The sequence below is a fragment of the Tenrec ecaudatus genome, chromosome 1 (genome assembly GCF_050624435.1).
Source record: "Tenrec ecaudatus isolate mTenEca1 chromosome 1, mTenEca1.hap1, whole genome shotgun sequence".
Lineage (NCBI taxonomy): Eukaryota > Metazoa > Chordata > Mammalia > Afrosoricida > Tenrecidae > Tenrec > Tenrec ecaudatus.
In genome coordinates, this window is record NC_134530.1 from 168,348,617 (window position 1) to 168,420,705 (window position 72,089).

General features: G+C 39.1%; 3 protein-coding genes across 3 annotated transcripts; 1 reads left to right on the forward strand and 2 right to left on the reverse strand.

Annotated features, from left to right (window-relative positions):
• Positions 1-22,244: 22,244 nt before the first annotated feature.
• LOC142438211 (olfactory receptor 10R2-like) lies at positions 22,245-31,112 on the forward strand. Its single transcript, XM_075540773.1, has 2 exons — positions 22,245-23,164; positions 31,073-31,112. The coding sequence occupies exons 1-2, from the start codon at positions 22,245-22,247 to the stop codon at positions 31,110-31,112; spliced, it is 960 nt and encodes a 319-aa protein (XP_075396888.1).
• A 5,575-nt stretch (positions 31,113-36,687) lies between these two features.
• Positions 36,688-37,728, reverse strand: OR6Y1 (olfactory receptor family 6 subfamily Y member 1). The gene is made up of 2 exons (XM_075540410.1): positions 37,717-37,728; positions 36,688-37,653 (listed from the first exon to the last, which is right to left on the reverse strand). Exons 1-2 carry the CDS (start codon positions 37,726-37,728, stop codon positions 36,688-36,690), a joined length of 978 nt encoding a protein of 325 aa, XP_075396525.1.
• An 11,650-nt stretch (positions 37,729-49,378) lies between these two features.
• Positions 49,379-50,341, reverse strand: OR6P1 (olfactory receptor family 6 subfamily P member 1). Its single transcript, XM_075540411.1, has one exon. It carries the CDS (start codon positions 50,339-50,341, stop codon positions 49,379-49,381), a length of 963 nt encoding a protein of 320 aa, XP_075396526.1.
• Between the last annotated feature and the right edge of the window lie 21,748 nt (positions 50,342-72,089).

The window sequence follows — 72,089 nt, forward strand, 5'->3', positions numbered from 1 at the left end:
AGTTCCTAGTTGACATCTGCCTTTCTTGAATTTGCAAACATAACTGATAAAGTATGGAATGCATGTGTCTTAATACCTGCATATACCATAAAGTTGTCCTTTTTATTACTGAATAAGGTTACCCTGTAAGAATATGACAAAATGTGTTTATCCATTTTTCTGTTGGTTGACATTTGGTTTATTTCTAGTTACTGGAAGCTGGAAATATTTTTGCTAACAGTCTATTTTGTGTATATTGATGTTCTTGATGACATTTGTTTTCATTCGTCTTTCTTATAAGTTTAGGAAAGAGACCTAGTGGTGTCTTAGATTAAACATTAAACTGAAGATCAGCAGTTCGAATCTGTGGGAAATTAGTCCCTCAACCGAACAGATCCTGACAAGTGGCTCGTGCAATTGGGAAAGCAAAAGATGGATAAGACAGCTGAGCAACAGGGGCCATCCCAGTATCAGAACCAAGAGATAGAGGGCAAGTTCATTAAGCAGTATCAACAGTAAGGAGGTATGCAAATCTCCATCAGACACATACACAAAAGACTGGGTAAAGTGTGACTCTCAGACATTTTGACTTCTTCGCGGGGGGGGGGGGGGGGAGCCGGGGGGGGGGGAACAAATCAAGCAAGGAACACATACTGTCAAAATGATGACAATTACTCAGTAGAATATTGAACAGCAGACATCGGAAAGCAGTCTTGACAGTGAGAAGACTTTGTTCCTGAAGAATTATATGCATCTGACTTCCTCTTCACTTGTAGGAAAAGGGTGGGTACTTCATTCAAGAATTGTGCAGCTAGGACACAAAGGGCAAAGGCTGACTCAGCGTGATAAGAATAAAATGAGCCTTATCTGCTTTAGAGATGCGCATTTGCAACTGGAAAAGCCAGGCGCCCTAAGAGAAGAGGTTTGCCTTAGCATCTTAAGGGGGCCAGTTGTGGGAAGAACTTTTTCCACTTGGAAAATGCATCTTAGTTACTATTTTTCTCTACCTCCTAACTGTGAGTGCCTCCCCCCACCAAAATTGGCCCTCCTAACCCTGTGCCTATAAGATGAGACAATTTATATTTTCATCCAGTGTCGTATGTTCCCGTCGGAATCTATCAGCTGGTTTGCAAGAGAAACTTGAGGTTGCACGCTCCCCTAAAGATTGATAGCCCAGGGCACCCTCTGAAGCAGTTGTATTTTGTCCTCCAGAGGGATTGCAAGTCAGAGTGCCCTCGATGCCGTGAGTGGGTACTCGTTTAGGAAGAGAATTTCTGCGTGATGGGGTAGGTGTAAGGAGCCCTACTGGCAAAGCGATTAGGTGGTTGGCTGCTAACCCAAAGGTGGGCACTTTGAAACCCACCAACTGCTCCATGGGAGAAAGATGTAGCATTCTGCTTCTGTGAAGAATTACAGTCTTGGACTCCCTATGAGGCAGTCCCACTTTGTCGTTTCAGATTGTTATGATTCAGAACAACCAAAAGGGTAACAGGTTTGATTTGTCTTGTTTTCAGGTTAGGTATATATTTAACAACATAAAAATACTTTCAGTTGAATCATAAAGCCAGTCCAACTTTTTGTATTGTATTGATATATTTTATACATAGCCTGGTTGTAATTCTATGTAATTATATATATAATTGTAGCATGAAGGTATTTTAGTCTCACATTTGGTTTTATTTTGCATTATTCTGATGTAATAGCGAGTAATTTTTAATGTGCTGATTATTAACTGTTCTCATATCTTTTTAGTTAACTGTCCTAGTCTTTAACTGATTTAATATGTTTGCTTCTTTTAATTGTTAAATTCTAGCAGTTATTTGTGTATATCAAAGTTGCTTGTAAGCTATACGTACCGTAAATATTCCCCAAGTATGTGCTTTTTATTTCTGATTTCTCAGTAGTACATTACTAGTATCTTCTTAAGAAACATTTACCTAAAAAAAAAAAAAAAGAAAAGAAACATTTACCTAAACCAAGTTTGGAGAAAATTTTCTTTTTATTTGCTTATGACAACCTTATAGCATTGGCTTTTATTGGTTTGGGATTCACTGCTTCATTTGCTTATGTTTCTTTTTAAAATCAAATCTATTCAGGTATTGTATATTCAATAAAGGCATGCATTTAAAGTGGTAGTCTATGCTTTGGGGAATATGCACTTTCAACTAACTACCCACCTGATTAGTAATGCAAGGGTGCTTCAAAAAGTTGATGGAAAACCTCCATAATCTTTTAATTACATTTTTCCATTAACTTTTTGAAGCATTTTTATTTATAGACCATTTTCATCATTAAAAAATTTTTCTTCTGTGTTTGCCCAGGGAATTCTCATATCACCAACAAAGATCTTTCTGGCATTAAAAATTACACTTGATAGTACTTGAATTTCATAAGATTAGAATCTCACAGTTTGTACATCTTTTAATTTTTGCTTTATTCACTCAGCATACAGTTTATGTTTATCTATGTTGTGTGTGACCTAGTAGTTCATTCTTTTCATGCTATTATATATAAATACATTATAATTTAATTATCCAGTAATCTACTGATGGACACTGAGATTGTTTCCAGTTTTCCATTCTTAGGAGTAGCAAGCACTTTATGGACATATTTACATAAAGATATGTTTATATTTATTGGTCAAATATCTAGATGTGCAATTCCTAGATTATATAGTAAATGTATATTAACGTTATAAAAGCCTGCCAGGCAATTATACAAAGCAGTGTTTCCATCCTACACTACAAACAATATTTGAAAGTTTCCATTTGCTTAATAAACAAATCTTGGTATTATCCATCATAGTTTTATCTATTAAGTTGATGTATTTCCTTGTTGAGTAGTCATGCTGAACATCTTTTTGCGTGTATATTGACCATTTCCTATCTTCTTAATTGTGTCTTTTACATCTTTTATTCATTTTCTATTTTATTCATTTCTATTTTATTCATTTTCTATTTATTCATTTTCTATTTCTATTCATTTTCCATCTTTCCAATTTTTGAATTGAATCATTTATCTTCTTATTGAGTTGCAACAGTTTGCTGTATTTTGCAGGTACAATCTTTTAAATCACCAATATATTATGTAAATATTGACACTTTTAATTTTGTATCAGTAATCCTGGTGGCGTAGTGGTTATGAGTCGTCCTGCGACCCACAAAGTCCACAGTTCACAACCACCAGGCTCTCAGCTGGAGACAGATGGGTTTTTACTTCCAGAAAGAGTTAATCTCAGAAACCCAATTCTACCTTGTCCTATAGGGTCGCCATGTGTCAGAATTGACGCAATGGCAGTGAGTGTAGCTTTTGAAAGGAGTTTTATTTCATTTAAATACTTTTCATTTATTGGTTTTGACTTATAGTTCATGTGGTTTTTGTTGTATCTGAAAAATCTTTGAAAACCTAAGGTCCCTGAAATTTCAGAGAATTTTCTTTTTTTTTTTTTAATTTTAACAATTTATTAGGGGCTCATACAATTCTTATCACAGTTCATACATATACATACATCAATTGTATAAAGCACATCTGTACAGTCCCTGCCCTAATCATTTTTTTCTCCTCTTTTCTTTTTTTACATTTTATTAGGGACCCATACAACTCTTATCACCATCCATACATATACATACATCAATTGTATAAAGCACATCCATACATTCCCTGCCCCAATCATTCTCAAAGCATTTGCTCTCCACTTAAGCCCCTTGCATCAGGTCCTCTTTTTTTTTCCCCTCCCTCCCCTTTTCCCCCTCCCTCATGTGCCCTTGGTAATTTATACCTCGTTATTTTGTCATATCTTGCTGGTGCCCAGCTATCAAAAGAGATAGTGTCTGGGGTCTTAAAGGCTTGAAGGTGAACAAGCGGCCATCTAGCTCAGAAGCAAAAAAGCCCACATGGAAGAAGCACACCGGCCAGTGCGATCACGAGGTGCCAAGGGACCAGGTATAAGGCATCATGCAAAAAAAAAACAACAACGATATAAGGGTGTGTATATATGTGTATATGTATATATATACCATATTAAATGAAGGGGGAAGTGCAGAGTGGAGACCCAAGGCCCAAGTGTCGGCCAATGGAGAGCCCCTCATAGAGGCGTTTAGGAGAGGAGATGGGTTAATTAGGGTGCGAGGTAGTACCGATGGGGAACACAGCTTTCCCCCAGATCCTGGATGCTTCCTCCCCCCAACTACCATGATCCGAATTCTACCTTGCAGGCCTGGATAGGACAGAGGCTGTACACTGGTTCATATGAGGGCTGGAGGCACAGGGAATCCAGGGTGGATGATACCTTCAGGACCAAGGGTGTGAGGGACGATGCTGGGAGAGTGGAGGGTGAGTGGGTTGGAAGGGGGGAACTGATTGCAAGGATCCACATGTGACCTCTTCCCTGGAAGAGGGACAACAGAGAAGGGGGGAAGGGAGACTCCGGAGAATTTTCTTTTTATGAGAGCGTTTTTTGTTTTGTTTTTAAATATAGAGAGATTCTTGCTGTTTACAAACCACCTCTGATAAGGGTTGCCCTAATTGTAAATCTGTACAAGAGTAATCAACTTCATCTTTCTCCTGAGAAGCATTTCATGGCTTTGAACCACTAGCTATAGATATTTTTGTAATCTTTGGGAAAATTAACAATTTTTAATATATGCATGTATATTTTAAAGATGTTAATAAGAATTTTTGCATTTACACAAATATGTCTCATTTCTATGCCCATGATTCTTTCTTGATGATAAAGCTTTTAATATCTATGTTTATTAATTTTACCTTGAAAGTAAGCACGAGGTTTCTGGAGCAAGGAAAAATGAAGAATACTCACTTCCCCTGGGGCTGTGTAGTGAGAACAGCAGTTGTGTGTGTTGTGGTGCTCTTAAGGAACTGTGAAATCAGGAATGTAGTTGCTTGCATACGAATGTCACGCTGCCCTTGGTAATTGTGAGAGGACGTTTGCTTCCTAGTCCTTTGCAATCCTTTAGCTCCTGGATTCCAGGTTCCAAGGCTCATCCCACCTTTGAAATGATTATATACAGTTGGGACTGTACATTCCTATTTAGTAATCTTTTTAAGTTCTAAGGCTGTTAGTTAACCATGCCTTCAGGTTTCTTTACTTCAAAAACTTTAACTATAGAGAATCACAGAGCATTCATTCCCAGACCTGAATGATTGAGTATCTATCTATATAATTTGCATATAGCTTGTAAAACTCTAGGATTTTATACAATGTATGTCTATTGGTGACCAAGTCTTACAGTTTTCTATTGTATTAGATCTCAAATGTCTGAACATTAAGTCTCCAAAATGCTCTGGTTTACAGTAGAAGCCCTAAATCCATTTATGGGTCTGCACATAAATTCAATTTCCATTGAATTCCTTCCGACCATTCAACAGTAGTGGGAATAATAACCTCACCCTTTGGCAGAGTGCATTAGAGGATGCTCTCACTTGCCTAGGAGGTCCTGGGAGAGGCAGCATCTTAAGCAACTCACTGCCTGCAAGTCCATCCCTAGGCATAGGTTCCCTAAAGGAGCAGTAGCCTTCAGGAAAGTGTGTGTCTGTAAGGAAATTGGGGTGCTAGGTTGCATGGTTATGAGTCATATTCCTGGATGTTGGTAGGAGGTCTCAGACAGAAGCTTATAAATTCTTGTGTCTAAGATAATGTATGTGTCCCCATATGGTCCTGTTCCTGCTGTGCACTCCCACCTGAAGTATGCTGCGTTGATTTACCATTCATCATGCTGTTGTGATAGTTTCCTTTGCCTTTCTGTGAACTTTTAAAATCTCTGCAAATCCTTGCATGCCATTATGACATTATTTTTTTCATCATGTGTTTTAAAATTTTATTTTATTGGGGGCTCTTACAGCTCTTATCACATCCATTGTGTCAAACACCTGTACATATGTTGTCATCATCTTTTTCAAAACGTTTTTTTTTCCTTCTTGATCCTTTGGTATCAGCTCCTCATTTTTAATTTTTCCTTTCTCCCTCACGCTCCCTCCTCCATTTCCCCTTGGTAATTTATGAATTATCTCTCCCTACCCCCGCCGATGTCTTACACCAACCGCTGTCTCCTTTCACCAACTTTTCTGCTGTCTTTCCCCCTGGGAGAGGGGCCATACTTCAATTATTGTGATTGGTTCCTCCTGTCTCCTCCCCCTTCCCTTGCCCTTCTAGTACTGCTACTCCCCTTATTGGTCCTAGGGAGCTTATCTGTTGTGGATTTCCTGTGTTGCGAGCTATTATCTGTACCAGTATACATGTTCTGGTTTAGCCAGATATGTAAGATAGAATTGGGGTCATGATAGTGGGGGAAGAGGAAGCATTAAAGAACTAGAGGAAAGTTATGTGTTGTTTCGGTGTTATATTGCATCCTAATTGGCTCATCTCTTCCTTGTGGCCCTTCTGACAGGGGTGTCCAATTGACTACTGATGGGCTTTGGGTCTCCACTCTGCCCTCCCCCTCATTTCCATTGATATAATTTTGTTTTTTTGTTTGTTTGTTTTGTGGTCTTTGATGCCTGATACCTAATCCCATTGACACCTCATGATCACACAGGCTGGTGTGCTTCTTCCATGTGGACTTTGTTGCTTTTTTAGCTAGATGGTTTATCTTCAAGCTTTTAAGACCACAATGCTATATCTTTTATAGCTTGGCACCATAAGCTTTCTTTACCACATTTGCTTATGCATCCACTTTGTTTTCAGCAATTGTGTCAGGGAAAATGAGCATCACAGAGTGCTCAGAGTGCCATGTTAGTAGAGGAAAGTGTAATTGCCTTGAGGGAGTACTTGAGTGGAGGCCCAATGTCTATCTATTGCCTTAATACTTTATAAATAAGTATATGTACATAGTCTATTCCCCTATCATTATATACAAATGTATTTACATATGTACATGCCTGTATTTAGACCTCTATAAATGTCCTTTGCCTCCCAGTTCTTTCCTCTAGTTCTTCTTACTTCCCTTATGTCCCAGTATCATGTTTGGCTTTGATAGAGATTTTGCTAATTTCTTTTGGCTACATTGCCCTTGATCGAGTCCCCCACCCAACATCCTATGCCCTCTTTGACATCAATTTTAGATAACTTATTCTTGTCCCTGGGTTTGTTGGCACCTCACTCCTTTTCTCCCACCCACCTCCACCTCTTCCATGTCCCCCTAGAACCATTGGTCCCATTGTTCTGTCCTCTGGATTGTTCATCCTGCCTATCTTGGCCAGATAGAAATCCATAGTCAATAATATGCACAAAACAAAGAAAAAAACAAAAGACAAAAAGATAAATCAACAACAGCTAACACACCACAACAAAAAACCAAATAAAAACATTAAAAAAAAAAACAGCAAAAAGTGAAAAGCCCTCACCAAAGAACAAAAAGTCATATCATTGTGAATGAGGGTGAGTGTGGAGTGGGGACCCAAAGCTCATCTGCAGGCAACTGGACATCCTGTTACAGAAGGGTCACGGGGAGGAGATGAGCCAGTCAGGGTGTAAGGTAGCAACGATGAAACATACAACTTTCCTCTAGTTCCTAAATGCTTCCTCCCCCCCCCTCACCCAATATCATGATCCCAATTTTACCTTACAAATATGGCTAGACCAGTGAATGTACACTGGTACAGATAGGAATTGGAAACACATGGAATCCAATACAGATGATCCCTTCAGGACCAGTGGTGAGAGTGGCAATACTGGATGGGTGGGGTGAGGGGGTAGAAATGGGAAACTGATTACAAGGATTGACATATAATCTCCTCCCTGGGGGATGGATAACAGAAAAGTGGGTGAAGGGAGACGTCGGACAATGTAAGATATGACAAAATAATAATTTATAAATAATGAAGGGTTCATGAGGGAAGAGGGAGCAGGAGGGGAGGGGGGAAATGAGGAGCTGATGCTAGGGGCTTATATGGAGAGCAAATATTTTGAGAATGATGAGGGTAATGGATGTACAAATGTGCTTTTTATAATTGATGTATGTATGGATGATGATAAGAGCTGTATGAGCCCCCAATAAAATGATTTTAAAAAATTTAAAAGCCCTCAAGCAGTTCTAGGTCTCTCCTTGACCTTCATGAGTATTTTCCAGTCGAGTCCACTGGGGTGCCACACTCTGGTCCCAAAATGCACCTGTAGCATTCCTCGGGGCTCCATTGCTTTTCTCCCTTTGCTGTTCTGCTATATTCCCTTAGTGTTTCACTGTGGTGGGGTCAGTTTGGGCACATCTCCCTCATCATGCCTCCAGTGCAGTCCCCCTTAGAGCTATGGGTCAGTGAGGGACGTCGTGTCTCATGGTGGGTCTGGCTCTGTGATCCTCTCTGTAATCAAGGGCAATGTAGGCCCTGATCCAAACCTAACCCCAGAGTGCATATATATAGTAGCTTTTCCCATATGTCCCTTTCTTGCATTTTTTTGTTGTTGCTTTGCTTACTGCAGTGGATTCATGTTGTATTTGTCCTTTTTTGTTTGCTTCGCTTAGCATAATTTCTCCAGTTCTTCCCATGTGGCAATGTGTTTCATGTGTTCATCACTGTTTTTAGGGATGCATAGTACTCCATTGTATGTATGCACCACAATTTTTTAATCCATTCATCTGTTGATGGAAATTTCATTTGTTTCTAACTCCTTGAAATTGTGAACTGCACCACGATGAACATTGGAGCACAGATGTTTGGCTGTGGTTTGTTTCTTGTCTCTTCTGGATTTATGCCTATAGGGGGATTTCTGGGTCATATTATTCACAGGTGATATGATTTTATATATACCAAAAGCTCCACAAGGAGATTGCTAGAAGCAATAGGTCAACATGGCAAAGTGGAAGGATACAAGATCAACAGACAGAAGTCTACTGGACTGCTTTATATATCAGACAAGACTACAGAAGAGAGAATCAAAAAGGTAGTACACTTCACAACAGCCAAGAACAAATGGAAATATGTAGGGATATACCTGACTCATAAACCAAAATATATGTACGAGGAAAACTACAGAACACTATTAAAAGAAACCAAGAGTGACCTCAACAAATGGAAGGATATCCCATGCTTGTGATTGGAAGACTCAATAAAGATTTCAGTTCTGCCCAAGGCTAACAATATAAGTTTAATGCTATCCCGATACAAATGCCATCCTCTTTCTTCAAAGAATTGGAAAAACTGATTACCAACATCATATGGAGAGGGAAGAAGCCCAGAATTACCAGAGAACTCCTCAAGAAGAAGGACAAAGTAGGAAGGCTTACTTGACTTGACTTTAGCACCTATGATAAAGCCACAGTCATCAAAACAGTGTGGTATTAGCATAATGACAGATACTCAAACCATGGAAAACTCATAAATAAAATCATCAGCATACAGACAACTGATCTTCCATAAGAACCCAAAAAAATATCAAATGGGAAGCGGATGCCCTCTTCAACAAGTGGTGCTGAAAAAAATGGATATCTACCTGAAGAAAAATTAAGCAAGACCCTTCCTCACTCCATGCACAAGAATAAACTCAAGGTGGATCACAGACCTAGAGGTAAAACCCCAAACAATTAGGATCATCAATGAGGGAATTTGGACAAACCTGAGAACGTTGACTCAGGGAATACATAGGCTATCAAAAATAGGAAAGGACACAAAACAGAGGAGGCACAAATTGACAAGTGGGATATACTGAAGATAAGACACTTGTGTGCATTGAAATAATTCCACAAGAGAGTAATAAGAGAGACCACAGACGGAGAAAACATCTTTAGCAATGACACATCTGACAAAGGCCTTATTACAAAAATCTCTATAATACTCTGCTAACTTACACCAAGAAAAAAACCAATTGGCCACTAAGGTGTGGGCAAAGGACCTGAACAGAAGTTTCTCAAGGGAAGAAATCCAAATGACCAATAAATATATGAGAAAATGTTCCAAATTCTCAGGCATAAGAAAAATGTGAATTAAAACAATTATAAGATACCAACTATAAGATACCAACTATCCCAACTATAAGATACCAACTATAAGATACACTCAAAGATAGCCCAAATCATAAACTCAGAAAGTAATAAGTGTTGGAGGGGCTGTGGAGAGATAGGAACTCATGTCCACTGCTGGTGGACCTGTAGGTGTATGTACAGTCAACATGAAAATCGATTTAGCGATTTCTAGCCATTATGACCTTAGGCTAATGTTCTTTCTCATCTGGATGATTGTCTTTCTCATGTTTTTCCTATTTAAGATGGAATAAATATTTTCCTTAAATTGTGGTTGCGCTTTGGGGTCTCTTTTATACTATAAACACTTTTACATGAAAATATCTGTTTTTTACCTTCAATTTTGAGGAATATTTTACTGAAGCTATAATTTTGAACAGATACCCCCAACCTCAAGTTTTAGATTGTTTTTTTGGTCTCCCTGTTTTCTGATGAGAAGTTAAGAGTAATGTCAGCCCTCGTACAATGCATTATCATGATCCACCCACATTACAGAAAACAGATACTAGGGTAATGTTGAAACCCCCAGACCAATACGCCCACTGGGTACTCTGTGTCCCACTCTTGCATTATCTAAAGCTTCCATCATGTGCATCTTGGTCATCAGCACTCCATTTGCGAAGACCCTTCAGCAAAGAATAGCTTTAAGCTCCAGCCAACTTGGACCAGGAAAAAAAGCACATAGTTAATACATCAATGCTCTCCCTGCATCCAAGAATCACTGAAAGGGAATACATTATTTGATCACCCCCATCCTCTCTGGGCCTATATTTTGTCAGAGGATCTAGCTAGAGGACGTCCAAGAGCACATGACTCATCAGTCAGTACTCAGCTTATAGACAGACACAGGTTAGAGTGTAGAGAGGGGCTGAAAGAAGTCTGAATTCCAGAGTCTAAGGGAATTAAGAGACACAGATATCCTGAATTCAGGGATCACACTGTATTTTGCTCATGAGATTCTGCTCTACTCCTTATCTGTACAGGCTATAAAATATCTTTTGCTTTTTTGCAGGCTGTGTTCATGTTATTTCAAATAGGTAAGATATTGGGACAAGGACTTTTATGTTGAGCAACAACTTTAAGGAAAACATTATGAAGTAGAGGAATTTCACAACACTTAAACTGCTCATGTAGTACCTCTACATTGACTAATAGTTGTTCAACAGAACAAAAGGACACTGCATGTGATAAAATGAGGAAAAGTGCATCCAGGATATATCCATTCACCATTTATGTTCAATCAATACACTCAACAAATAATACAAGAAATTGATCTATATGAAGAAGAACGGAGCAGCAGGCTTGGATGAAGCCTCATTAACAATTTATGATAGATGACACAACCTTGCTTGCTGAGAGCAAAGAGGACATGACACCTTTGCTTAGGAAAATTTTTAATTAAAACTCAATGTAAAAAAACAAAAATTCTCACAACCGGACCAATATACATGATTGTATTGAAAAGACGGCAGTTATTGAGAATTTGATTTTACCTGACCCCAATCAAAATATCAAAGTATGTATTGGGCTAATCTACTGAATAAGGCCTTTTTAAAGTGTGGAAGAGCAAGGATGTCACTTTGAAAACTAAGGTACACCTGACACAAGCCATGGTATTTTCAAATGCCTCATATACATGCAAAAGTTGAACAACAAATAAGAACGACCTAAGAATTCACACATTTGAATCACGGTTTAGTGAAGAAGATTGACATCATCCAAAGAAAAATAAATCTGTCTTAAAGGAAGTACAGCCAAAACCCTCCATGGAAAACAGGTTGTGAAGACTTCGTCTCATGTACTTTGAGCGTGTTATCAGAAGAGACTAGTCCTTAAAGGAGGCCATCATAGCTTGGGAAAGTGGAGTCAGTGACACAAAGGGTCATTAAGAATGATGGCTTGGAACCGTGACTGAAACCCAGTGTTTAAACCTAGCAATGGAGGTGAGAATGACACTGGAGCTGGCAGGTTCCTTCTGCTACACACAGGGCAGCTAGGAAGAACTGGAACTGACTTAAAGGTGTCTAAGAACAGCAACAATAGCACGCTTTCCTTTTTTAAAATACTACGTAAGACCCCTCCTTCACCCCCATCCCACCATTCATGTAGATACAGACAAGAGAACAAAATTTTAGATCGACGAGAATGAAATCGACGAGTTTTCAAAGTTCCCATCTGAACTCCACTGGGCGAACTGGACTTTATCACAGACACATGTGTAACCCTAGGACTTAAGCTGGAAAATACACGGTGTCCGAGGTGGAAGAAGACAGTGGTACCAAGAGCGGTGTCCTACTGCTTGGTGAGCAAACAAGGTCTTGGTACATTGACACCGTGTATGCTATGTTCAGGTACGCTGTATTAAGATACACATTATCCCGGAAGTCCTGTGATGGCCGTTCTGTTGTATTCTGCTTCTGCTTGTTTACATTAGAGCACAGCCCAGATGCGCATCATCACTGGGGCTCACCCTCTTGAAGCTGTATTCTTTGTTTCTTTATTTTGGGGTCAATGAAATCCAGCGATGTTGAGCCTACAGGGAAAGAAAATATAGCAAGGCTTTTGGGGAAGTGCGATATCGAGGGGTGGGGGAGATAAGAGGGGAGTGTTGTCATGAAGTCCAGGAAGAAAAGAATATGATTATGGAAGAAATTGTTTGACATGATCGAACAAAGGAATGATGTGATAGGTACTGACTCCCAAGTTGTAGCAAATTAAAAAAAAAAAAAAAGGCATACATCCAGGAATGGATCTTGGGCTTACACTCAAACCTAGCACCAATTTAAGAACAATCAGTTCTTACATCATGGCCCTGCTTGATACTCACCCTCATGAAGAGATCCCTGGAGATAAAGTATGGTGAAGAAAGAGGTTGGTGCTCAGCTGTCAATCAAATTCTATCTGGGGTCTTAAAGGCTTGTATTCAAACACACAGCCACCTAGGCGAGGAGTCAGCTAAGTCCACAGGGAAGAGGCACACCAGCTTGTGTGATCCAAAGATGACAATTACAAAATTCAAATACGACGAAAAGCATCAGAGCAAAAATTAGGAACCTCCATTCGATGGAGAAATATGTATGTAAGAAAATACACTGAGGTGACCAGATGTCCCCACATCCTCATTCTGTGCACTGTTCTTAGGACAAACTGCTGTGAAAACGAAAACAGTCATAAGCTGCAGCGCCTCCCATGAGGCTTCTGCTGGCCACTTCTGAAAATGGTCGCCTGTGAAAGAAGCAGGCTCTGAGGCAGGAATTGTCTCACTTGGGAGTTTCTCCTGCTCTTGGAGCCACAGCTGGGAGCCGCTGCCAGGACCTGCAGCGAGTCAAGTCCATTGAAGAAGACTTTGCTGTTAAGTGCGTTCTTCTCTGCCACCTTCTTATAAGCCACTCTCAAATCCCGAAGGAGGGCCTTTACTCTTATGATGTCACTAAGATGGGAGACTAACACTTCCAAGCAATTTGAAAGTCTACACATCACATTGTCTGAGCCCAGAGATACATAATTGAAACATTAACCTCAATTTGAATTTCGGGTGGAAAACCAAATCAAGTACAGTAAGTAGTGTGTGTATGGGTCCATATCTGACTTCTGGCTTCCCTATTTTCAAGAGGCAGGGGTCAGACAAACCTCCATGCTCCATCCTTCCTTATACTGACACCAATCATCACTCCTACTGCACTCTACTCCTATGCTGACTTCAATAATGTGTTGCCAAGGGCACACAGAGCTCCGAGACAGTACCCACTGTCCGAGGACTTGATTAGAGACGTTCTGCTCGTCAGCAATCAGAATCAGCAAATAGTAAGGTTTCAGTCCTTGGCCCACAGCGATTCCTCTCTTCACTCAGCAACCAAGTCTCTCTCCACTCCTTAGCCTCTAAGCCATGCGGTCCCTTGGCCTTTGCTTCCGCTGGCCAGGAAGCCAGCCTGTCAGTCCCATGTCTTTGCACTGCTCCTGGTCTTCATGTCACAGACTCTGGTGTCTCTGGTCGTGGCCCCCAGCACTTCAGACAGCGATCTGTATGGTCCTGGGCTTTCTCGCTGCGGCTTTAAGGATGGGTCATTCTTAGAACTAGGGTGGGGGTAATGTAACTGGTCAATTCCCTCTGTGTGTTACACCAGCTCTACTTGCACAGGCCCACCAGTGACGTGGTGGGAGTTCCAGGGACTCTGGAACTCAGTTCACTGGCTCTCCTCTGGTTCTTCCAGCTCTGATCTCTTTCATACCCCTCTTTCAGTTAATGGTTTCTACAATGATCAATTTTACAATCACTATTAACTCTGTTGACAATCATACCTCAATCACATATGGTGATCAACCTCGTCCCTCGCATTTTTTCCTCAGATTCCTCAGGAAAAAAACAAAAGTATTCAGTGGGGATACCTTGTTTTACTTATTTTATGACTAAACACACCTAATAAGTTTGTCAAGGTGGCTACTTTATGCCCATATCACTCCCTAGTTTAGATGCATAACTTCTAAATTGCCCATTTTTTTGACCCAGTGCTTTGAGAAGACAAGTTCTTTGATCTGACCCAATCTTCATTCTAGTTGTAACAGCAGCCACAAGCAAGGTCAAGTTCAGGGAAGTCATCAGAATGCAGCAGTGTACATTAGCTCACATAGTTAACACATTTCTCTTCCTTTGGTTGGGTTCTGGCCATCTCAGCCCTTGTCATCACCACTAGGTCAAGTGAGTAATCCTGGCCCCTTCACTTATCTTCATCAATTCTACCTGCTGTGGCTAGGGAATGCCCAGAGGCTCAATATCCTCACAGCTTTGTAAAGTTCAGGTCAGCCAGCACTTCCTCTGTCCTCTCTTGTTCCTGTGGACCAAGTCAATGGGCATCAATGAGTTATGCTAGAACTGAGCCCAGATCTTCATACTTGCCTTTCCCCCATTTCCCTTCCACAAGTGAATCCATGTGGTCACACAGGAAGCATACCAGTCTATTCACTGGCTGAGAAGTGGGTCTTCTTTCATGAGCACAACCCAGATTTCCAGCCTAGAGGTGGCCATAGACACACTGTGTGCTCACCATTCAAAAACGAGCTCTTGGTGGTTCTGCATTAAAAAAAATGCAAATATACTAACCTTCAAGGATCTGGATGGGGCCTGTTTCCTCCCTTTGGCTTAAAGCAAAATCCCTTTCCCTTCTGCCAATTTCTAACTCTCCATTTATCAAATCCAATTATAAAGCCTGAAGGGAGGACTTAAAAGCTCTCTCAATAATTTCCAATATTAATTTCTATCACACCCTATGTCTATAACACCAGTTAACCAAAATGTAAACTCGCTGTCATTGAGTTAATACTGACTCATAGTGACATTACAGGTCAGGGGAGAGCTGCGAGTTTCTGAGATTGTAACTCTTAACAGGGGTAGATACCCCCATCTTTCTCTTGAGGAGAAGCTAGGAGATTCAAGCTACTGAATTTGTGGTTATCAGTCCAACTCATAATCACTGTGCTCTCACAAGGCTCCTACAAACCATTTAGGAGAGATCAAAACAATCCGTAATACAATCAACTAAATATATAATTCCAAAAACAACCCTTTAAAAACACTCAGATTCAGTTCTTTTAAGACATTCAAGTTCTCCTCTTTTCTAGACACTCATGTTCATAATCATAGGGCCTTAGCCAACTAACAGGGTGTGTCCAGCACGGCCTGACCAGAAAGTGCACTTTAATAGCCTTTATTTTCTTTGTAGCAACTGAAGGTAAGAATAACTAAAGAAACCATTAAATAGTCAAATACTGACTTCCCAGGAGCCTGGAGCCATTATAAAGAATCCCACTGCAGACACCAATGTTGTATATATATAAATCCCAGACTAGTCCCAAGAATTGGAGATTAAAAATGTGCCATATGTCCAACTCTTCCAAGATTCTACTCTGTTCTATTTCCCCCTTTCTTCCCTTCACATATTGTCTCACATCCCTGGATTCTGTCACTTGCTATAACATTCCACAGAAATCCACAAACTTTGAGGAAATGTCTCATGTTGGTGGGTGCAGGTCAGTTCAAAATCCTTAGGTCCTAGTAGAGGTGAGCTAAATGCTGGGTTCAGAGCCTGAAGCGGAAACTATCCAAAAGTCAGTGTTGGTCTTGCTTCTACCAAAGCTCAGTCAGGAAATACAGGTATGGCTTTCCAGGTGAGGTGATATGTATTACAATTTTGTGGTACCAGTATATATATACTCCATCCAAAGAAAACAAAGGATGGTACCATACATCTTCTACTAAGATAAAAACAAAGGGTGTGGTTTTGTCCACATCTTCTGCTAAGATGTCCCCATAGAAACAAAGAGTCTGCCTAGGGGCAGACTCTGCCTGCCTTGCCAGAGGGAAGACTCCTGTGTCTGCTTCCTTGACTTTGAACCAGCAGCCCAAGTGAGTTGAAAGACTTCCAGCATATTAACTGTTCCACTAAAGTGAGTTGATGAGAACCCTCTGTACTGCTGTGTGAACTAATGAGCTGTTTTATACCTTCTTGCTGTATAAACCTATGTATATATATATGTTTATATATATATTCATAAATGTCCTTATTTTAATCATGTTGTAAAATGACCACCCATAACCTTTGCCAAATTTTCCATCTCTATAAACAAAAAACTCACTGTTTCCTAAACAATGATGCCCTCTTTCCTCTTCCCTCCCACTCCTGGTAACAACTAATAAAATTTGTTCTCTATAAATTTGCCTCTTCCTGTTATTTTAAATAAGAAACCCTGGTAGCCTAGTGGTTACGTGTTGGGCCACTAAGTGCAAGGTTAGCAGTTGTAAACCACCAGCGGCACCATGGGAGAAAGAGTTAAGGTGTTAGAAACTCACAAGGTCATTTCTGTTATTTAATGTCACTACAGTTGGCATCCTCTCAATGACAGTGAGTTTGGGTTTGTTTGTGTTTCCTCTGTATATTTTAAGTGAGTTATTTTATTTGTCCTTTTGTGAGTGACTAAGTTTACTCAGCATATTTTCAAGACTCCTCATAATGTTGCTTGAATCAGGATTTCATTTCTCTTTATGGCTGAGTAATCATCTATTGGAAGAAGGGTCACATTTTATTTATCAATCATCCATGCTGGATATTTAGATCCTTTAATTTCTATGCAGTTGGCAAAACTATATTATCACCAAGGTAGTTAGTTTATTGTGCCAACCTGGCCGATAAACACATGTGGGCTTAATTGAAGAGCAGAGGGATAAATGGCTCGGTGAGCCTCGCCTTTAGAATTCTTGGGTCTCTTGCTTTGTGATGGCCAAACCAGGGTGCAGCTGCCTTAGCCAGTTCTCTACTTTAGCTGGCAAGGCTCACTTCCTGCAAGGCATCCCCGAGGAGAAGCCACATGGACCTATCCTGATGCAGCCCTGGGTGCTGGAGCAGCCTTGTGGAGACCCCTGCCAGCACTGAGATGTTTACACATTCACTGACTCAGCTTTCCTCCGGCAGTCAGCATCATTATGTCTGTTTTGTGAGATGGAGGAGTACTTTGTGGTTTGGTGTTGGATATGTTAATGTTGGACTTGTGGGCTTGGGCAGCACTGGGATTTTTTTTTTTGATGTGCACTTAACCTTTATATAAACCTCTCTCTTATGCATGAGTTTCTGTGGATTTGTTTCTCATAAAGTACCCAGACTAATACAACCACTGTGACTTTCATGAATTAAATTGTGTTACCCCTAAAACATGTGTCAACTTGACTAGGCCAGGAGGCTCAGAAATGTATGGTTCCAATTTGTGATCTGATATAATTATCTTCCATTCTGTGATAGGTATTATAAATCCTAACCTCTCTATGTTAAGAAGGTAGGTTGACATACTGCCTACAACAAATGGTTGGAGCCAAGGAACATCTGTTTAACCCTGTAGTTAGTAGTCCAGTACCTCACCCAACGCACCACCATACACATTTGTTGTTTCTTTTATAGCCGCAAAAGGTTACAAAAAACAGTGAGCACACCTAAACAGGATAGAACTTTCCTTCATTTCCAAAATCTGCTCTTAGTAGTCACTCTTTAAGAAGGCACAGGCCTGGGTAGTATTTTGTTCTGTTGGACATGGGATTGCTCTGGGTTTAAATGGACTAGGCAACAGCTAATCACAATTAACAGCAGCAGTTTACTGAGGCAGGGTTAGGTCGGGTTTTATCTTGAGTGACAGTTTTATCCGAGGGCATGGCACAACTATCACATGTATAAAGGTTGTCATTCTTACTTGTCATACCCTTGTTTCAGTCATAAGAGGAAAAAGAAGTGAGCAGCTACCACTGAGAAAGAAAAATCAAAAGTAGTGTGCATGTTTTGTACCCCAGGTCTTTGCTCTGAGAACTCCTAGACCCGAAGGAAGACTGATGCCAAGACACATGGAGATCTTCCAGGAGCACCTGACCCACGGATGCTTGACAGAAAGAACGCTCTCCCAACAGCTGGCACCTTGAGTTCACCTTCTGAACTGTGATAGAATAGCTTTCTGTTAGAGCCTTCCAAAAACAAACCAAATCCACTGCCATCGAGTCAGTTCTGATGCAGAGAGACCCTATGTACAGTTTTCGAGACTAACCATTTTCTCAGGACCAGACAAACTCATCTTTCTCCCAGGGTTACTAGCCAGTACCTAACCCTCAGAACCACCAATCACGTGCAGTATTTCTGTTACAACAACACAAGGTTACTCAGACACATAAACACTACAGAGCTTTCCTTCAGTACCCAAATCTGCTCTAAGTAGCTGCTTTTTAAGATTTCAACCTTACCAGCCAAGACATCACCATTTCCCTATCTCTCACACTATCCTTTTGTCCATGCTGTAGAAGCTGAATTTTGAGGTTTCAGATGAACCCAGACTTAAATAAATAATTAATTCTTATTTGAAAACAAGCAAACAAATCAAGGCTTCGTTTGTCACGATGATTCTGAAGAAGGGAATTATCGTTCATTAAAAGTAGTTCGGGAAGTTAGCTCTGTGTTACCTCCTATAATGTGGGATTTCCACATTTCCTTTTCTTTCTTAATTTGCAAAAGCCTTCACTCCTTAATGAACCATCAGGGAAACTGGAAGCGAAAGTAAACGGATTGCGAATGCCACTTTTCCACCCCTGGTTCTTTCATCCCTGTGGGATCCATAGTATTTTTCTCACCCTTTCCACTAATTGGGGCAGAGATGGGAATTGGCCAAAAATAATGTTGCAATAATGACTCCTGGGAGATTTGAAAAATGTAAATATCAGCAAACATCCTAGGTCCACAACTAATAGGGGATAAGAGAAAAATCATTCAATGATGCTTTGGGGGATACTTCTCAGAATTCTCAGCAGAGAAGGTTGGGAGTCACTGTTTGGAGCCCTGAAATGTCAGTGGTAGAAAGAATAGAAACAGGTATGAGAATATGTGTCTTGGAAATTTCATTTGATTCGAAGATGGTTTCAGTACTGTTCAATAGCTTTGTGCTTGAGAACAGAAGGAAATGCTCTTGTTGGTTCATTTTATATGGGAAATTGAGTGAAGGTAACATTTGGTATCTGATAGATTGAAAAGTGATACCAGTGATAAATTTTGAAATGTTTTCATTTCCCCCTGAACTTTTATCTATCAAGTTACTCAGTACTGGTGGTCAGAGAAAGGTACAGATATATATGATGGATTGAAAATACAGAGAATATTATAGGACTGGAGTGTAAATAAAAACAAAATCAAGAAAATGTTGCTTATTGAGCTAAGATAGGCACCAGTAGTGGCTGAAAGAAATACCTTAAAACATGCTCAGCTGAACTGATAGAACCTCTGTTAGAGAATTGAAAAACAAAGGGAAAATATTAATAACACCTTGTTAGGAAGGGGAGCTGATATCAAACAGTTCAAGAAGAAAGAAAATGTTTTAAAACTGATGTGGTAGCAACTGTACAATACTGCTTGATATGCATGAACTATGAAATGTTATGATTACTGTAAGATCTCCCAGTGAAATGATTAAATAATAATAATAATGAAAAGAATGAACTTAAAACATCTGGCTCATTCATCATGCATTCGTGAATGTCATATGAAACTATTCTTTGGTCATCAAGGTATATTAGAAAAAGATAATAAACAACGAAGTAAAACATGGAGTTTCTAACTGAATCACTTTTTCTTTCCAGACTTGCTACTTACTGCCTTTGAACTTCATTATCTTAATTAACATCCTGTGAAAAAATAGCCTGCTGCACAAGCCTCTGACATGGGCAGTGAGGAGGTAAATATCTCTATTCTCCAAGGAAGGACTATTCTAGTGTCTCTCCTTGTTAGTTACCAATTGATGTGCAAAATACTATGAAGAGTTAGAGCAATAAAAATGTGATGGAGGGTCTTGTTTATATTCTACAACTTCTCCATATGTGACAGAATAGCATATAGTTTTCAGGATAGTAGGTTGAATCTTTGACCCCAGATTTCTTTTTCCAAGGCTTAAAAGGCCACTAGTTTTTCTACAAGTTTAAATAATATCTTCGCCAGAGGTGCTGTTTAAAAATCAAATCTTTAATAAAAAAATCATTCCACAAATACTTTTTTTTAACATAGTGATGTGATTTTTCAATGATATGGGGGACACAAAATCACCTTCAAGTAATGTATACCTCACTGTATATATGAGTAGAGAGGCCATCCTCATAGTAACATCCAGATGAAAGAAAACACGAGCCAAAGCACCAAGACAAGAGGCTGTAAGATGAGAAAACTGTTTCACTGTGGAGAAGCTAGGTCTGATTGTTGATGTGTCTGGGGACAGCAGAGAAGAACCGATGAAGAAGCCGTGACAACAGCAATCCTGCTACAAATGGCACTTGGCTTCTAGAGCTTAAAATAAAGGCAGACAGCACTTGTTAAATGTATATATTACTAATTTAAATTATTAATTAGTTAACACATCAATGAATAAATAAATGAAAGGAAGTGATAATCTGACCACTCAAGGAATGTATAGATTCTGCCCATTAACCTACTGGTTATACTATGATTCACTTAGCTGGAAAAATTAAACAGGTACTTCTGTTGCAACACCCCCTTCGAAAGTGAGGAGGCCCCAGCAAAAGCACAGTAATAGTAATGAATGAACACAATTATGACTTAGGTTGCCAAAAGTAAGGTCAGCACTTTGCAAGTGTCAGTCACTTTGCTGGAAAAAGAAGAGACTTTCTCATCCTGCCAGGAGTTCTCAGAAACACAGGGATGGCTTTACTCTGCCCTGTAGGGCCTCAGTGGTGGGCTTCAACTCAATGGCAGTGAATTTGTTTTATTGTAATATTGCCTAGAGGTTAGACATTGTCAATAGACTCTTCTTGAAATCCAAGAAAAATATTGTTATAAAGAATCACTACAGCTCATTTTGAGGAAGTCTGTTTGCTTTGATTTCTTTTCATTTTTGAAGTTTTAATTATAGCAAAAATGTAAACCAGGTCTATCTTGGCAGATGACAAAAAGTTAGTAGAATCAATGATTGACTTAACTGTAAGAATTTTATTTTATTAGAGCAATTTACATATTCCTACTTACTGTGTCTATAAAGTAGATCAAAGATAGATTTTATGATTCAATGAAAGATAAATTGAAATTTATAAAATATTGTCAGTACAAACCTGGAAGAATAGCAATTAGCGTTTAATGTTAGTTTGATAGTTCATGTTAAAGTAAAATAATAATGTTTTGGGTGGAGTTTTTTGGTGTATGTGTACGTGTGTATTTTCTTTTAAACCTTGGAGATAAGCGTAAAGGAAAACAACAAAAAGAAAAACTAAAAGTCACTTCTTGAAAATGAAATCAGGTGCTCTGTAGCAGAATCTGACATTTACTAAAAGCTTACAATGTGTATGTGCTCGGCTAAGTACTTTTAATAAAAACAGATGCTAGTGCTCCTCTGTTGCAGAATCTCTGTTAGATGAAGAAGCAAAGGTGTAGGGCATGATGGAATTGACAAATGACAGAATTAAAGTTGTTACAAAGGAAAACTTTTTAATTTTCATTCCCTAATTATTTTTTGGAGTAGTCAGTATGAAAGATCACCTAACCTTCAATATGATAAGGGAGATAAAACTATCAGTGAACATGGATGTCACTTCTCTGAGTGCTCAGAAACAACTCAGTTGTCATATAATTAGTAAGGCATCTTTTTTTTTATAGTCCTTCATTCTGTGATTTAATGGTCCTTAATCCATTGTGGGCCACCTATCTGCATTTTTCAGTATCCAATAATCTATTCCTCCTTCGTTTCTCTTTTCCTTAGGTCAGTCCCTTGGATCAGTCCAACCAAATGAATGTGTCTTCTGTGACAGAGTTCCTGCTTTTGGGATTTTCCAGCCTTGGAGAAACACAGCCCATTCTCTTTGGAGTTTTTCTGTTTCTATATCTGGTTATCCTGAGTGGGAACATCACCATCGTCACTGTCATCCGCCTGGATCGCAACCTCCACATACCCATGTACTTCTTTCTGGGGATCCTCTCCATCTCTGAGACATGCTACACGTTTGTCATTTTGCCTAAGATGCTTATCAACCTGTGGTCTCTGCTCAGGACAATCTCCTTCGTTAGTTGTGCCACACAGATGTTCTTCTTTCTTGGTTTTGCTGTCACGAATTGCATGCTACTGGGAGTGATGGGCTATGACCGCTATGCTGCCATCTGCCACCCACTTCACTACCCTATCCTTATGAGTTGGCAGGTCTGTGGACAACTGGCAGCCACTTGTGCCGGGATTGGCTTTCTGTTTTCCTTAATAGGGACACTCTTAGTCTTCAAACTCCCTTTCTGTGGCCCCAATAAGGTCAACCACTACTTCTGTGACATCTCACCAGTCATCCGGCTTGCTTGCAGTAACAGCAGTATCAATGAACTGATCATCTTCATTGGTGGAGTTCTATCTCTGATGGTTCCCATGACTTTCATTTGCATCTCTTATGGCTTCATTGTTCGCACCATCCTGAAGATCCCATCAGCTGAAGGCAAGCGAAAGGCCTTCTCCACCTGTGCCTCCCATCTCACTGTGGTTATTGTCCACTATGGCTGTGCTTCCTTTGTCTACCTGAGACCATCATCCAAATTTTCATCCAGTAAAGATAGGCTGGTAACAGTGACCTACACAATTGTTACTCCATTATTAAACCCCATGGTATATAGCCTCAGGAACAAAGACGTCCAGATGGCTATTTGGAAAGTGATTGGCCGAAGAGGATTGTATCCTAAGGCCGTATAGTGAGAATATTTCACATCAGTGGGAACACCCTTTCAAAGACGTGATAGTAATGCTATTGCTGTCTTTCCTATAGATAGCATGTTACCGGCTTTGTATTGCAAGCTTTTCAATATTGTTTTGATGGGCTTTGTGGGGTACGACTTTAAAATTGGGTTGATTTTTAATTGAATTCTAACTACAGACACTTTTTAAACTTGTGAAAATAAGTATTTTGGTACCTTAGGATTCTCAGTGATTTTAGCCTCATCGCTGAAGGATGCGTACCATAATGTGAATGGTCATTTATTATAGAAGGTTCAACAATGGTAACTTTGCCAGTGTTTAGAAAAATTTCAGTAAGGTCCTTTACAAAAAGATCATGGAGATCATGGAACCAATCGAATAGCAACTTAATATAATCCTGAGCTATCAGTGTTTGAAAGGTACCCATGGCTATCTCTTTCTATTGCTCGTCATTGCACAAGATTCAATTGAAGCATTCTGTCTTCTGATTAACTATTAAAGGGTAGATATTCCGCTGTCAACTAGCTCTAAGTATTAAAAAGCTTCTTCCTTCTCTTGGTTCTAGTTGTTATCTCTGGAAATACATAGCTTGTATTTAATCTTCCATCTTCATAATAGTCATTCACATATCTGAAGATCGATAACATTTCCCCTGTCGCCCTCAGAGGCACCACGAGGGCTGGGTTTCACCCAGCGTGGTAGCTCCTGGGGTCACCCACCTCTCCCTGGACTTCCTTCTGTATGAGGCCAATCAGAATCTTTAGTCATATTTATTATCCATTTAATCATAAAATAACATATAATACACGTAGCTGTGAATTACTTAAATGCTGTATGCCTTAGATTATATAAATATTAACAACAAAATTATTTTGTCAAATATTTCCCATATTGAATTGCAACATCATTTGTAACTGAGCAGATGCCTTCTTTATTTTTCTACTTTTCCTTCATTCAGATTTTTTAAAGTGATTAATATAGGCTCAAAAGACTAAATACCCCGATACTGTGGCTAAAACACTAGAAAACTTAAAATGAGCAACTACTACAGAAACAACAGCAGCAACAAAAACAATGGCAAATACTTGCAGCGGGCCAGACAAGACCGTTAGATTAGAAGTGTCGCTGTAATTGAATAATAATGACAACTATGGCTACCCCGCATTAGAAGGTTCACGTAACAAATTAGCATGGCGTTTCGGCCTTGTCGGTATATTCATACATGTTACCTGTTTTCCTTTGTATTACTAGTGATAGGGATATTTTTATAAAAAGTAATAAATTTCTGCTGATGAATTGCACCAAAATTGTACAGATAGTTATTTTAGTGTCATCAAGCAATGTCACTCACTCAGTGATGGATGTCTGAACCCTTCTAGTGACAGCATGGATTTCCCTTATAATGCGTTTCATCAATTTATTCACACTCGAAATCCTAGTCCATTTTCTATTTTGTTAATATTTTTCTTAAAATAAATTTTGGGGACATGAATAGAATATTCCACTTGAGGCAGAATGATCACCATTTTTGTTCTAGAGGTCAATTTTAGGTTAATACAGCCTATGTTTTCAGTATTTCTCTTATCAGGTCAATTATAAGTGTGATCTTCATGGATCCCTAGGTTTCATATTAAAGAAATTTATGCTATCTATCTATCTATCTATCTATCTATCTATCTATCTATATCCCTATACAAACGAATGTCACACTTGGGTGGCAAAAGTTGCTAAATGCTCTATCAACTGAAAGGTGCCTATTTGAACCTATCCAGAGTTGCTTCATAAGAAAGGTCTGGACATCTCCACTTGAAAAGGCCATGGACTTAAAGATCATATAGAATGGTGGCATATGCACATGCATGCACACACACACACATAAATATATACACACGCTTATTAAGGCCATCTTTCTTAGTTTGGTTTTCTTCTTCTTTAAACAATGTCATACTTGGCACATATTATCTCAAGTCCCTTCCTTTGATCTTAGAACTAACTACAGAATATTGAGGTATTTTCATCCAGTGTATAATATTCAACCTGCTCCATTGATTCTGTCACTGCTCCATTCTAGCTCTTTACCTAGACCTGAAGTTCAAATGGGAGTTATGTTGTATGAAATTACTGACTGTCTGGATCCCGAGACACTGATGCCTCTCTAGGGCTGGATGGCAGATGTTCGGGTGTTTTCCATCATTGTCTTAGACACTTGCTAAAGTGAAACTACTTGCAAGTCAAATTCCTGAAACTGCATTTTGAAAGCCTGTGCAGATGGGGATCGTCAAATATATGTTCTTATCCAACATGTGTGAGTTCTAAAATGTTAGATGATGCTCTTTCACAAAGTATAGTTTTGGAAAGAATATTAGTTTGCTATATAAACTAGAAGAGATTAATTGGCAATGCCTTAGGAATCCCTGTAGTGCACCCACACAATATAACCATAATCAGGGTGGTAGAAGCACATAAAATAGGAATTACAGGAGTCTTAAGAGATGCTGGGGCCCACTTATGGTTGTGATAAGGGGTATGTCCTCAGGAAACCTCCTTTTTGGGTCTATGGGAATATCCTGAAAGACCCATTCCAACATATCAATTTCTCTGAGCTTTTGGCTGCCTTCCTCTACAGTGTAGCGAGGTAGGTCAGGTACTTCAAGTTGGTCTAATCTAGGCCATCTGGCAGTCCAGGCTTCCTTAAACCAACCAAATGCAGTGCTGCAATGGGCCCATTTCCATGGAATTCTCTGGTCGCATCATGTTCTTCATCATCCTGAAGCTGCCGGCTTGATAGAACGATGGAATGGGATCCTAAAGACACAATTATGGCACCAACTAGGTGGCAACAACTTGCGGGGATGGAGCAATGTTCTCCAGGAAGCTGTAAATGCTCTAAACCAGTGGCCAATATATGGTGCTGTGTCTCCAATAGCCAGAATTCATGGGTCCAGGAACCAAGGGGTGGAAGCTGGAGTGACACCACTCACTATTCCTCCTAGTGATCCACTTGCAGCATTTTTGCTTTCTGTCCCAGCAACCCTGTGTTCCTCAGGCCTGGAGGTCCTGGTCCCGAAGGAAGGAACTCTCCCACCTAGAAACACAGCACGGATTCCACTGAACTGGCAGCTGAGAATGCCCCCTGGGCACTTTGGGCTTCTCATGCCTTTGGATCAACAGGTCAGGAAGGGTGTCACTGTACTAAGTGGTGTGATTGATCCTGATTACCAAGGAGAAATTGGGCTGGTGTTACATAATGGAGGTAAAGAAGAATGTGCCTGAAATCTAGGAGATCCCATAGGCCAACTCTCAGTGCTACCATGCCCTGTTATTAAATAAATGGTAAGCAACCCAATCCTGACAGGACATATAATGATCCAGACCCTTCAGGAGTGAAGGTCTGGATCACCCCACCAGGCAAAAAACCACAGGCAGCTGATGTGCTTGCTGAGGGCAAAGGTAATACAGAATGAGTAGTAGAAGAAGGTACTTTTACCTATCAATTATGACCACGTGATCAATTGCAAAAGTGAGGTTTGTAATTGTCAATGTATTTTTATGTGCTTATTGCATATCTTTCCTTTGTTCAGGTATGGTATATCAGATACAATTGGACTCAGTGTGTTTTCATCTATATTTATGATAGATGATTGATGATAAGACATTTCATCAATGTCTGGAAATTATATAAGTATTTATGGCTAAAAACTTGTGTACAGGTGCCAGGTTGGCAATGGTGGGTCGAGATAGTTAGTTTATTGTGCCAGTCTGGCCAATAAACACATGTGGGATTAATTGAAGGGCAGAGGGATAAATGGCTCAGTGAGCCTTGCCTTTCTTGTCTCTTGCTCTTTGATCATCGGACCAGAGTGCAGCTGCCTTGCTTGTTCTGTGCCTCAATTTTCAAGCTACATTACCTGTGGGACACCTAACCTGTGGACTGTGTGGCTGTAATTTGAGGTGCCTTTAAGATTTACTTCACCACAAAATTGGAATTTACATCTCTTGAGCTGGGGACTGACTGTTGGTGACCTGCCTTGCTGTTTGCTGCCTCTGCCGGGATAGCCTGAATCTCTCTACAGAGGACTACCTGGCAGCCTTCAAGACATGAAGGACTGCCAGTGTCTCACAACTCTCTCATAGGAGTGATTTTCACTGAGCTATTTGTACTGCTTTATAATTTAACTGTTCATTTCTTGTACTATATATCTATCTATATATAATTTAACTGTTAATTTCTTGTGTTATATATCTATCTGTATATATATATAATTATTAACAATCTGGTTTTATCTCTCTAGAGAACCCTGTCTAACACAAATCTGGAATTTAGAAATATCTTGTGATGCTTTAAAAGACCTTTCTATTGTCATCAAGGTAGACATTTTGATTTGGTCTATAATCAAAATCCTCTACTTCCTCACATCAAAACTATTTTAATGACACTTTTGGGTTAATCATATCCCATAATAATTTTGCTTCATATTTGCTACTCTTTCTATTGAATAAACTCCATATTTTTTACTTTAACAAAATTCCACTATTATAAAAATTAAATATGTAGGGCAGGTTCAGAGATCCTCCTGAAGATAATTTCTTTTCTGTCCTCTTCATCTTTTCCTTTTAAAATTATTTGTCCTAGTTCTACAGAAAGAACGTAAAACTTTATTATTTGATGACTATCGTGTGAATTTTACTATAGACCATTATTCTATTTAAATGCTTTATGATGATACATTCACTATAAAATAATACATGTATATGCCTATTTATGTTTATATACACTATTGTTGTTTGATTTGTGTGGTCAATTTGGTTCCAATTCATAACATTCCTCTGTACAACAGAAGAAAAACACTGAATGGTCCCACACCATCATCACAAATGTTGCTATGTTTGAGGGTGTTGCTGCAGCCACTGAGTCAACCCATTTCATCGAGGGTCTCTCTCTTTCCCTCCTTCCCTCCTTTGTTTTATTGACCCTCTATTTTACTTTGTCATCAAAAATGATGATTATATATGTGGACTACTCCAGAATATACAGAATTTAATTTGACTACATCTGTGGGAAGAGAAAATGGAGAAATTCAATATCAGCAGCTAGAACGTGGCCAGAGATGACTGTGGAGCAGGCCATCAATTGCTTATATTCAGGTTGAAGGTGAAGAAAATGCATTCCCAAGAGCCAAAATATGACCTTGAGTATACATCACCTGATTTCTAAGAACATCTGAAGCACACATTTGATACATTGAACACAAGCAACAAAAGACCTGGTGAGCTGTGGGATGACATCAAGAGCATCACACATGAAGAAAGCAAAGGTCAATAAAAAGACAGGAAAGCAAGAAAAGATCAGTGTGAATGTCAGAAGAGACTGAAATGTGCTCCTAATTGTAGATAGGTAAGGCAACAGAAGACAGGCTGGAGTCAAAGAGCTGAGCAGAAAATTTCAAAGGGCAGCTTGAGAAGACAAAGTAAAATATTATAATGAAATGTGCCAAAACCTAGAGATATAGAACTTTAAAAAAATCCTCAGCATATCTTAAATGGAAAGAACTCAAGAAAAATTTAAGCCTTGAGTTGTAATATTGAAAGGTTCTACAGTCAAACTATCGAATGATGCAGGATGCATCCAAAAAAATGAAAAGAAGACACAATCATTGTACCCAAAAGAACTAGTCAACATCCAACCATTTCAAGAGGTAGCATATGTGTAAGAACCAATGATATTGAAGTCAAAGTGCACATAAGGTCAAAAAGAAGGCTCCTTGAATTGATGGAACACCAATGATAATATTTAAATAAGCTGATGAAGCACTGGAAGCACTCATTTGTCTATGCCAGGAAATGAGGAAGACAGCTATTTGGACAACTGACACATAGGGATCTATATTTGTACCCATTCACTAGATCATGACCCAACAGAATGCTCAAATTATGAAATAATATTCTTGATATCACATGCTAGTAAAATTTTGCTGAAGATTATCCAACAACAGCTGCAGCATTACACTAACCAGAAGACTCCAAACAAGATGTCTGCAACAATGGGCTTAAACATAAGAACAATCGTAAGGATGACACATGACCAGTCAATGTTTAGTTCTTTTTACATAAGGGTCGTTATGAGTTGGAGGAGACTTGAAGGCATCTAACAAAAACAACAAAATAATATTAATGAAGATGTGCAGTGCCTTAAGCTAATTGCAAGGTTGGTGGCTCACATTCCCAGCCACTCCATGGTAGAAAGATGACACTGTCTACTCCACAAGATTTACAATCTCAGAAACTTTGTTGAGAACTTCTACTCTTTTGTGTGTGTGTGGTTGCTATGAGTCAGAACTGACTCAAGACCCATGTTTTTTGTGGTATGAGTGATGATAACATCCACATTTTGTTGGATCATCTTTCATTAAATTGGCACAAATATGCCTCTCTTCCAGTTGGTTTTCCAGGCATCCGTCTTCCAAATTTCTTGGCACAGATGAAGGTGCTCTTCTAGCATTGCATTTATTTGTTGAAACATCTAAATTGGGTTTCTGTAAATCCTTTGGGTTTTGTTTTCTGATGAAGCTTGGTTTTCTTCCTTCATATCTATTGGTTCTTGATCATATAAGATTCAGTTGCTGTCTCTACAGGTTTACCTAGCCTGAGTTTCATATACAGAAAAACTTACAAAATCAAAACAAAATACAAAATGGCAACAATAATAACAAAATGAAACAGAGACAAACCTCAATCAAAATGAGGTCGTGATATTTAAACTTGGACCAATTAAGTATTAGCTCAAGAAGGAGATCAGATGACAAGGTGTCACATTTTGACCTACCTGTAACTGCAGTAATCCCCTCTACAAATTACCCTATTTAACAACAGACCTTTTCCATCTCTGGTCCATACTTAGAGGGAATTCACCTGAGGCTCAATCAGTTTGGGGGACCTTGAGAATGGGTTTGGGGCTTTCACTGTCATCCATCATTTTCTGCAAACAGATATTCAGAATTTAGGCTCTATTTATTGTTATGCAAATATATATAACACATTTGAATTAAGGACAGTAATTATGTTGCAAAACCATTACCTTTACTCAATGCTAAACTTTCCATTACCATAAAAAATTGCATGGCTTCCTAAGCAATGGTTCCCCTTCTTCCCTTTTGCTCTTACATATTGCCATCGAGTCAATTCCAACTAATAGTGATCCTACAGGACAAAGTCAGATGGACTCTTTGGGTTCCTGAGATGATACATCATATATATATATATATATATAAAATATGTAATTTTATTGGGGGCTCTTACAGCTCTGATAATAATTCAAATATCAGTGGTATCAAGCACATTTGTACATATGTTGCTATCATCATTTAAAAACAATTTATTTTTACTTGATTACTTTGCACCAGTTCCTCTTTTTTCCCTCCATCCCCCACCTGCCCACCCTCAAAATGAAAGATTACTTTTATTTTCATATCTTACACTGTCCACTGTCTCCCTTCACCCACATTTCTGTTGTTCACCTCACTTGGGGGGCAGGGAAGGGAAGGAACACTGTACATATTAATGGGAACAGACAGCCTCATCTTTCCCCTATGATGTACCTAGTGAATTCAAACTGATGATCTCAGGTTAGCAGTCCAATGACAAGTCCACTATACCACCAATGCTCCTCTTCTTGCTCTTAGTAGCTGCCTTTTCTTGTCATTTCATATAAACCAGTTTATACAATATCTGTTCTTTTGTGGTTGTCTTATTTTGTTGAGTATAATGTTGAAAACTGGACATGGTAAATGTGGCAACTCTGGAATTCAAAATAGCCCTGCACGTAGAGTTGGCCATTCATTGCTGCTGCTGCTGTTTTGGGTGTTTGTTTAATGGCTTTCCTGGAATAGTTCTGTAAAGTCTGCATTCTTTGCCACGTGTTGCCACTGAAGTCATTGTTCAGTTAGCTTACTGGTCAGCTAGATATTGGAGAGAGATTCCCTCAATTAACTTGAGTGAGTCTCCAAACCTTTGCTGAGATTTTGTGTACGTCTTAGTCTTCATTTCCTGCTTGTGCCAAGCATGAACATCAGCAGAGATGAGAGAGTAAGACAGTGTTGAGTATTTTCTGGGCATGTAGATACCCCTATACCTGCTGTTAGATTCTCATGATGATATCAGTACTATTTAATGTTCTTTGGGGAATCTCATTTTTCTCATTGTTTCTTTGAAAGATTTCAGTTAGCTTCTTGATTGTCCCAATTGTTTTGGTTTTGGTTGCTTTGCACATGTGAGATCGTAATAATTGCCAGTGGTCATTTTGGATGGTTGCTCCAGAAGAATGAACTGTTCATAATGAGCAAGTCTGAGTTAGAGCAAATCAAGACAAGACCTGTCAGTAGGGTTTCTAGGGAACCACAGCAAAAATTAGAAATGATCATTCTTTTCTGATACAGCTTTTGAGGGATTCCAAGCCCATCCTGTTCTTTAGTAATTCTTGACTGTTGTGGTGCTATTCAAAGCCCCTACTGAGCTTGGATCGAGACTGAGGATAAGATACATTAAAATTCCTGAAGTGTCACACAAAAATTCAGTTGTTATTAATGAATAAATCTTCCTTGGATTATTAAAAGGCTTTAAATACTTTTCAGCACATTCTAAATGTTGATTTTGATAATTTTGCCAGTATTTATGCTGCTTTTACGATAAATGAATTTTAAGAGGTCCGCATTATATTACTCCAAAGTAACTTGGCCAAAATATTTTTAATAGAAAATTGATATTTTTGACTCAATTCAGCTCTGTAAAACTACTCACACCTGAGTCAGTGATAGCAGCATGTTTCTGGTGATGAGTCTTGTTGCGGGGATTCAGATATGATTCCATATGACAAGGTAGAATTGTCCCATAAGATTTTCTTGTCTGTAAACTTTATGGAAACAGATTTCTAGGTGTTTTTCTTGTGGAATTACTGGATGTGTTTGGAATACCAACCTTTCAGTAATAACCTTTTAGGCCACCAGAAGACTCTGATTTTAGCCTGCTAAGTCTTTATGATTAATATTGTTTAAACAATGAGAATGTGTTGGGTAAAAGCTGCAAGACTTGGGGAATGTTTTCTTCACGTGGTTAATGTTTCCAGGTAGTATAGTAACAAAGCCCACATTAAAGAAGCACACCAGCCTGTGTTACCACAAGGTGTAGAAGCGACCAGGTATCAGGCATCAAAGAACAAAAAATCATATCAGTTGGTGCCCACCTTCCCGATATGATCACTGAAGACAAACGGGTGCATAAGCAAATGTGGTGAAGAAAACTGATGGTGCCCGACTGTCAAAAGATATAGCATCTGGGCTCTTAAAGGCTTGAAGATAAACAAGCGGCCATCTAGCTTAGAAGCAACAAAGCCCACATGGACGAAGCACACCAGCATTTGTGACCATGAGTTGTCAAAGAGATCAGTATCAGGCATCAAAGAACAAAAATCATATCATTGTAAATGAGGGTGAGTGCAGAGTGGAGACCCAATGCCCATCTGTAGGCAACTGGACACCTCCTTACAGAAGGGTCAGAGGGAGGAGATGATGAGTCAGTCAGAGTGCAGGGTCATACAACTTTCCTCTAATTCTTAAATGCTTCTTTCCCCCACTATCATGATCCCAGTTCTACCTTACAAATCTGGCTAGACCAGAGCATGTACTCTGGTACAGATAGGAACTGGAAACACATGGAATCCAGGGAAGATGATCCCTTCAGCACCAGTGGTGAGAGTGGCGATATCTGGAAGGAGGATGGAGGGAAGATGGGGCAGAAAGGGGGAACCGATTACAAGAATCTACAAATAGCCTCCTCCCTGGGGGATAGACAATAGAAAAGTGGGTAAAGGGAGATGTCAGACAGTGTAAGATATGACAAAATAATAATTTATAAATTATCAAGGGTTCATGAGGGAGGGGGAGCAAGGAGGGAGGGGGATGAAGGAGGAGCTGATATCAAAGGCTCAAGCAGGAAGCAAATATTTTGAGAATGATGATGGCAACAAATGTACCAATGTGCTCAACACAATGGATAGATGTATGGATTGTGATAAGAATTATACGAGCCCCCAATACAATGATTAAAAAATAAATTTAAAAAAAGATTTAGAAAGAGAGAGATAAAGAAAGGAACCTTGACAATGTAGTAGTTAAGTACTCAACTGCTAAGTGATTTTAGTCAAAAGGACAGCAGTGCAAACCAGTAGCTTCTCCCTTTGAGAAAAGGCCTGAGAAGCTTTATCTGTACCTGGGAGAATCTATAGGGCAATTCCACTATGTCATATATAGTCATGATGAATTAGAATTCACTCAAAAATTCAACTCACCCCAACATTGTGCTGTCAAGCCAATTCTGACAGAGTAGAACTCCCACACAGCATTTAGAAGGTTGTAAATATTTATGGAAGCAGTCTGCCTCATCTTTTTCCCATAGAACGACAGTCCATTCAAATGACTGATCTCCAAGTTAACAGCTGAGCTTCTTATGACTCAAAGGCAACAGGGAGTGATTGTACAAGGCTCATATATTAGGAAATATAGAAAATTATTGAATACCTGTAATCTTGGGGTACAAAGGAGATCCACCCCTAGCTGAATGTCTAAAATTTTGTAAGAAAGTCAAAACAAACGCATATGGTTCTTGTTTGGTCTTAGTTTATTTCTTAATTTATTACTTTTTTCAGAAACAAACAAACAAGCAAGCTCTTAGTTTAACAGCATAAACCTGAAGCCATAGTGCCAGCAGAGTACATCATAAGTTTGAAGAGTCACATTTTACATCTCTCAATTATCAATAATAAAAAACATATTTCCATCAACTATGTTAGAAGAAAGACTTCTCATTCTGCTTCTACTTGGAATATGCTAGCATAAAATTATGATCATATGAAAAGGCAACAATAAGAGCACATACAGTCAAAAACATTAGGGAAAAAGTGTTTCAATTATTTGTTAGTTTTTTCAGTTACTCCTATTCTGGAATGTGCAAGCTTTACAGCAATTTGAAAACTACACATGCCATCAGTAAAGATGATAATGATGAAGATTTTGTTGTGAGTAGGAATGTATTTAATCATTGTAAAGTGTGGACAGATTTACACATTAAAAACAAGTAGGGGAAATAAGTAAATAAATAAGTAAACAAGTAAATAAATAAATAAATAAAAACAAGTAGGAGTTGTCCATAGATTAGATATTCATAATGCCTGTAATACATAATCTTAGAGAAATGATTTTAAAATATCATTAAGTCTCTATGACATATTGATAACTATTTAAAAATCTATATGCAAATCTTTTTTCTCAAAATTGGTTATGTCATTGCAATTTTTATATTTTGTCTTTTTTCTTTAAGGTTTTAATTACTTTATATTATTAGTTTTTCTTTGAAAACATGATTTTTAATAAGTAACATGGTATTTTGCTTCATAGTTGAATTTATTTTCTTGGACATTCCCCCAGTTTAGGATTTTTCATTGATTTTAATATTTTATTAAATATGTTGAATTTTTATACATTATCTTCCTAATAAAATCCCTAGTTTTGAAATTTAAGATTTGAATATAAAGAAAATATTTTTGAAATGTTGATGGCAACATATGTACAAATGTGCTTGATACAATTGATACATGGGATGTTACAAGAGCCCCAAATAAAATGATTTATAAAAAGAAATGTAAGATTCAAAGAGACTGAATATTTTCAAATTGATATAAAAGAGGAAGTAATTTACACAACTAAAAGCAGTATAATACGAGCTTTCATGCATTCATTCTCTTATCCACAATGGATAATATCTTTTTCTTTTAATATATTTTATATAAATAATCAATTAAAAGTTTGCATATCTTAAATTTGTTTGAATTTTGCTTTTGTATAATAAATGTAAATACTACTGAGGTTTATTGGTTACCTTCAGTTTAAAAATTATTTTTGTATTCTTAAGCCATTTTAACATTTAGTTTTTAAAAAGCTTATTTCAATGACTGTTGTAAAATTTAAAGATATTATATATTATAATAAACATTATAAATATTTCTTATTTTGTTATATTTCAGGAAAGACAAAAATGATAGCAAGCATTTTTCAAATCTTTGAGAAGAGAGATTGTTTTATTCTTTATATTTACCTGTTTTTCCTATCTGGAATTTATTTTTACAATACACTTAATTGTGAATTGGGTGATGGTTACAGAGTGGATCATCAGTTTTGCAAATAACAATTCAGACACTGTTTCAACTCATTGTCCTGATCCTCTCAATCTAGCATCACTTTGCCCACTTCCTTCCTGTGCTTTCTGATTCCTTCCTCCTTCTTTGCTAGCCCTCTGAACGTTGTCTTTGAGTAAACACTGCCATCTTGAGCTATAATGGTTGATTATTCTAACATGAGAGAGAAGTCAGATCTAGTCTGAAAGCTGAGTAAGGGTCAGAGTGTTAGGGTTTCACCCGTCTCTATTTAATCAGCAAACATGGTCTCTTTTATGATTTTGAGTTTTGTTCCATAATTTTCTTCCATTCTATCCAGGGCCTTAAAATATGATATTTTTTCAGAGAAGTTAGTAGTGGTATCCGGGCATGATGTATTGCTTTTGGTCTCTGGTTTGCGAGACTGTTGTTCGTGTTGTCTATTGGTCCATGGGGTTAACTGTTTCCATGTGCCTTTTGGGTTTCATCAGTCTTCCTTCCTGCAGACAGGGAGAGACCAGCGCTTCCTGCTTGATGGTTGTTGATAAGATTTTATGATCCAAGTCGCTGGTCACCAAAGTGGAATGTAGAACATTGTTCTTTATAAATTATGTTGAACTGGGAGGGATTCCCTAAGACAATGGCCCTGATACCTCAGTTCCAATGACATGCCCTCAAGGTGTGTGTTTACATTTAAGAAATTTTAATAACTTTTCCCTTTGTGTACCCTACTGCGTGCATGGATGTATTTGCAGCCATGGTACATACACATATGCAAATATTCTCTGTGAAACACTGTATACTCTGTATACTCCCATTCGCGCACCTGCTCAGTTTGCGCGGCTGTCCCCGCATCGACTTGTAAATCACTACTACCGCAATATTGTGTAAACAACAGTATTTGCCTCTGTTGCTTTTACCTCTTGCACCCTCCAAGTACCTTCCTTTGTCTTCTTCATTTCTTGCCAACCTTCCTCTAGTATATTAAGCTGTTTTGTTGTATGAAGAGTGTATTATTTTTCTTCCTACTTCTTTTCCTTTGTACTATTTGACTAACATTTTGTTAAGTGTTTAAAGATTGTTTTCTGATCTAAGAGCAGCAAAATTCCTGGGAATACGATTTCAAGCTTGTGGCTGCATGTGCATACAGACACACAAGCAAACAAGAACAGGATCATGCACACGAGTGAAAGAAAGTAATTTAAAATACTAGAAGTTGATGAATAACCAAAAGTGGGATGTTAAGAGGAAGTGAGTAGTAATCACTAATCAAATCAGGCCTGAAGGGATTCTGTAATTTTGCTAACTACTTAAATCTGGGTCTTCTCTGTGCCCACTTCCTTTGCAAAGCATGGTCTTCTTGAGAGCTGCCTTTACATCACGGTTTCTCAGGCAGTAAATGATGGGATTAAGTAGGGGGACAATGATAGTATACAGCACAGATACTACTTTGTTGGAGTTGTAAGCATACATGAGCTTGGGGCGCGCATAGGTGAAAAGAGTAGTGGAATAGAAGAGAGTTACAACTGTCAGGTGAGAAGCACACGTGGAGAAAGCCTTTTGGCGGCCTTGAGCAGAAGGGATCCTGAGAATGGTGGTGAGGATGGTGGCGTAGGATGCCACTACTACACAAAGGGGAACAGCAATGACCATGAGAGCCAAGAAAAAATCCACCAACTCAGCCTGTGAGGAGTCCTCACAAGAAACATTGAGGAGTGGCGAGATATCACAAAAGTAGTGGTTAATATGAGGTGTCCCACAGTAGTAGAGCCGGGCTATGAAAACCATCTTAATCATGGCGGTCACGAGTCCACAGAGCCAACATCCCCCGGCTAGGATCCCACAAAGCTGGTTGGTCATGATGACTGGGTAGCGTAGTGGATTGCAAATGGCCACATAGCGGTCAAAGGCCATTACAGCAAGGAGTATGTACTCCGTGCAGACAAAGGTCACAAAGAAATACAGCTGAGTCATGCAGCCATTGAAAGAAATACTCTTGTCAGAGCTAAGGAAGTCTACCAGCATCTTGGGGCTGATGACTGTGACATACCACATCTCGAGGAAAGAAAGGTGGCTCAGAAAGAAGTACATGGGCTTGTGCAACTGTGCATCGCTGAGGATGGCCAGGATGATCAGGAAGTTCTCCAGCAGCGTCAGCACATAGGTTGCCAAGGAAACCGAGAAGAGGAGCAGCTGGAAGGCAGGCCGGGTAGGAAATCCCAGAAGAATGAAATGTGTTGTTGCCGTGAGGTTTTCTGCCTCCAGAGTCTCGGGGATGTTCACTGGCTGTGGACACAAACAACGTTATCTCCTCCATGGCCCAAGACACACCTTAGTAATCATTAACAGCGATGAAGACCAGCACCATTGAGTTCATAGTCACAATCGTTGCTTTCTCTTTACCTTGATTTCCTCTGGATTTATCATAAGAAATAAAACCCTTTGGAGCAAACATGGAATATCTGGAGTTTATAGCTTAATTTTTGAAAATTAGCACAAGAAGGGTAACTTGTCGAAAACCCCACAGAAGTAAATTAGGATCTCATAACTCCCAAGGAGTCTATTTTCCTGACTGTATCACTGCTGGACTTTGGAAATTTATCTCTCTATCTGTAGCCAGAGCATCTCCACTTACTGGATATAAAATGGAGGTAGGACACTTAATTTCTGATTTCCCAGGTATAATTTTATTATTCTAAATAAGTTGCGTGACCCAACATATCTGTTAAATATAAAGAATCATCCTTTCCTTTACCTCTCTAACATGGATGGGAAGTTTGAATAAAGTAATAGTTGAGTAAATGCACATAAGTAGCAGCAACAATAACAAAGTTTAATTTAAAAAATGCCAGCTTCCCCGTCATTTCAAACTTTCCTCTGAGTTCTGCTGTTAGACTTCTCTTTTCTGTTATCCAACACCAGAGCCATTCTTTTTTTTCCAAAATAATTTTAGTGGGAGCTAACAAATACCATAACAGTCCATAATTCCATTACATCAAGCGGTACAGTACAATTGCTACCACAATTAGCTTAAAAACACTTTCTAACTCCTTCAACTTCTTGAAGTCGGCCTCCCTTTACTCCACCCCCACCCCAGGAACCCCAGGAACCCTAATTGTCATATCTACAGGGTTACTAACCCTGGAGTTCATATACTGAAAGACAGAGAAGCATAACAAAAATTCAAGAAGGCTACCCACAAAGACAAAATATATCAGAGATTAACCCTGATAAGAAAAACAGAAGCCAAGAAACTCAGGAAGTATTGAAAACTAGGCAGACTCAATGATAAGGTTTTAACCATCGAATCAGGCTTATCATTTTGACCTATTCTCATCGCTCCAATCCTCTCTGTCACGTAACTGCTTTATTCTCATCACTCAATTATAGATAGGGGGAAATCACCTGAAGCTTATTCCCTGTGTAGATCTCTACAAATGTAATTGGGATTCCACTGTCACCCAGAGCCTTCTGCGCACCAGAATCTCTCAAATTTAAGCTCTGATGCTATTCTCTTCTTTAGCGTTGGTTATGTAATTTATAATCCTTGGTTCACAAATGTGGATGTGACATCTCACATCTGAGATGGCTACTTGTTTGGTCCTAGACAGTACTCTATCTAATAGCTGGGTACCATCTAATTTCTTTGCCACACGCTTCTATAGCATCTGGTATTTTCTGAGGGACCTGTTGTAAGAACCAATTTTTCTTAAATTGGAGCTAGCATTTTGTTTGAACCCCAAATCCATTCCTGCATCTATATATTTTTAGCAGCCTGCGGCTCTTTCTTTGTAGCATAAACATGTGGGACAATTGCGGGAGGGCTACACTTTTTCTATGGAGTGGTCACCATTGAAAGGGCTGACAAACCTCAGGCTGTGACATCTTCACCTCACTTTCCATTTAGATGGCAGGTTTAGGACCCTAATGAAAGGCAAAACCACCAACTGTCAATTATTCACATTTTGAGATGAAAACATAGACACAGATCATTCAAAATGGCAAATAATTTAATAAATGAAAATATATGTAATAATTCTTGCTTATGATAATTATAGGCCCTGAAACAAACATCCTACAAAGCTCAGCCTGCTTGCTGAAACCTAGAGTTCTCTAGACAGTGAATAATGGAAGTTACCAACAACCGGAAAAGGACACTAGTGACAGGGGCTGATGCAGAAATTATTTGATCTTTTCCTTTATATTGCTCTCTTTTAATCTCAAAGTCTCAGAGTCTAAACCAATTTGAACCTGTTTGAAAATAATTGAGGCCCTCTCACTATTCCTCTCACTTCATAGCCATACTTTCAAATGGACAGATAAAATGAACAGGTTTGTAATTGAAGAATAGCATTGTGCCATTTGTCCTTAGATTTAGGGATTTGTCTCATGAAAAGCGTTCTCAGCATCAGTTTCTTTGTGCACTTTTATATTCCAGAAAAATACAGATGTGGCATTATAACCTGAAATTTTCTAATCTCCAGAGTTCCCTGACATGAAGGTTTTAAGAATGACTATGAAACATAATACAGCATATATTTGGTAACTTGGAGATAGATATTGGTAATCCCAGAGTAAAAGCTTCTGATTTGAACTGGGAATATTTTTACACGCACCAAATTTTAAGACTAAGAATTAGTAAATGAAATAGAAGGATATTTTCATAAGGCCTATATATTAATTAGTTTTTCTTCTACTCCATCAGATATTTATTTAAGTCCCCTAGACAAGTTAGCACAAAGTAAAAAAATTAAATAACCCAATAAACAATATATAAGTTAGCACAAAAGTAAAAAAAGGATAAAATTTCCATCAAGAACAGCTGCCTGATCAGCTTTATCAATGAGCACAGAACTTAGATTTGGACATTCTTGCAGTCAAGTGAAAAAGACAAATGGTTGGAAGTACATGATGACCACTTTGACCCTCAACATTCTCCTGTTCAATTGAACCAAGTTATAATAATTTTAGGATAACATGAATGTGCAAGGATATCACGTGTTCCGCCAAATTTGACAATTAGACAATAAGATCAAATGTCTTACTACAGGCAATAAGACCTAGTTTCCAAATCTCTTTGACTTTGTTGTTCAAGTCCCCTTTCCTAATAGCTGCCGAGACTATTTAGAAGAGATCATCGATCTGGTAGCTGGTATACGAGGACCAGACAGCGAATCAGATAGTGAACACATTTCCCTCCAATGGGAGCTCCGCACGCAGCTTCCTGAGGAGGCTGTTGTGACTGTTTTCTGATATCTTCACGGAGACGCTGCCTCCATGGGAACGTCACTTTACATGTGTCAAAGCCCATGTCTTTCCTGTAGTACTCATGACCCCTGCCATTGAGTCAATTCTGAGAAGGATGTTAACTAGGATTAATACTACGGTGCCCACTGGATCTATTAATACTCTTTAGTTCAAAGTCACATATATAGATTTAATTCATGAAGAATTAAAATCAAATACCCACCATTCTTTTTTATTCCCCACCAATTTTTACATTTTGTGTATGAGTCGAATACAGGTAATCTATGAGTTGAATGAGCTTTTCAAATTAGTTGGCTTTTGTTTCCCCCCTGAGCATTAAACTATACCTTTAGAAACAGTTTTTTAAAGAACCCTCTCTAGAGAATAAAATTAGTGAGTGAAGAATCAAAGATCCAGAATTCAAACCAAGATCAAGTGGAAGCTCCCAGCATCTTGAATCTCAAACATCTTTCCTAGTAGCAATTTGTAAACGGAAATCTCTTACTCCCTGGCAAATTTTAATCTGTTTATTTTAGACACTCCACTCAGGTTAATTACTTCTGCCCTATTAATGAAAGCTCTAAAAGGGATCAAGTATTGTAAATGCTAGGGGTTTTTTTTAGTAGATCACCCAGCTTCGTGTGCACTTTATAACCATGATTTTATTAGCTTTTATGGCTCATAGTGCATTATTAATTACACACACGCATACACACTTTACTTAAAAAGTAAAAGGGAGAAGTTGATCTTGAGAGAGACAGCATCTTGGAGCTGGATAAAAGCCTGCTAAGTCATGTGGTTTAACTTCCTCCCAGATTGGTGAGTCTTCATTGCGTAGCTTTAACCAGGGACTCAACCTTAGCTTGAACCTTTCCAGGAAGAGCAAGCTTGATATCTATGAACACATCTTTAAAGAATACTTTTATTAGGATTTGCAGGATTTTAAAATGAAACCCAGCTTATGGATTTTATGTCTGTTTTCTGGAGCTACCTGGGACATGTCTCATCAATTTCCCATAGGTTAGCCCGTCAAGCTCTATAAACAACTGTCACAGTCATTCAATCTCGACTCTGCAGCCCTAAACTATTAGTCCTGTCTCATGTCTTTCTTTATTTAGGCTAAATCAACCAGTTTCCTTTATCTGCTCCCTAAGCGTATATAATCAAGTTGAGAGTCCCTCTGAAGGCCAAGGTCATTCTATTATGAGTGCTAGCAGGGAGCGATACCTGAAAGCTGTAGAAAAGTTACTGAATGTGTTCACGGTATGAAAGGCATAGTTCCTTTCTGAAGACATCGAATAGGAAAAACTTTACCCTTGCAGAAATAACTTCTCTGAGAAAAATGATTATAAGATTAGGTGCAAGAAAAATCAAACAACCAATCAACCAAGCAAACAAAGGAACTCACTGCCATGGAGTCAATGCTGAGGCACAGTGACCCCCGGTGGGTTTCTGAGACTGGGACTGTGTATGGGAGTAGAAAGCCTAGTTTTTCTTCCATGGAGCTGCTGGTAGTTTTTAAGTGTAGACCGTGCAAATCTCACCCCAGCTCAAAACCACTATACCAGCTGGGCTTCCAGTCTCAAGAAGGTGGAGGCTAGACATGTCCCCAAGCCCCACTTTCCAAGCTGCGAGAGAGGTAAACCAGATGCGGAGTCCAAAGGATGCTCTCCATGCCTGGCTCTGCTATTTATTATTTTAGTACTAAGTCCCACTCCCTGTTTCTTAGATGGCTCATTTTATACCCACCAGGATGTTATCACAACTAATCCTGCTACAATCACTCCCAGCTGAATCATAAAATCTGATCAGTATCTCCACCTGACCCTCAGCATCTTACCCAGGCCCATCAGGAAAAGGAAGGCTACGTGGTGGGAATAGCAAAGGCTATGGCTGTTCGTAGGTGCCATCAATTCGGTTCTGACCCATAGCAACTCCAGGCCCAAGAGAATGAAACACTGCCCAGTCCTGCTCCATCTTCACAGCTGTTCCCATGCCTGAGCCCATTGTTGCGGCAGAGCCACATTAAATAGTGTCCTGCATGGCAACACCCTCCACCCCCCTGAGTTCTTTACCAGAGGAGAGGAGGCTTGGAGTCCTGTTTCCTGGATGGGGTAGAGATAGGCAATGTACCTGGTGTTCTTGATGGGTTGTGACAGGGATCTGCTTTGTTGGTTGTGGACAGCATGTGTCCAAGGAGAGAACTGGTGTGGCTGGAAGCTGCTGGGCAAAGAGGTGCCCTGAACATTAGCATCACAGCTCTGTGAGAGTGGTCTGGACGAGCCCAAGGTCCTAGACGTCTCCATGTTGGGACACAGCGAGTGACAGACAGAACAGAACAATTGTTTGTGTGTAAGTCAGGACCTCTGCCAAATCTGACAAGGAGACGAAAGAAAATTCTGGGTAGAGATACTTGTCCCAGATAATATGGGACTTTCTACAGTGGAGATGCACATGTTGACTCCTTAGAGTCTGTTTTAAAGAGATAGGCATTGTAGCCTAATTCTAGTTTCCTGCAGCTTTTAGGAGCATCTGTGCAGCAGGTCTACAGGTCTGCTGTGGCTGGTGTTTGGCGCTGCCCCGTGTTTCTGACTCATAGCCACTCTGCTGACAGCCAACCGAAGCCCTGCTCTTTTCAACAGGTCGCAGGAATTAGCCGACCCCCCACCCCCACCCCCCCCCCCACACACCTCTCAGTTTTTACCGTGAGTTGGTTTGGAATACTTCAACGGAGTAAAATCTGTATTTATGTAACATCCTTTCTCATCCAAAACCCTCAGAACTTTCCCAAACTATGGTCTGTCTTTTGAAATCATTTTCTTTCCTTTCAGTTGGTTTGGGGAAGGTGGCCTAAGTCCTATGCCTTTTAATTTGAACATTATTAGCCTTTGAAGTTCATCTTGCAATCTCAGGCTGAGGATAAATGTGATTAAATAGTGTATCTTTAAAAATTAGTCAATGCAGTGGAGATTCTTGCCTTTTCCCTTGTATGGTGGTATGAAGAGAAGCTAGAAATGTTTTTGTCTCCCAAGGAGTTTCAAGTCATCAAAATGTCTGCAAATTGGCCCTCATTATTATTGAATGCATGTATTCCACTCACCACTGCTCACATTAAAAATTAATGTGCATTGACCCAGGTGTTGTTTCACCATTCTCTCTGCCATACTGCCTCTTAAATAAAACATAGTAGACTTGGAGTCTGTACTTCGGCAAGGCAGAGGTTACACTGATACACTGAACGTATGAATCTTTAGGAAAAGAGTCCATGGAGTTGTTTTTAGAGATGTTCTAAAATTTCACCTAGAGTGGGTTCTTGAAGCAAAACCTCAAAGTGTCACGAGGACTCATGCTACAGACACTTCGTGTGGTTTTATAGACATCGGTGTAAAAGACGTATTTGTTAAGTTGGAAAGGGTCGACACAGGCATGCATCTACTCTCTATCTACAATATGTTGCTATTTTACTCCTCATAGGATCAAAGAAGACAAACTATTCCTAAAAAATGAGAAAATGATTAATTTGTAACTTAAATAAAATAATTTGAATCAGATTTTGCTTCCTTTACTAATAATGAATAAATAGAAACTGCATCAATTATCCTTTTGAAAATATTTTTGACTCACCATATTCTTAGAGATGTACATTATGACTCTTATCTTACCCTGGTCGGCGATAGCTAGCCAGCATTGGGGAAAGAGAAGAAATCATTTAGCCTGGAGGAGAAGGTCCACGTCACCAAATCCAGAGAGTTTCAGAGAAAGTCTGTTCTATGTCTCTGCTACGCTCAAAAAAGCCTCCAAATTGAATTGTCTGTGCATCTTCTTGGCTCCTAGTACTGAAGAAGCACAAACCAACTCCCTCTCACCCCCAGGGGACCTCCCAAGAGACACAGCCTTTGGAAAAGCATTGGCCTTTCCAGGGCTCCGGGGAATCCTGGAGGGATACTAAGGGAAAGAACTAGCAAGTTAACTGGTGTTTACAGACTCAAGAGACACCTTATCCTTGAAGCACACTGCCCCTGCTTCCCCATCAGACCCCGGGGAAGGAGGTGAGTGAAAAGCATGTATGTGTTGTTGTGTGTGTCCCTCTCTTGCTCTGAGAGATGGCCTCATAAATAATGAAGACCTCTGGCGACAGAGCGTGCTATCATGCAAGTCAGTCTGAACATAATACTAGTGTTCATGCCCTCTTATTTGGGGGCTCCAGTGTGAGCACCCTCAAACAGACAGACAGCATGCACACACACGACATTCAAATAGTGTGCACACAGATATTACTGCTCCTGCATCAGAACCTCAGTATATGTGAAATATGTATACACTAGTAGACTACATTTACACGTCACCTAGATTTTCAAAAGGGAGCAAGCACATGCTTATCTGATATTCTCATCTATGAGCCACATACATTCAGAAACATACAAAAGCATATGGAGCAAGTAGATGGCAGTACAACTATATGGGAAATATAGCAGTGTAAAAAGTAGATGATTTTCTGTTTCGGTGCTCTTCCTCATGGGTTGGCATACCCACACAGCCAAACAAGCCTTTGATAGTTACCATCAGTATCAAAGGCCCAGAACTAGGGCCCAAAGGTGAACAGGAGTAGGATCTTTTAAGATTTAATAGAATGTGCTGTGAAGAATGTTGAGCAGCGTAGGAACTTACACTCTTCTGAAGCACAATCAAGATAGAAAAACCTCTCTAAATATGAATAAATCCTTTATTTAAAAAATCATTTTCTTAAGGACAAGAAAGATAATCATCAAACTACAGGATTCATTTTTGTGGGAGCAACTATTATCAAATGTTGATGTCATTCCTTAGTTTTGGTGTTACTCGGTGTCATCGGCCCTAGAAGTTTGAATTTTCATTTATTCAATAAATATTTATTTATTGAGTGCTTTCTAAATCCTAGAGACTACTCTGGTCATTGGTCACTCTTCCTTTCAGAGATCTTTACTCTAATAGTTCGTACTTAGACCATAGACATACACTTCAAGAAACTGTCTCCTCTGTCATCAAAGTGTCAGTCAATAGAAAACAAAGAGTTAGTGCTATCTGGTTAAATATTATGCTACTGATTTAGAAAAGAAAGACATGATCCAGAAAAACTAAAAATTGAAAAGTAGCAGAATAAAGAAGACCTAGCTTTCATGTAAGAAATATGGTTTCATTGCTTTTAATGAGCTCTGTAATGAAAGCAATTATGCACAAACTCTAAATATCACAGTCTTTATCTTAAAAAAGAAAAAAGAAAGTTGCTCTGGAGTTGTCATGGACTCCTGGCAACCCAAAATGTAACAGAGTCCATCTGGATTCCAGCGAGTTTTCATGCCTGATGTTCAGAAGTTGATTGACAGTCCTTCTGAGATATGCACTATTTGATTAGGCTGTGTAAGTAAGTGACTTGAACAGTGTCTTCACATAATGTTTATTATTTGTTTACTATTATTCACGAGTATTTGCATCTTTCCTGGCAATTGAAAGATGTTAAAAAGTTACCTTATTAAATTACTAATATCTTTTGTGATATATTTGTACTTGGGCATAAGAAGCTTTGGCACTTTGAAAAAATGCTGAGATATTTAATGAAATAATGCAGCTATTTCTGATTATTAAATAACTAGCTTCTTCATGAAGGGAATGATTTCATCTTTAAAGTCATCATTTTGCATAAGAAATGGTTTAAGGTGTGAGGTCTGCTATATGCTACTTAAAAAAAGTCTGTCCATTTAATTTGTAAAATTCTATTGAGGACATGTAATTTTATTAAAAAGGGCAATTGAAAAGTTATGATTAAAACAATACACAAGTTAAAAAATATATAAATTTGATTAATACATAAAATCATAACAAAATAAAATTTGACTTTGTAGGAGCAACTGGAATTACAGACTGGGAAGAAAAAACAAGGAGATTTGGATGAGTTATGATTTTCCTTTGAGTAGTGCAATTGGATAAAGCATTCTGTTGCTATCAGAAAGAGTTTTGTTTTAAACTTTTTATTGTGCTAAAGGGAAGAATTGCTGAGGGATCATGAATTTTGCAGTCAACAATTTATGTACACATTTTGTTTCAACTCTTCCATTTCCATCAGAAAGCTTGGAGATTTGAATCTAGCTAGAATCACCTCAGAAAAAAAAGAGTTTGTAATACACTTCCTAAAACGAAACCATAGAAAATCCTATGGAGTCATGTGCTACTATATCACACATGCGGTTATCATGAGTCAAAATTAACTTCACAGCAACTTGTTTGCTGATTTTTCTCTGTATTCTGAGAAACATAGAGTCTTGAAAAACAAGACCACAAAACTCCTAAAATCATTCAAAAATTTCTAAGTAATTAGATTTGACTGATATAATTCCATTAGGTATAAATTATATAAAATTAGCTTAGTGGTGTTCAATAAATGGAAGTTCATTTTCTTACCAGAGCAATAGATGGAGATGATTTCTGGTGTTTGTTTTATCAAGCACCCATCAGCCCCACAGTTTTCATATGCTCTGGAAATCTACCTCGAGCTTCACTAGGTTGACCTTTCACCCTCCTGGGTTATCTCCAGAGCTGGCTGCTGGAGCTTCAGCCATCACACCCCAGTCCAACAAAAGGAACTAACTGCCACCCCACCAGCATCACCGTTCTGTGAAAAAGAGTCTCCCAAGCAGAATATAACTTACATTTTATTTTATAAAAATAAGATGCGCAACCACCTCTACCTACAAACGAAGCTAGGAAATTGAATATCTAGCAAAGTTCTGCAGCTTTATTGCCTGAGTTCGGCATATACCAGAGGTCTTCTTAGGTTCCACCAAACCATCAAACTCACAATTGATACTAAATTTTACTTTCAAAAATAAAGGATAGAAAATACAACACAGCAGCAGACGTTTCTCATGTATGGAAATTCTGAAAACAGTCGTGACTAGTCTCTGGTTTTCAAACACACAGCTTGGATATGAGGACATAAGATTCACACAAAGGACAACAGAGTCCAACTGGACATAGAAGCTCTCCGTTGCATCTGATCCATTATTATATGTAATCATTTCATGAGCATTCAAAGCTCCCAGAGTATCCTGCAAAAGACAGCTCACATGGCCAAAGTCGTTTCAAAGCTATGACTTCCGCTAGGCACACTTGTTATCCGCCCAGTCTAGAGGATTTGACAACTCAGGGGTTGTTTTCGTACTGTAAGCAATGTTACTGATCAGGTTTCCAAGAGACACTATCCGACAACTAACCATAGAATTTATCCACAAGAGAAACAGGAACCAAACAGTGAAGTTTCTTGCTATCCAATTTATTGACAAAACCATAATCCTACTGAAATCTGTGGGTTTTAAGGTCTAAACTCTAAAATCCATGTTTTCCATAACTCTATGAAAAGCCCAGAGAATATGATGATCAGGTAGTAAGATGTTCATGAAAGTACATTGATTTATACTTTCAAAGTCAGTCTTTGTTTTTTGAGTCTGATGGGTTGTTTACTTAATGCTGAAATGATTACAAGGTTATTGATTATATAGCTTTCCTTGATGGACAGCCCTCTTTGTTTTCCCAAAATCTGGCTCAGGACAAACAAACGTGTATTGACTTACAAATGTTTAAATTTGTTTAAATGCATATTTAAACTTACCCCAAAACATATCACACTATTAAGTTAGGTTTTACTGTACAGAAATTATGATAAATGAGTCTGGAGTTTTACTGTAGAAACCTCTAGTGTAAGCAATCAAGCATGTTTCAAAAATTCAAGAAAAATTGGAAAAGTATTTTCTTTCAACCTGAGGCACCCAATCTGTGATTCCCTCACCATCCTTCTTCCTGAGGACTTTTTCTATTATTGAAGAAATTTGACTAGGGGTGCTTTTCTTCAAATTGACTAATGGTATGGCTTATGCCCAAATCATTTGAATCTGAAGATGAACATAGTGCTGGAAAAAGCTTTAAAGGCCAACCTTTATAAATGTTTTCTAACATACTGTATAGATTGCCCAATCAATTTCCACTCTTGTATGATCATCTGGCTCCACATACCACTGAGTCAAACAAGGGAAAAGCCAAGTGGAAAGTTATCCATATTCATGGGTGGATAGGACTGAATAGTGGGATTGATTCTTCTACTTTTGACTTGCAGTGGATATGAAGTTTGCAGAACCAGTGGATATTCACTAGAGATATGCATGTTAGTTATTGGCGGATATAATCTGTACTTTTGCAATTTCTCAAGGAATAGACATTTGGAAATTATGTTTTTGAATTTGTTATGTTAAAGACCATATCATTTAGCTTTGATGTGTTATTATAACATGTTATTAATCATAAAGTCACTTGCTACTTCTTGCGTTAGATTTTCTTATAAAATGATGGGTTGGATCTAGTGTAGAAAATCCCAAACTGGCTGTGCAAGACAGTGTCTGGGAAATTTTGAAAATCATTCAGTGAGGACCACTCACAATTTTAATATAGTCAACCATAAACTCCATGTTTTTTCTGGGAATTTTATTTTTAACAATCCTCTTTGATGCAAGTTTATTCGTATATGGCTACTCCAAACAAAGTTTTGGAACCCCTTTGCAAAATTAGAGATGCATAAACTTTTATTTGTGTCAGAAGGTCCTAGATAATATTTAGAGGAACTCTGGACTAGCTGATATTTATTTTCCTGTTAAGCCCATTCTGTGTTTCCTTGAGGTAGGCCTTGTAAGAGTGTTCCTTCTTTACCAGGTTCTGTAGTATGTCAGTCTGAGACATCTCTAGTATGGTAACATCTACCAAGGGCTGTCTTCCTGAGAGCATCCTTCACCTCCTTGTTCCTCAGGCAGTAGATGGCTGGGTTTAGGAAGGGTACAATGATAGTATAGAGCACAGATATGATCTTGTTGTGGTTGAAGGCATGCATGGCTCGGGGCCGTGCATAAGTAAAAAGAGTAGAGGAATAGTAAATGACCACTACTGCCAGATGGGAGGCACAAGTGGAGAAGGCTTTCTGGCGCCCCTGGGCAGTAGGAATCCTCAAGATGGCTGCAATTATGGCAGTGTACGAGGCAACCACAGCCAACAGAGGGAGTAGAATCATCAGGAGAGCCAGGAGGAAGTCTACTATCTCTGCTTTCTCCTTATCAGAGCAGGTGAGGTTGAGGAGTGGGGAGATATCACAGAAAAAGTGGTTGATGATATTGGGTCCACAGTAGGAGAGTCGGGAAATGAAAAGAAGCTTCATCATGGAGCTGAAGAATCCACTGCCCCAAGAAGCAGCAGCAAGGCGAGTGGCCAGGTTGGGAGGCATGAGACAGGGGTAACGAAGGGGTTCACAGATGGCCAGGTAGCGGTCATAGGCCATGACTGCCAACAGGACACATTCAGTGCAAGCCAATGCAATAAAGAAGTAGAGCTGGGTCATGCAGCCCACAAAAGAGACTCTACGGTCCTGGGTTAGGAAGGCTCCCAGGAGCCGAGGCACGGTGACATTGACGTACCATAGCTCCAGGAATGAGAGATGGCCAAGGAAGAAGTACATGGGACGGTGGAGGCTAGGAGTGAGCCAGATGGTGGCAATGATGAGGGCATTTTCTGATAACGTCAGTAGATAAATTGCAAGGAACAGGCCAAAGAGAAGAAGCTGGAAGAGAGGTGCGGTAGGGAAACCCACCAGGATAAACTCCTCTACGTGACCTACACTGAAATTTCTCATGCTCTCCATCTGCTGCCTGAAAACGAAGAGAGAATTAACAATTAAAAAACACATGGATTAAATATGTACCATCCTTCATTAACATAACACATCCTTCAGAGGATGTTCAATGGCTTATTGTCAGATTTTTTTTCACTTTAGCTGCTTTATCTACTAGCCCAGAATTGAAGATTGTCCTCAATAATTATAGAACTTTACCTACAATGTATTCTGTAAATTCTTAATGAGTGATTTCACAATCAGCCTTATTATTCGATACATGTTTTTAAAGATCTCTGGCACATTCTGCCTTTTGTTTCCCTGGGGAACACTCCCAACTTGCAAACCTCATTGCACCTTTAATCAATACTTGATTATTGATTATCAATGAAAGAATGAAAGAATGAGTGACAGCCAATTGAAACCTGTGGGCCTATCTCAAGGAAATATAATCTAAATGGAAACAATTGTTCCAAAAGATGGCTTACGATCTTATTGAGGCAATAATCTAAATGGAAACAATTGTTCCAAAAGATGGCTTACAATCTTATTAAGGCAATAAGACAGCAAAGGGGTTTGTTTGGAAAGTATACATTTATCAATAGGAAAACAATTAAATATAGAGACTATAAAGAAGCTCTTCTTCCCCAGAGAGGAATCACTCTTATTCATTTTATAAGTATTTTTGAGTACTGTCTATGTCAGCTATAGCTTGACTCATTCCCAGAGCTTGTGTGATAAGCTGAAAAATGGCCTTCCAAATATCCATGTGCACCTATAAATACAGAACATGGCACCTGTAAATGTTTCTTAAAATGTGAAGACTTTGTAGATGTAATTAACTTAAGAATATGGAGATGGGGAAACTATGTAACATGAATGGCCTGGTGAAAAAAAACACAAGTCAAGGAAGTGCACAGTTACCAGGTCTTGGGAAAAGCCGGGACAGATTTTCTCTTAATGATTTTTTCTTTCCGGAGGAGTGTGGTCACACTGACAAACTACAATACGTTTCTTATAAGCAATCAAGTTTATGGTAATTTATACAGCAACCCTAAGAAGCGAAGAACACTGGTGAAGCATCAAGGTGGATTCATAACCACCTTTCTGTACGTTTCCATAGTGCTTGGTGTCCCAGAGGTGGTCTGAAAAAACTATAAAACTGGTTTGATATTGGGTCCGATAGTACCTCTCATTAAGCATTTGCATCTCTGTTGTGTCTTCATTTTTCTTTCTTCAAAAAACGTATAAAACATTATATGCACTCACATATTTAAGCTGACCTCATTTGATCATATGAGTGGAGGTTAAAAAATTACTACAAATTTATAGAAATATTTATTAAGCAAGAATATCTACATGGGAAGCTATTACTTTGGGCATGTCCTTTATCTAGGTCTCTACACTCTAGAGGCTGTGTTCACATCTCTCTAACCTTCCCCTGTGTGGAGCACAGAAGACTACAGATATATTACAAAGAACGGGGAGTTGAGAGCACATGGTTGTGTTCATGCGGAAGCTGTAGCTAGCCAGAGGCAGCTGTCCAAATGGCACTGAGAGATGTTTCTGTTTCAGTGAAGGATGGATGTTTTTCAGGGCTGTATTTTTCACCAGCGTTACTCAGTATCGATGCTAAGCAAATAACCTGAGAAGCTGTGGTATTTGAACAGGAACCCAGAGTCAGACTGGGGTAAGGCTCATTAACAGTTTGCAAGATGCAGATGGCACACAACTCGCTTGCTGAAAAAGAAGAGATTCTGGGGCACTTTCTGATGAAGATTAAAAAAAAATCCTGCCACCTTCAGTATGGATTATAGCTCAATGTAAAGCCAAACCAAGCCAAACTCACTGCCATCGAGTCATGCCAACTCATAGCAATTCTACAGGACAGGCGAGACTTGCCCTGTGAGTGTCTGAGACGAACTCTAGAAAGCCCCATCCATCTCCCAGGGAGCTGGCTGGAGGTTTCAAACCATTTAGCAGCTCCACGCTTAGCCATTACATCATCAAAGTCCAATTAAAACACTAGACCAACAGGCAATATCATGATAAGCAGAAAGGACTGAACTTCTCAAGGAATTTAGTTTACTTTCATACACAGTCAATGTTCATGGCGGCAACCGTCATGAGACGGTGGCACACTGTGGCAAGCAGCATATAGCAATGCGCAAAGCTGTCACACAGGAGCTCCTAAAATGTGAAAGAGGAAATGTGTCACTTTGGGGGCCAAGGCGCGTCTGAACAAATCCATATGTTCAAGCACCTCGCACTCACTGCCATCGAGGCCACACTGACTCAGAGCAACCTTACAGATCGGTGGCACTACCCCTGCGAGTTTCTGAGACTGTAACTGTTCACGGGCGTCGGACGGCCCATCTTTCTCCCGCAGAGCCGCTGGTGGTTTTGAACCGATGACTCTGAAGACTGCAACCCCATATGTAGCTACTGCCTGTAAAAAACAAAAGCTGAACGAAGGAAGACCAGGGAAATTGGATGCATTTGAATTATGATATTGATGAAGAATCTTGAAAGAACCATGGCCCGTGAGAAGCACAAACGAGTCTGTCTTGGGAGAAGTAGAACCAGAATGCTTCTTAGAAGCCAGGGGGGCAAAACTTCATCTCATTTCCTTGGAGACCTGTGATCGGGAGGGACTAATCCCCCCGAAAGCACACTCTGCTTGGTAAGGTAGAGTCGGTGCAGAAGAAGAACCTCAAGGACATGAGCGGGCACGGCGGCTGCAGCAATAGGCTCAGACGCAGCAACACTTGCGAGGGCAGCACAGGACCCAGCAGTGTTCCGTTCAGTTGGACACCGGGTCCTTATGAGTCGAACCAACTCGATGGCACCTAACAGCGACCCTTCCACCGAGAATTCTGCAGCCTTTGATTTCGATTGCATGAAAACGGCAGCACTGACGGCCTACAGGAGCTGCAATTGTGTTCCCTTTTACTGTTCTCTGAATTTTGGAATCAAACCGACGTCTGCAGGGATGACATCTGCTTTGAGCTTGCCAGTGGAATCTGGTGGGGCTGCACCTGCTCCTTTCCAAGGATGAGCAGACACCGTGTTGCCATGGGAAGCGAGGTGCTTCAGAGCAACTTTCTGGCTTTTTTTTTTGGGGGGGGGTGTTTCAGTTCTTAATTTTCTTAAAACTTTTTCATAAGAAGGCCCCACAATCATCTCATGTCCTATGAGAAAATATATCAAGATTGGTGTTTGGGATCTCCCCCCTCCCCCCAAAGTATTCTCCGCTCTTCTGGCTGACTTTTGTGCCTGGAATTGAACCAGCCCAGCAGATCTCCCCAGAACTCCTCATTTGATTGGATCTTGCTCCTTGGATGGTAGTGGTAAATCCTAGATTTCTCTCTGGTTAGGATGGCTTTTATAAAACTCTCTGCATTAGTTTAAAAGACTGATAGAAAAATTAGTGATTTGAGCTAGCTGATCTTGGGACACTCTTTTTAAAGATGAAATAATGGGACTGAGTTAAGCACCCTGCTGAGAGAACTTACAGGCAGCAACAGAGACATATTTAGACACATTTTGCTTGCAATGAGCTCATGCATGTATGAACTGGAACCTTGGTAACAATACTTTCTGACTTACCCTCAGATGTTAGGTACATAACTTCTTTGTAGATATATAACTTCTGCTATGCGATGAATGTCAACATTTTAAAAGTGTTTATCATATTACTTATTCTTTATGTATCCACTAAAACCTAGATATCAGGGCTATGATAATGATTAATATGTATTTTAAAAGTCATATGAGTGCAGGTCTCTTTAAAAGATGGAAATTTAGCATCTGTTTTCTCACTAAACAAAATTCTATGGTTTTATAACACTTGTGTATAACTGAAAGTCTCTGTATTTGCAGTATTTGTTTCTTGTACTCCTGAGGCTATCATTTTAAAACATTTTTCTAAATATCACTTTATGATTATTATTTATATACATTTAATCAAAGCAAATATACATGGCAAGTTTTAAAATATACATTACATGTGAAAAAATGCTAGTTTACTGGAAAAGTATTTTGTAAGCATTTGGATTGCGCTCCCCCTAGTTATTGCTTGAAGTCATGAAGATTGGTTATTACCATAATGCGAACATCTGCAATATTTCACTCCTGCTTCTCATTTGGAGATTTAAGCACAGAGAAAGCAAACACATAAATGAAACTCCAGGAAGTACATGGGGTAGAGTATAGAACAAATGTTATGCTTGTTACAATAATTTCTTTGAAATTTCCATTCGTTGTGTGCCAGACATTGCACAATAATCTACCTTCAAAGTATTTTTATTAATCTTCTTGCTGATAAGCTCCTTTTTCAATTGTGCTGAAGACAATGAATTACAAACTGCTAACTTGCACAGGGAGTTGTGACCTATCAGTCATCCACATTCTCACTGCTAACATTGGCACTGACAGCCTCTCTCTAGGAAACAGCCACACAGTCAGATTCAGTTTTGACTTTCCTAGGAAGTTGGGCGAAAGTCTTTTGAATAGACAAACAGCAACATTGTCAGGAAAACCCTGATAAGAATTTTTAGTATGCCATACTGATTGGATAGCTTAGGTTCTGCAGAATAATTAGTGTGGCCATTGGAAATTTTCCTGAAAATGTCTGCCATTGAATTTTCCCTCAGATCCACTTAAAGTTTTCTACCCACAGAACTTCTGTGACTAAGTGCTATTGACTATAATTGTCCGGTCCAGCCATTCATTCCCTTTCAAATGCTCTCCGTCTCTTCCCAGCTACCCCTCCCGCCGTCCTCTTGAAGTACAGAGGCTTCATAGACAGCGCTTCCTCTGTGTCCATTTCCTATATTGTCTAAGTGGATCCCTAACGTCTGCTACTTTGATATGACTGTTATTGAAACTATGGGGAGATTGTGCACTTACCTAGAGCTCTCTTCCAAATCTACAGTTAACAGTAACGTTTCTATATTCCTACACTGAATTAATTAATTATCACTACACTGAGACCTCTTTAAAGTGTTGAAAAGCGAGACTGTTACATTGAAGACAGAGGTGCCTGACCCTGAGCATTGTATTTTCAGCAGTGCCCGTGAAGGTGATAAAGGAGACCCAAGAAGGATTGATGCGTCCGAAGCAGGGTCTTGTCAAGGCATACTGAAAGTACCATGGGCTGTCAAAAGAACAAACACATCTGTTTTGGAAGAAGTACAGCTAGAATAATCCTTTGTGCAAAGGATGACAAGACTTTGTCTCACGTACTTTGGACGTGTTATGAGGAGAGGCCAGTGCCTAGAGGACAGCACAGTCGGTAGAAAAGCGGAAGGCCCTCAGTGAGATGGATTGACATAACAGCATCAACAATCGACTCAAACTTGGGAGCAACTGTGAGGACACTGCAGGACTGGGTAGTGTTTTATTCTGTTGCACATTGCGTCGCTAAGAGTTAGAACTGACTTGAGGGTACTGAACAAGAAGAAAAATAAAAATAGAAGCGTCCTGGTTGGGGTGTGATCCACATGGTCAACAGTTAGAAACCAGCAGCAGCCCTGCCGGAGAAAGACAAGGCTGTCTACTCCCTTGACCTGTTACACTCTCAGAAACCTCGGGGTGTTGCTACAAATCACCTTCGCCTTGATGGCAGGGAGTTTGTCTGTATGCTTTTTGGTGTTGTTGTGAATTACATGCAAAGGTCACTATGAGTCAACAATGAGCGATGACAGAGCTTTATAATAAGCTAGGAATGTGGGAAAATACTGCTCCTCTATTTCAGAAGTACAACGCTGAAACTGTTTCCTTCTCTGTCAATAAAGGCTTCTGCTGCTGCTCTTACAGTTCCCATTTTGTAACAGAAAGCTAATTAAGAGGATGATCATTTTTCCACAGTATGAGACATTCATTATTCTAAAACTCAATGACAAGTTCATTAGTCTATGAATTCATATTAATTCAAATAAACAGCACTGGGATCATTCAAATGGAGAATTAGACAGATGACTTGCTAATATCCATCTCTTGGATGCTGCACCCACAAAGTCCCCATAATGCATTGCCTCCGTTCCAGTGACCTTTCTCAAGGAGCAGCAGACTTCAGTCCAGACACATGAGACACATGCATAAAGGCATATCTTGCATTCAGAGAAAATGATGCTTTGTTTTGTTATGTTTGAATTCTTAATTCTATCCTCACAAACAGAATAATCTCAACTCACTAATCAATGAATGTGATGGATCAACAACTGAGGACCAACTGGTGCCATTGTAGTTAGTCTGTGAACACAGAGATGACATATAAGACTGATTAAAAGGCAAGGTATCAGGTGTCTTTTGTATATGAAACTAGCTAATCCTCAGAACAGCTAAGTACCTGGCTGCTAAGGCAAAGGTTGGTGCTCTGAACCCACCAGTAGGATAAACGTGTGATGATCTATGTCTATAAGGATATGCACTATGGAGACCCGATGGGGCAATCTGACAGTCATCTAGCATCACTATAGAGCTGCTGAGTCAGAGCCAACGCAATGGCAGTGTGTTTGGTTTCGTTTACATATCTATTATAGATCAAGAAGATAAGATATAAAGAGTAAGGGATTTGTTTGTGTTTTCTCTTTCCACAGATCATGCATGTAATATGCTACTGGCTGGGATAAATCCAAATGCTCTGGCCAGGGACATAGCAAACCTAACCACTGTCATACATTTTTTTTCATGGTGGAAATAAGTAGGTCTTCTTGGGTATAGCCAGACAGATCCATTCATGTAAAAGCAAATTGATTCTTGACTCATTTCTGTGTGGTGACCAAATTCAACAAATATATCTGAAAAAAATCATTTGAGTTTGGACTGTGTAAATATTGACTGAGCATGATAGGCTAGCTTTTTTGTCTGGTCCAGGAACAAGGAGAGCGCTACCCTCTAAATGTACCTTTTTCTCCCTATTGCTCATATTCTTTACTTCTTGGGTTCCTTCTTCCTACATGATTTCCTAAGTAGGATGATAATATATATACCACATTCACAAATATTAATATTAGAGTTTAACCTCAGTGTTTCAACACATATGTAATTGATAATATTTCATACTTACGGAAATCTTAAATATATTTCTCACATGTAATTTTCACAATCATAAACATGTAAATATAAGAGTAAATTAGAAGTATTCTCATTCTGAAATTCTTGGATTACTAAACATTTTTTCAGATTTTAAGTACATAGAAAATGTTAAGGAAATAGAATTTTCTTAAGGCTTTCAGAACAAGGAGCGAAGTAAGATTAGATAAAGGATCTCACGGTGTCTAACATCGCAGATAGTCACTTAGTCTTTGGCTTGCCTCTCTACATTCGCTCACAAGCGCTGTCTTTGTGGGTAGTCATTTTTTACCTGTTGTTTATGCACAGGGATGGGCGGTCCCAAGCCCTCTTCAATAAAGCTGATACTTCATGCTGGTCCTTGATTCATGTGTGTGTGACAGGACAGCGGCTTGGCAGGTGAGGCCACAAAGCAAGCAAGGGCAGCATAGCCGGTCCTTTTTAGTTCCCCATCAGGGATATAGTCCCATAAGATGCATTGTCATGGTGACCTACATTCCTCTAGCATGATTGTTGTCCACGAGACCTCAGGGACCATTTGTTTTAGAGCATATGCAGTATCTCAAAAGAGCAAGGCCAGCAGAGACTCAGGCCTAAAGAGAAGTTGAATGCAGTCCTTCTGTTTGCTTGTTTTGAATTACTTTATTAATTCTTTTTTAAAAACCATTTTACTGGGGGCTATTACAACTCTTGTTAAAACCCATACATCAATTGTATCACATATATTAGTACATATATCGCATTGATTTTTTTTCTAGACATTTATTTTCCATTGAGCCCTTGGGATCAGCTCCTCTTTTTTTGGTCCGCCCCCCACTCCCCCAACCCTCGTGGCCCTTGATAGATTGTAGATTGTTAATTATTTTCAAATCTCACGCTGACCGCTGTCTCCTTCTCCTCTGGTTTCTGTTGTTCTTCCCCCTGGATGAGGGCTGTGATTATGTGCCATTCATTGTGACCAGTGCCCCCTCCCTCCCCACATCTCCCCCACTTACCCCTACCCTTTTGATACCTCTATTCCCATTCCTGTTCCTAGGTTCCATGTGTTGTGAGTTTTATGTCTTGCCTATACCTATGTACATGCTCCCATCTAGTCTTGATTAGGAGGCAGCATTGAAGTCATGATAGTGGGGGGTGAGGAGGCCTCAAGGGATCAGAGGTATATTGCGTGACCATTAGTGCTCTACTGCACCCTGAATGACTCACTCCTTCCCTGCGACCCCTCTGTGGGGGGATGTTCCATTGTCCATAGATGGGCTTTGGGTCTCCACTCCAATCCCCTTCCATTCTCACCAATGCATTTTTGTTTGTTTGCTTACTGTTTGTTGTGAAGCTTCTGATTCCCATTGCCCGGTCTTGATGACACCTTGCAATTGCACTGGCTAGTGTGCTTTTTCCATGTGGGCTTGTTGCTTCACTGTTGAATGGCCACTTGTTTAACTTCAAACCTTTAAGCTCCCGTATACTACATCTTTTAATAGCCGGGTACCATCCTCTGTCTTCACCACATCTGCTTTTGCACCCATTTTGTCTTCGGCGATCGGGTAGTGGGGTGAGGTTGTGAGCATCATAGAATGCCAATTTGTTGGAACAAAGTGTTATTGTATTAAGGAAGGTATGAGCCAAGGCCCAAGGCCTGTATGCAGTGTACTGCCTTATAAATATAAGCAGAGAGGCCAAAACCACATTCACTTAAGTGTTCACCTTATCAGAGTGTGATTCATGTATGAGCTTGCAGAGCTTTTACTAACCGTGTTCCGGAGGTGCGGAAGAGGCTGTTGAACTACATAGGTAGAAGGATATTCCAAAATTCAAATATAAAATTCTATTCAGGTAATAAAGGAATAAAGCAAGAGAGTTATAGACTGATTGATTCTGAAGGAATTTTTACACTATTAATTTATTGAAAGAAAATATCAATTTGACTAATTCTTTTCACTTGTGCATTTGTATCTCATTTATCTATAAGTGGGACAAAAAGTCTGTCTCCCATCCATCAACAAGTGCCATGAGGGGAGAATTCTTTCTTTGTTTACCCATTAAAAAGTTTTTTTTCTATTGTTTTGTGAATAGAACTGAGTTAAGAGGGTGTACAAGGAAGACATCAGGATAATTGGAACAAAGATGATAAATGATTTGAAAATTTTATTTCTGGCTTACGTTGGAATTTATTTCTCAAAGTCAGGGCTATTCTTTCAGAGCCCTGGTTCTCCTAGCTTTCATCTCGTCCCCAGTTATTCTTTGTTTCTTGGTTTGCTGGACCAGTCAAAATAAACTGGGCTACCTCTAGGGGTGTGCGATAAGTTTTCGATATTGAAGTGTTCACACAGAGGCCAAGTGACCTCTAGTTTAGGGGGCGAAGCACATCTCGTTAGAAGTGATTGCTCAATTCTGTTTGCAATAATTTAAGTCTGCTGTTACTGAAGAATAAAAGTTACAAGCTATATTACTTTGCAAAAGGCCATATGAAGCTATAAAGAGTTGGCACGTTTACTTTTCTTTGGCATTTATTTTGAGGTGGTGGAGAGCTGGTACATAGGAAGAGTGCCAGCATCAGAAACTCCGCACTGGGTTCAGTGTTGATGCAGAAAGCTACTTTTATACTTTCCCTACGAAAACACAAAGTATATCTATACTCCATTGCCATTCACTGAGTACTTATATGTCCCAGACACTTCACTAACAACTTTATTAAGATATAATTTAATGTTTATATTATACATTCCAAGAATTCTCTAAACTACCAAGACTCCAATATAAAACAGCTTAAATCAGATAGAATTTTATTTCTTCCTATGTAACAACTCCATGATGAACAGTCCAGGATTTATGGAGCTGGAAGAGTGCCTAAACTTCACAAAGCTGTATAAGGTACAGGAGGTGGCCATTCTTAAAATAATTTCTGGGCATAAGGTACCTCATTTTGTGTCGCCATTTCCAAATGATCAGGAGAGCAGAGAGTGAAATCATTTAAGAGCAAGGCATAGGAGTTACATCCGTCTCCAGTCCTGTCTAACTCACTGCAAAGAAGGCTAAGGGATGTAGAAACAGGGCATCTATGTACCCTCTCAAATTTCAAGTGTTCTATTACTAAAAACCCGGAGGAAATGGATAATGGAGAACAGTGATCAGGGTCTCCTGCAGATAATTACGGCACCCAATATGTGTCATAATTATTTGTTATTGTTGGCTATTGGCTTTAAGTCCTAACCCGCTATTAGTCCTCCACTGACATCACTTCAGTAGGGAGGTGAATAAGTCTCTCATTACATGATAAGAGCACGTCCAGGTTCTCTAGGTGGTCTCTACTGACACCGAGAGTCCATCAATGGCTCATATCCAACTAGTGCAAAGGAACATCCTAGCCCCTACTTAATATTTCTTGACACTATCCCACTGGAGGTAATGGGGGACAATCAAATGCTTGTTACACTGTCAACCTTCCTAATGGTGCGACCCTTAATACAGTTCCTCATGGTGTGATGACCCCCAACCATAACGTTATTTTTGTTGCTATGTCATAACTGTAACTTTTCTACGGTAATGAATCGTCATGTAAATATCTGATATGTCGGATGTATTTTCATTGTTACAAATTCAACATCATTCAAGCATAGTGAGGAATTAAAAAAACAATATGTAATTATGTACTGTGAAATATTTATGTGTTTTCTGATGGCCTTGGGCGACCATTTTTGGCATGAGTGGGAATGGTGCCGCAGTCTTTTCTCTGTGACATGTAGCTGCATCACAGAGCGGTTGTTGTCTGTGTCTTTGGGTAGAAAGAGTAGGCTTTTCTTTCTTCCTCTTTCTCTTTCCTTTCCACTTGTGCATTTGTGTCTCTTGCTTATCTTTAAGTGGGAGGGAGATAGACACTGTCTCCCATCTATCAACCAGTGCCATGAGAGGAGAACTCTTTCCTTGCTTACCCGTGGAGATTTTTTTTCCCCTCTATCACTTTGGGAATAGAACTCGGCCAGGAGAATGGGCCTATTGGCAATTTGGGGTTGCTACCTTTAAAAACAGTGCTTCTTAACCTTCCTAATGCTGAGATCCTTTAATAGAGTTCCTCATGTGTGGTGACCCCCCCCCAACCATAAAATTGTTTTGGCTGCTACTTCATAACCACTATTTAACTACTGTTATGACTCGTCACGTAAAAATCTGATATACAGGATGTATTTTCATTATTACAAATTGTACATAATTAAAGCATAGTAATTAATCACCAAAACAATATGTAATTATATATGGTGAAATATTTATTTCTAATTACAAATAAATGAGTTTTGTCTTGAAGCTTGTTGTAACATGGGTAGCAGTCTTCACACTGGGTACTCATATGTGGGCGTGTCTGCATGTGGGCAGACCTGCCTGGAGACAGATAGAGGAGCGGTGTCTCAGTTCCTAAAACCGTCAGAAATATGTGTTTTCCAATGATCTTAGCAACCCCTGTGAAAGTGTCGTTTGACCCCTAAAGGGGTCGCAACCCACAGGTTGAGAACCACTGTTTTAAAACATTTCATTGTGAACGATAGATGGAGATTTACAGAGCATATCAGTTTTCATTCAACAATTTATACACTTTTATTTTATGTCATTCATTGCTTCCCGCCCCCACACAGTAACATTATCTATCCTATTTTCTCCCAGAGTCTCCTGTCCCCATTTCTCTTTTCCTTTACTCTCTGAACTTGTCCTTGTGTACATGCTGTCCTTTGATCGCAAATGGCTACTTGCTCCAAGGTGTCCATTCCTCATTGGTGTTATTGCCCCCACTACAGATAGCTCTATGGTTTGGTTGCAAATTATTCCAAGTCAGTTCCAGACTTCAAGGGAGACTAAAGGGCACATCCTTGGGGGTTCCAGTAGTTCTTATCCAACCAGTAAGACTGGCTATTTTATGACTCTGAATTTTGTTCCACATTTGTGTCCCATTCTATGCTGATCCCACTAATATGATCTCTGTCAGAGCTGTTGTTCATGGTAGTCTATATCATATAGTTCTTCCAGGCTCAGAGTCACGGAGGCTGTTGCTCGCATGGTGTGTTAGATCATGGGACTAATTATTTCCATGTGACTTGGACTCTTACCACTCCTTCCTGTGGACACAGAGAGACCAATATCCACCCGTTATGTACCTTCTCAAGCATTTTTAAGATCTCAGTTGTTACTTACCAACATATGGATGCAGAATGTTGTCTTTGTTAACTATGTTATGCCATTGTTCTTGTGAGCTGTGCCAATTGACCTTGGTGTTCTCTGAGACTGTGGCCCAGAGCCCCAGGTGCCACTGGCTTGTTTTTTCCAGCTATTTGGTGATTTCTAAGAATTTAAAAAATAAGTTTGGCCCCTTTATGTTCAATCACGTTTTAGATATATTTTCAGCAAAAGTACATTCCCATGCACAAATATCCTGTGACAAACTTAATACACTTGTGTGTGTATATTCCTACTCTCCCTCCCACATCTATTCAGCCTGTGTGTCTATCCATGCAAAAACCCCAAACACACTGCCTTTCAGTCAATGCCAATCATGTCACCTTTATTGCAGGACAATGCATGTAACATATTCTCTTCTGTTGCCTTTAACAGTTGTAGCCCTACAAGTATATTTCCCTACCTCCATCATTTTTGTCAACCTCCCTCTTGTTGTCTATGCATATTGTCTTCCCCTACACCCAACTCAGCATGTATCTAGAACATAGTATGTGATATGTCTGACACAAAGAATGTACTACTGTCAGTGTTTCCTTCCCTAGGTCTAGAGCTGGTCTGCTTTGTCTCAGAATCCTTTTCTGTTTGTTTTATATAAAATACTCAGGGGGGGGGGGGTAGGTTCCACTTAATTAGAGGAATAGGAAAAAGCATATCAGCCCCATGTCTTGGAAGCAGAAGTTCAACTCTTCTTTATAAAAATTGTACAACATCTGAATCCTAAATAGAAGGACACATAATCCAAAAGTATTTATTGATATTATAACAAGTCATGAGATGCTAACTGATTAAACCCATGAACTTGCTAACATTCAATTATCCTTCACTTATCAAAATACAATTTTTGAACAGTTTATCTTCATATAATGGCTTTTAATGATCAGAAAAAAGGTTTGTACACATATTCTCCCGATAGTCTTCTTTTTAATACCTTTAAAAATAACCTCAGGAAAAGGTTTTCACAGTAAATCATCTCTGATGAATATTAGTACATTGGTTACAATAGAAATGTGACATGGACCTAAATTTACTTAGCACGCATTTTTATTTATTCATTCAACTGCTTTTCTTGAATGACTAATATGGATTAGTTACTGGAAGTAATTAAGAATTTCATTCTATTGGAATTAATCATTAATCAACGCTCATGGAAGCAGCAGTCAAGAATGAAGAAATGTAGTGTATTGCATATAATTATGAAGGAAGCAGTCTTATGTTTCTTTCTCATCTTTCTGACTGATAGATTCGAACTATTGACCTTGCAGTGAGCAGCCCAAAATGTAACCCAGTAAATCACTGAGGGAAATCTACTGTAAACATTTCCTTTAAAGTTTTAACACTTTTTATTTTTTCTCCATTTCTTATGATGATGTCCTTTTTATAACATAGTTGTTGGTTTATTGAAGATAGAAACTATCACATGTATTCTTTTTATCCTATGCTTAGAGTTGAATTTGTGTATAGACACATATATGTTGACATACATACATATATTAAACAAACACTCTACATTTAGGATGAAAAGAAGAGATAAAAATAAAAGGTCTAAAAAAGAGAAAAATAAATAAATAAAAGGTCTATTGCTGTTGTTAGGTGCCGTTGAGTCATTTCCAACCCCTGGCGACTGTATGCACAAGAGAAGGAAACACTGCCCAGTCCTGTGCCATCCTCAGCAGTGTCCCTGGGGCTGAGCCATTGCTGTTGTCATGGTGTTGGTTCATTTCCTTGAGGCCCTAACAAGCTGTCCTTCTCCAGGGGACTGGTCTCTCCTGACAACATGTCCACAGTGTGTCAGATGAAGTCTTGCCATCCTTGCCAACCTTCCTCCAAGAAGGATTTGTCTCGCCTTCAAGCAATCCTGGGTACTGTCAGTATTCTTCTCTAGCACCACATTCTCCTACTGTACCACTTCTTATTTTCTTACATACTTTTCCTTGGCAAGAAAGACAAATTCAACTAGTTGAATTTTTGTAAAATTTAGAAAAACCTGATAAAAATTTTATCAGAGACAAAGTCCTTTACTTGTAACCTCTCCTTTGTTTATTTAAGGTATTTTTTTAGATTAATGAAGAAAGACATGGTCTCAAGAAGGAAAAAAAATTCACATATATTAAATATGTAGCCGATTTCACTAGTTTTTGTTTCTGAATACTAATATACTGAATTGATATATCGCAACTTATTTTCCTGTTGATGAATATTTGAGTAGTTTCCGGGTTTTCTGTTACAAATATTACTTTTATGAACATCTTAGACATCTTACGCGGGTACAACATGTGCACACAGTAGCTTAGGGTCTAGAATGAGGAGTATATATACTGGCCTATTAAGCTTGAGTTAGCTTCAGAATCCATCAGAAGTAACACAACAGCTTCAAAGAGTAAGTATCTCTCTGGGATCGTTCATGAAGTGATGGTGAAGTTTAGATAAGGTGTCAGCACGGCCAAGATGACGAGAACAATTGATGCTGTAAGTATTTTAAGGAGCGGTCGACAGGTTTGCTAACACATCGGATGAAGAAACTGAAATGATTTCTTTTCCTACTGAAAATTCTTTCAGCCATTTTCAGGCCACTATAGGGAACAAAGGGACACTGGTGGCATGGTGGGCATGCATTGGACTGCAGTCCACAAGATCGTCCTTTCGAAACCACCAGCTGATCTGCAGGAGAAATACAGGGTTTGCTACTCCAGAAAACAGTCATGGTCTTCGAAACGCACCGAAGCAGTTCTATGCTGACTTACAGGCTTGCTTTGATTCCACCTGTACTAATTTGAGTAGGAAGCAGGGTGGTTTATTACCGTTGGTAATATATTTCTTAGAATCTTTTATACAGAGTGTTAATTCTTCAAATTGAAAAGTGATAAATATTGATAATGTGGCTGCTATAGCAAAGTATGGTGAAGACATCAGGAAAAAAATAGGTCTAGGCAAAGACCTTATTACTAAAAACTAAAATACTCTGCTAGCTCCCAAAAAGAAAAAAAAAAGTGCCCAATGAGGAGGTGGGCAAAGCACCTGAACAAAAGTTTCACAGGGACACAAATCCGAATGGCCAACACACATATGAGAATATGTGCCTGATCTTTAGCCTTAAGAGAAATTAAAATTAAAACAACAATGAGGTACCACCTGACACCCTCAAAGATAACCCAATTCAAAAAATCAGAAAACAACATGTTGGAGGGGCTGTGGGGAGACAGCAACTCTCATCCACTGCTGGTGAACTTGTAAGTATGTACAGCCACTGTTGAAAGTGATCTGGTGATATCTAAAATAGATGGAAATAGAGTTAAAATATGACCCAGCAATCCCCCTACTGGGCATATACCCAGAAGAGGCAAGAAACAAACCAAGACCAGACATCTGTGCTCCAATGTTCATTGCAGCACAGTTCACAATTGCAAGGAGTTGGAAACAACCCAAATTTCCATCAACTGACAAGTGGATTAAAAAACTGTGGTATATACATGCAATGGAGTACAACGCATCGCTAAAAAGCAGGAATGAATGTATGAAGTACATCACTGCATGGGAAGAACTGGAGGAAATCATTCTAAGTGAAGTAAGCCAAGCACAAAAGGACAAGTACAATATGAGTCCGCTAAGGTAAGCTTTAAAAAAAAATAAAAAGGGGCATAGTGAAAAAGCTACTGTATACAAGCATTCCTAGGATGAGGAGCAGTTAATATGGCAGGGATCAGACCAAATACAGGGATACACATGGTAGACAACTAAAAAGGAGGTGGGGAAAGGGGAAAATAATAATAAAAAAGAAATGGGTAGCAGGGTCACAGGGCACTACCCACCCAAGGTGAGAGGGTTGTTTATATCTCCAGGGAAAGAAGGACCAGACTTCAACCCAGTGCTCCAAGATGTGAATGCAACATACCGGCATGGAGTAGAAAACCAGTGGAGAGGTCTGGGGAAGCTGGCCCCAATCCTAACTACTAAGTGGACAGAAGAATTTGTTTCAAAGGACGACATTGATTTTGCAGCTCCTGGAGAGGGACATATCTGATCAGAGCACACAGGTGCAGATGAAAGGGGAGGAGGACAGAGTGGAGCACATCCTGGTCCACCAGGCCGTGAGGATGATGTTCCTGATTAGAGCAGCCAGTCCACAGAGAGGACCACATGGCCAGCCCCACTATGAGACATGACGCCCCGCACTGACCCATAGCCCTACAGGGGACAACACTGGAGACAGTGTGGGAATTGCACCCAATCTGATCCCACCACACCAAGGCAAAGCACTGGGGGAGTGCAGCGGAACAGCAAGGGAATGGAGCAGCAAGGTCCCCAGGGAATGCTGAAGGTGAATTTTGGGGCCAGAGCATGGTGCCCCAACAGAATGGATGGAAAACATTCCTAAAGGCCAACAAACAATCCTTGAACTAACTACAAGATTTTCTTTCATGTTGTGTTTTGTTGTCATTGGTTTGTTGCTGTTTTGTTGTATATTGTTGCTTGGTGTTGCTCTGTCTTGTTTTGGGGCATGTTAATATCTCTGCAGGTCTGTCTAAGTAAGATAGGCTGGATGAACAATCTGGAGGAGAAAACAACAGGATCAAGAGTTCCTTGGGGATTTGGGAGCGGGAAGGTGGGCGGGGGGAAAGGAAGTGGTGTTAACAGACCCAGGGACAAGAAAACAACAAGTGATCCAAATCAGGGGTGAGGAGGGTGTGGGAGGCCTGGTAGGACATGATCAAGGGTAATGTAACCAAGAGGAATTGCTGAAACCCTGGTGGGGACTGAGCATGATAGTGGGACAGGAGGAAAGTCAAAGGAAATAGAGGAAAGAGCTGGGAGACAAAGGGCATTTATAGAGGTCTAGATAAAGATATGTACAGAAGCAAATATATTTATATATGAGGATGGGGAAATAGATCTATGTGCATATATTTATAGGTTTAGTATTAAGGTAGCAGAAGGACATTGGACATCCACTCAAGTACTCCCTCAATATAAGAATACTTTCTTCTATTAAATCGGCATTCTATGATGCTTACCTTCCCAATACAACCGCTGAAGACAAAGCGGGTGAATAAGCAAATGTGGTGAAGAAAGCTGATGGTGCCCGGCTATCAAAAGATGTAGCATTTTGGGTCTTAAAGGCTTGAAGGTAAACAAGTGGCTGTCTAGATGAGAAGCAACAAAGCCCACATGGAAGAAGCACACCAGCCTGTGTGATCACGAGGTGCCAAAGAGATCAGTTATCAGGCTTCAAAGAACAAAAAATCATATCATTGTGTGCTCACCTCCATGGTATGATCGCTGAAGACAAATGGGTACATAAGCAAATGTGGCGAAGAAAGCTTAAAGTCTTAAATGGCCACCTAGCTCAGAAGCAACAAAGCCCACATGAAAGAAGAACACCAGCCGGTATAATCACAAGGTGTCAAAGGGATCAGGTATCAGACATCATCAGTGAATGAGGGGGTCGGGGAGTGCAGAGTGGAGTCCCAAAGCCCATTTGTAGGCCACTGGACATCCCCTTACAGAAGGGTTTCAAGGAGGAGATGAGCCAGTCGGGATGCGATGTAGCAACGATGAAAAATACAACGTTCCTCTAGTTCCTAAACGCTTCCTTCCCCACCCCACCCTCTTCCCCACCAACTATCTGGCTAGACCAGAGGATATACACTGGTACAGATGGGAACTGGAAACACAGGAAATCCTGGGTGGATGATCCCTTCAGGACCAGTTGTGTGAGGGGCAATACTGGGCGGGTAGAGGGAGGGTGGGGTGGAAAGAGGGAACCGATTACAAGGATCTATATGTGACCTCCTCCCTGGGGGATGGACAACAGAAAGTGGGTGAAGGGAGACGTTTTACAGGGCAAGATATGACAAAATAATAATTTATGAATTATTAAGGGTTCATGAGGGTTGGGGGAGCAGGGAGGGAGGGGAAAAATGAGGACCTGATGCCAGGGGCTTAAGTGGAGAGCAAATACTTTGAGAATGATGAAGGTAATTAATGTGCAAATGTGCTTTACACAATTGATGTATGCATGGATTGTGATAAGAGTTGTATGAGCCCCTAATAAACTGATTAAATTTTTAAATAGTTTCTAGGGTCTTAAAGACTTCTCTTAAACCAAGCAGCCATCTAACTTAGTTATCAGCCAAGTCCACATAGAAGAAGCACTCTTGTGTGAGTCAAAGACTGTAAATAATAAAATCCAAGACAGGAAGAGGGAATGGTATTGGGATTTAAATTCTAAGCACTGGGTTTGCAGAAGGCTATGGATGACACTGGAAGTTAAAAGTCCCTTTGCACGGTTCCTTCATGGCTGTAGCTTCCAGACAATCCCCTCTTACTGTTGGCCAGGGACGTGAATAGCATTGCTATCAGACAGAGCGCATTGGAAAGCAGCATAATGCTGGTATTGTGTGGTTAAATGTAGCACCTTGTCATTTGTTCTAAATTTTAGATTTGTTCTGATTTTTAATATTTTTCTTCCCTGTTTTCTTTTACATTGAGGTTTTCTATATTTTATTTTGCTATTGTTTTTTAATATTTTTTCTTTTTACAGAATCCAGGCTAGGTAAATCTAGAGGGAGATTAACTGGATTAATTGTTTCTTTGGGTTATGGCTGGGGAGGTTGTTAGGAAATGGAGACCGAGTGATAATGCGTACAAGAATGGAACAACGTGTTTTAAAATAGTCATGAGGATCATACACCTTTTATTAATGTGTTTATAACATTGAATTATCTGGTAGTTGAATTATTGAATTATATGCCAATAAACTGCTAGGATTTTTTTAAAGTATATAGACCTAGATGGAGACTATGTCAAGAACAATTGATTTACATTTTGATATTTTTGTTAAGGTGTCTTTGATTTTGTAAAATTAATAAATTAATAAAAGTGATCAAGCTAATACACACTACAAGCCTAGAACATGCAAGAGATACCATTGTTCTACCACTGTAAAATTTTAACTAGCCTTTTAATTTTAACCATTTCATGGTAGTATATAATTGTGATTTTAATGTTCAATTTTATGCTGACTAATGAGACTGATCACTAGTAAGCACGAAACCTTTTTAGCGTGTTGAAAAGCAAAGAAAGCTTTTGTGGATAAGATATGCCTGACCCAAGTCAGAATTTTCAATTGCCTCATCTTTGTCTCTTTCTCTAGGCCTCTGTAGGGATTATTTATTTATCAGAGATTTTTTTTGCCAGTTATATGTCATAGACCTTCTCATTCTGTGGCTTGTTTGTTCTTTATGTTGTAGCACAAAGAATAAACACAGAAAAACATCCAAACAAGTGCAAGTCCAAGTAAACTTTATGAGACAAATACCCATGTAAACATAACTCAAATCAAGAAAGGGGAGCTTCGCAGCCATACGTTCTATGTGTTGCTGTCAATGACATCTCCCCTTCTCTGAAAGAAATCTAAATTTTGTATTAATAACATCATTATTTGTAACTGTTTGAATTTGTAAACTGTTTTATTATACTATTTGTCTATTTTCTCCCTGAATACTGCTTTTTCATAAAGAATATTGACCATTTTTAATTAAATCTCTTTAATAAATCTTTTCATTTTGGGTTAAAATTTTGATTATCCATTTAAATAATCTTCTCCCTTCACATATTTGTGAATAAATCCTCTTATTCACTTTCTAATTTTATTGTTTTGTCTTCCAAAGTTAATGCTTTGATACCAAGAAATTGATGTGAATTTGTTTGTTGTTTATTGTGTCCTCTAGGTTAAGTTTTGCTTTTCTTATACAGATATGCAATTTTATTTTAACCAGTAATTGGGAAAGCTATAATTCTCTCACGGCTGAGCAAAATTATGTTTGTCATCAAGCAATTTCCTATATATGAGTGAGTTATTGGGGATGCAGTCCTCCCATTGTTGTATTTATTGTTATTGCCAATAGTACACTGTAACTTTATAATGAGACTTGATGTCTGGTAGAACTAATAATTTAATTTTTTTATCTTCAAGAATATCTTGGCTATTTGTAAGTCGGTACAAATTGTAAATAACCTAAAAACTCCTCCCAAAGCATTTTAAACCTCTTGTTCATTGGTATCCTTTGAATAGTATATAAATTCAATGACCTTTACAATATTGAGCCTTTAATCTATATATTAAAAATCTACATATAAATTTCTGCGCTTGGTTCTTATAAAATATATAATTAATGCTTTCTAGTTTATGTGTAGAGGATTTTTAAATATTTATTTTTCCCTAGGGATTTGATATTTTTGAAGCTTCTCTAAATAATATTTCTAGAATATTTATTTATTTTTGGCTAATTTGTAGGGATGCAATTGATTTATTTATGAACTGTGCACTCAGAGTCATAGTTAAATTTATTTCTTAATTCTATTAATTTATTGGCAAATTGGGGTGGAATATCTAACATAAATGATCAGAACATTTATGAAAAATAAAATTTTTCTTTCCTTTGAATCCTATGTCTTTTATTCATTTTTTAAACTCTGTTGACTAATGTCTAGAATTATAAAGTGAGGTAAAAATTATGGCAAGAGCTCTCTTGCCTTGTTTGTTATTTGATATGTTCCTTATTAACACAGAAACATTTAAATCTATTCAAAAGTTTACTATAATATTTTTATGCCAAAAAGCTTCATAAGATTAAGAAACTTACCTTTGAATAGCTATGGCATTTCTTATTTGATTGAAGGCTAGTCTCTAAGTATATATCTTAATTTCTAAATATACAGATATTTTCCAGCTCCCATTTATTTACTGATTTCTAGCCTAATATTAGTTGTATGTCATCAACTAACAATCTGTGCCACTGTTGCTTTGTTGAGTCTTCTACTTGTAGCTTATTTGGACACAATTATAGTTCAGGAACTAAGTCTGGACTTTTGTGATATTCTCGAGATCCACAATGAACAGATGAATTATTAATATTTACTTATTAGAATTTATAGCTTCCTTGATTGAATAACGTATTCTTAGGAGTGAAATAAAGTAGAAGGAACACCCTCACAACTGAGATAGTGACCACAGATTGAAGGGGGAGAGAGATTTTGCCACCACATGTGACAGAAATGTCCCAAGAAAATAAATAGAATCATGGCGAAGGGTAATGTTGACTAGTGAGTTTGTATAAAAACCTTCACTTATGATTTCACTTAACTTTATGTAATTTCAGTAAATAAGGGAGTTCAGAAGGCCCTTTAAAACTTTTCATCTAAATTTCATATTAGTTAAAAACTGCAGTACTAAATAACTGTCCTTCAGGAGAAAACAGAGTTTAACAGCAGAATTGAGAAATAATTCAGGAAATTCCTCAGGTATATGCCTGGATTTTCAGTAGCATCAGTTACTAAGCATCTGTGTTATAACCTCTCTAGTATGTCTAATTTTCTTCTTGGAAGATAAAGAATTGCTATGACGTTCATCTGATTTCTTCTTTTATACATTGTATGACTTCCAAAATTAGAGCATTTTTCTTCATCATATTCTTCTACTCCT

Excerpts from the sequence above, each read along its gene's own strand:
- LOC142438211 (XM_075540773.1), top strand. The coding sequence starts at position 22,245 with ATGAATGTGTCTTCTGTGACAGAGTTCCTGCTTTTGGGATTTTCCAGC. Across the intron at positions 23,165-31,072 it reads GTGATTGGCCGAAGAGGATT|TTCTGTAAAGTCTGCATTCT; the intron begins GTATCCTAAGGC and ends TTCCTGGAATAG.
- OR6P1 (XM_075540411.1), bottom strand. The coding sequence starts at position 50,341 with ATGGAGAGCATGAGAAATTTCAGTGTAGGTCACGTAGAGGAGTTTATC.